This window comes from Saimiri boliviensis, chromosome 4, assembly GCF_048565385.1.
Source record: "Saimiri boliviensis isolate mSaiBol1 chromosome 4, mSaiBol1.pri, whole genome shotgun sequence".
Taxonomy (NCBI): Eukaryota; Metazoa; Chordata; class Mammalia; order Primates; family Cebidae; genus Saimiri; species Saimiri boliviensis.
The window spans coordinates 32706790-32778878 of record NC_133452.1 but is presented as its reverse complement, the minus strand read 5'-3'; the positions used below and the strand labels follow the sequence as shown (position 1 = coordinate 32778878).

Sequence of the window (72089 nt, the reverse complement as noted above, 5' to 3'; positions counted from 1 at the left end):
CCACCTCTACCTCTTAGGGATCTGGTGCAATAACATCATTATATAGATGAAGAAACTGGGCCTAGAGAAGTAAAAGATTAGAACCAAGCCAGAGCTTGGGCCAGGTGCAGTGGCTCACACCTGCAATCCCAATACAGGCTAAGGCAGGTGGATCACTTGAGGTCAGGAGTTTGAGACCATCCTGGCCAGCATGGTGAAACCCCGTCTCTATTAAAAATACAAAAATGAGCTGGGCATGGTGGTGCATCCTTGTAATCCTAGCTACTAGGGAGACAGAAGTGAGAAAATCACTTGAACATTGGAGGCAGAGGTTGCAGTGAGCCAGGATCGTGCCAGCCTGGGTGACAGAGCGAAACTCCATCTAAAAAAAAAGACATACACCCACAAAAGAACCAAGCCAGAGCTTGAATCCAGTCTCTTGGACTCCTTTGCCCACTGCTTATTTCATCACATTGAGAAAGTTAGATTTGAAGCACATTGGAAAACATCACTGTAGTACTGATGTCTGCATCTAGCATACAGAGAAATAGCCACGGGGACCAACCCTGACCTACCTAAAAATGGATTTCGAATGCTGGGAATTCCCTATCACAAAAATGTCTTAGGTGAGGCCAGTTCTCATCATCTTCTCACTATAAGAATGGGTTATTTGGAAGCACATATTCGGGAGGAGTAAGTGGCATCAGCCAATCTGATTTAAAAAAGTTTTAGGACACAATAGAACAAAAGATATTTCTCAAACTAATCTGACTTAATAAATCATTGTCCAAACCATAAACATAGATAAAACATAACTGACTTTATTACACGATATGATAAGTGTAAAATGAGCTATGGACAGAAAGTCAAAACTACACTTTTGGGAGGCCAAGGTGGGCAGATCATGAGGTCAGGAGATCAAGACCATCCTGGCCAAGCTGGTGAAACCCTATCTCTACTAAAATACAAAAAAAAAAAAAAAAAAAAAAAAAAAAAAATTAGCTGAGCATGGTGACTCTTGCCTGTAGTCCCAGCTACACGGGAGCTTGAGGCAGGGAACTCGCCTGAACCCAGGAGGCAGAGATTGCAGTGAGCTGAGACTGTGCCACTGCACTCCAGCTTGGCAACAGAGGGAGACTCCATCTCAAAAAAAAAAAGCAAAACAAAACAAAACCAAAACTTGAGCAGAGGGAAGAATGACTTCTAACTAGGATGGCTTCAAGGTGTTTAACATGGTATAAGCAACTCCTGAGGGGCCCGTGAAGGATTAGATTGGGAAGAGGAAGATTTTGGGAAAGCAGAATGTTTTGGACAAATATTCATGATTGGAACTGGGGCATTGGACTTGATGGGTGGTGAATGTGGAAATAGCCTTAAGGCAGAATGTCTGTTTTACTGTTTACTTGAAATAAGCGATGGGAAAGAATTAAAAAAAATTTAAATAATGTGGAAATCAGACATCATCATTATTGATAATAATAACTATAAATCTGATTATTATTTTAAAATAGTTCTCTTCAACTAAAGGCAGTATGCATTTTTATTATTTTTAAGACCTATGTATTTTTTCTTTTTATTTAGTGCCCAAACCTCAGCACATAAATGTTTTAAAAACACACATTGGTCCAATTACCTGGAGTAAATCAATTGCAAAAACGGAAATAATTTAAAATAAACAGAAAATGTTCTTATTCAATTTAATTATATTTGAAATTTTTATTCGTGCTAAATAATGAATCACTTTGTGTGTAGAGATTACTAGGTTTATGTTTTGGAGGAAACAGGACTTGACAAATTTGTTCTTTATTTTGAAATTGAAATTTCTCTTAGAGATGGGGTCTCGCTCTGTCATCTGGGCTGAAGTGCAGTGGTGTGATCACAGCTCACTACAGCCTCAAACTCCTGGGCTCAAGCAATCCTCCTGCCTCAGCCTCCTGAGTAGCTGAGACTATAGGTGCCTGTCACCACACCTGGCTATTATTATTATTATTATTATTTTGCAGATGGGGTCTTGCCGTGTTGCCCAGACTTATCTCGAACTCTTGACCTCAAGGGATCCTTCTGTGTAGCTGGGATTACAGGTGCAAGACACAGCACCAAGCTTGACACATCTATTCTAAAAATAAAGTTTATTGTGAAGAATAATGTGTGATATTAGCTAAGAAAATGTAGAAAAGGTACGTAGTGAGGGAAAAGTATGAAGTATTAAAGTAAACCAAAACACTTAAAGAAAATAGTGCTATGTTGATATAATAAGTGAATGGAATTAAGGGAGATCCCACTTAATGAGATAATTTAATATATAATAAGGGGAGTGTATTAGTTTCCCAGGGCTGTTAGAATAAAGTGCCACAAACTGTGTGACCGCAAACAACAGAAATGTATTCTCTCACAGCTCTGGAGGCTGGAGGTCTGAAATGAAGGCGCAGGCAGGGCCATGTTGCCTCTGAAGTTCACAGGAAAGACTCCTTCCTTGCGTCTTCCAGCTTCTGGTGGCCCAAGCATTCCTTGGTTTGTGGCAAATAACTACAATCTCTGCTTCCATCTTCACGTGGCTGTCTTCTTCCTGTGTGTCTCTGTCTTCAACTGGTATTCTCCTCTCTGTGTCTGTTTCTTTTCATCTCTCTCTCTTTTTATTTTTTGAGATGGCATCTCACTCTGTCACCCAGGCTGGAGTGCAGTGGCACGATCTTGGCTCAGTGCAACTTCCTTCTCCAGGGTTCAAGTGATTCTTTTGCCTCAGCCTCCTGAGTAGCTGGGAGCACAGGCGTATGCTACCATGCCTAGCTAATTTTTTTTTTTTTTTTTTTTTTTTTTAGCAGAGGTGGGGTTTCACCATGTTGGCCAGGCTGGTCTCGAACTCCTGACCTCAAGTGATCCACCTGCCTTGGCCTCCCAAAGTGCTGGGATTACAGGCGTGAGCCAACACACAGGGCCAGTCTTTGCAGGAAGATTGCTATGGAATTTGGCAGGAACCATGCCGCTGTTCCTGCAGGCCTGGGTTACCTTTCCCCAGATTACTCTGCTTTTGTTTGGTTTGCTGCCAGGAATCCTCGGGTTGCTCTTTGCTTTGTATACACAAGCACATCTCTTGCCCAGATAAAATTCAGTTCATCTTGGGCATAAACACCTTCAATTTTAAGAAGAGCTGTGTGTCCCCTTTGGTTTTGGAGACCCTGCTTATAGGCAGCAGAAAAGGCCTTGGACCACAGTTTTCCAGACGTGTTCCTTTTAAGAAGTTGTATTCCCAGCAGGCCTCCACAGGCCCCAAGATGACAGGAGGGCACTCACCGAGGTTTCTGCTCATATGTGACCATATCAGAGAGACTTCGCCTGAACATCTAATGTAAAATGGCTCCCTCACTCACACCCAGACTCCACGAGGGAGACGCTTTGCTTACTGCTGTATGTTCAGGGCCTGCAGCTGTGCCTGGGATATGGCGGCACAATAAATATTAACTGAATAAATGAATAATGAAAATAAAATGAACACAACAATATAAAAACAAGATGTTTTTGCACATGAAATTGGCAAACTGTTTTTTTTTTTTTTTTTTTGAGACGGAGTTTTACTCTGTCACCCAGACTGAAGTGCAGTGGCGCGATCTTGGCTCACTGTTACCTTTGTCTTTCAGGTTCAGGCGATTCTCGTGCCTCAGCCTCTCAAATAGCTTGGGTTACAGACACGTGCCACCACACATAGCTAATTTTTGTATTTTTAGTAGAGATGGAATTTCAGCATGTTGGCCAGTCTGGTCTCAACTTCCTGACCTCAAGTGATCTCCCAAAGTGCTGAGATTACAGGTGTGAGCCACCACATTCGGCCTAGCAAACTTAAAAGTTTAAAACACTTGATAATACTCAGGGCTGAGAGTAGCTTCTAGTAAGGTTATAAATTGCTACCATTTACCCCTAGAAAACACTTAGAAAATATATGTGAAAAACATTAATAGGTGTATGTGCCCTCTGGGTACATGACCAGGAATCTATCACAGAGAAATTTTTTAAGTGAGATGAGAACAAAAGTTATACAGAAGGATGATCATTACTCACTATGGGTTAGTTAAATAAGTTACTGTAAATACATACAATTAAATATTATGCAATTTATTAAAATCTTACAGGTAAAACATATAGAATGATATGAAGAAGTTTAATGTTATAATACTAGGGATAAAAGAAATATAAAGACATGCATATTTAAATGGAAATTGATAAGCAGAAGCTCATTTTTCCTAACGGGCCTACTGGTATGTATGGCAAGTGAAGTGGAACTGCCAAAAGTGTAGCCTTGGCTGAAATCAAGCAAATAAGCCGGGGTGGAGAAACTGACACAGGAAGGCACAGGAGCAGGCACAGCGAACCCTAGACGAACTGGGTGTGTAGACGTGTGAAACTGCCTTAAATTCCCTAAAGTGATAGGTTTTTGGAAGGCTGAAAATAAAAAAGGGCAGCATAGAATTAAAAATCGACTGGCCTTCTATATAGAAAAGCAGCTATTTCAAACTCGTACCCCTCTTCATCCTATGCTCATGTAACTCACATTGCCCTATTAGTAGTTCTGGAGCCATAACCTAGTTTGTTAGCCAGGGTCTAGGTGAGAACCAGCTGCTCCTCGAGCCCTGGCATTTGTCCCTCTGGAAAATGAGGGAAAACTGCACAAAATTACGTGAAAAATCTCTTCTTAAATCCCAAGAGGGAATAAGTTTCTTCTAGACATCCTAGCCATGGATACTCTCATTCCCTGTGACTGTCTGATTAGGTAACCTGGGCATAAAATTCTGAAGTTCATTTCTCTCTCTCTCTCTCTCTCTCTCTCTCTCTCTCTTTCTCTCTCTCTCTCCTGCCCCAGCCCCCAACCCATTTTGCTTTTCTTCTCTTCCTCCTTTCTCAGAAGTAGAACAAATTCCTCATCTTGCCTCTTGAATCTCAACTTAGCATTTTTCTCACCTGAAGCATGACTTTGGGGTCTTATCCTCAATGCCAATCAATTTATCAAAATATTTCTGTCCAATAAAAATAAACCACTTCCTCAGAGGAATCTCATTCAATAAAAGTTTCTCAGACCAAGTCTCTCTTTGCTGCCCAGGCTGGAGTGCAGTGGTGCAGTCTCAGCTCACTGCAACCTCCACCTCCAGGGTTCAAGGGATTCTACTGCCTCAGCCTCCAGAGTAGCTGGGATTAAGGCACACACCACCACATGTGGCTAATTTTTTGGAGTTTTGCCATGTCGGCCAGGCTGGTTGAACTCCTGGCCTCAAGGGATCTCCCTGCCTTGGCCTCCCAAAGTGCTGGGATTACAGGCTTCAGCCACCGCGCCCGCCCTTTAACTGATTCTTTTAAAGACCACTAGTCATGGTGCAATTTCCAGTATATAGCACTCTCAAGCGATTTCCTTGCCTGATCTTCCTCATCTTTCTGGCACTCTGTGAAATAAATGTTATACTCCCTATTATTGAGATGAAGAAAATGAGTCACAAGGAAGTTAAACATGCATCTAAATCATGCATCTAAAAGTGGTGAAGCTGGGATTTGAACCCAGTAGTTGGGTTTTTGGTATGGCACAGACATACATCTATGGGGGGATGAAGGACATTAGATTTTGATCCTGATGTTGATGGAGAAGCGGGAGAGAGTATCAGATAAGTAAAACACATTTGGATATAGGTCCTCAGAAACTTTTAAAAAATCAATTTATTAATTATTCTCTATTTGAGATACTGCTCTTGATTCAGGATGTGAGTTAATCAGGCACAAAACAGTTCTCAAGTTCAGGTTTGATCTTTGTCTTTCGACCATTTCAGAGCCCAAAGAGGAAGCTGAGTGGAGATGGGGGCCGTGGTTAGACGTGGCTCCTATACACTGTCCAGCTTGTCTCCCAGCTCCTAAGTGAGGGCTGGTCCCTCAGGCTTGGCCCTTAGAGCCAGGGCCCTATTCTTGCACACCCCTTTCTATTTGGACATTCTGATTTCTTCTTGAATCCTCTGTTGCCTCCCTGTGATTTCTTCTAGCCCCTGTGACCTCTGCTTCCTGTAGAGAAGAATTTTACTCACTCACCCTTTCTGAATCGAGGTTGGTGGAAATGACCTTAGATATTGCATGTGTGGTATCTGTAAGACAATCAGAGCACATACACCCCCAGCGGATCTTCTGTGGGTTCTTACACTCCAGTCCTTTACTCTCTTTGGGACTGCGCTACTGAATGGTTTCTCTTCATATCTTGCCTTCTGTATGTGCCAAGCCCAGAAAGTTACAGGGTTGTGGGGGCAGAGGGATAGAGATCATTTTCTGCCATAAGCCCTTGTTTTTATAGGTCTGTTCTGGACATCAACAATGAGCACATACTAATATCATAAGGTGTGATTTTTGGCAACAGGGACAATAATAACTATTGTTCGGAAGGGATCACGTAATTTTCGTAATTTTTCACAAATAACACAGCCACACAATTATTATTCCTACCATGATACCACTTTTTACAAAATGTCTAAGGGTTTTCAAATTTATTATTTTCTTTACTTCTCACAACAGCTTTAGGAATATAAGTTAGATACGATTATCTTTTATGAATCACAGATTTGCATATTTTCCTCATTACTATTTTATATTTTCTAGCCTGTGATTGATATATTGAAGGAGTTTATTTTACGGCATCTGGTTAGTTTTTCTAAACTGTTTTCCATGGACTAACCTCTGTTTTGTTCCTTTTTATTTCTCATCGTGACAGGATATAAAAATATTAAATAATAATTGCTACATTTCACATTTTTCCTGATACTGATTTCAAGGAGGTTGGTTCCAATTTTGCCCCATTTGTTCCTATTTTAAAATTTTATTTTCCTTTAGCATCTTTGTAAGTGCTTGCATTTTTTTTCTTTCTTGATGACAGATTACTATACATCAGAAACATGTTGGAAAATACAAAAGAGCACAAAGAAGAAAACGCAAATCATAGATAATATAAAAAAACTTTACCTAAAAATAAACCTGTGAACTATTTTATGTATTTTCCTTTCCAGCTTCTCATGTCATCTTTATTGCTATGGTACCATAAATTATTGAAATTCCTAATTGTTATACATATTTGTTTATAATTTTCCTGTATTTTAAGGGATACCACGGTAGAATCTACTTACATAAGTATGAGAATACATCTGATACATTCCTAGTAAAATCACATAATCAATTTTAAGGCTTTTGCTGAATAGTATCAAAAGCCTATCCAGAAAGGTTTTTTTTTTTTTTTTAAGACAGTGTCTCACTCTGTTGCCCAGGCTGGAGTGCAGCCCCACAATCTCTGCTCACTGCAACCTCCACCTCCCAGGTTCAAGCAATTCTCCTGCCTCAGCTTCCCAAGTGGCTGAGACTACAGGTACTTACCATCACATCTGGCTAATTTTTGTATTTTTAATAGAGTCAGGGCTTCACCATGTTGGCCAGGCTGGTCTTGAGCTCCTGACCTCAAGTGATCCACCTGCCTTGGCCTCCCAAATTGCTGGGATTACAGGCTTGAGCCACGACACCTCGCCGGAAAGTTTTACCAATATGTGCTTCCAGATACATTGCATGCATATTTTACCATACTCTAAATAGCCTTAAGTATGATCATTATCTCAATCTTTGCCTACTTGATGAGTACCAATAATACTTTAGTATTGTTTTATTTTGTATTTTAATCTCTCATGAAGCTGAGTATTTTCGGATGTATGAATTGCCTTTTTACTTGCTTTGTCCATTTTTTCTATTGAGAAGCTAATTTTAAAAACAATCTTGAAAGAAATATTTTTACACTAAAGATATTAACCTCTTGTCTAGTACCTATTTTAATTAGCTTTCGATTTGCTTTTTCAATGGCGTGTTAACAATTTTTTTCCATTTAAAAATGATGAATGGTTATTGAATTGTACCATACGTCTTACTGGTATCTGTTGATATGTTTTCTTATTTTTAAACCTAAAGATGTGGGATATTGCAGCAATAACAATAAAACAACAAGCCAGACTACTCTTGTATTCCATCAACTACTTTGACATGCTATAATTTTGTTTGTATTTGACAATCATTTGAAAATGACTTGAAAACAAACCATCTCAAGTTATAAAAGATACCAACTGGTTCCTGCCTCTGGATCACTTCCATAACTGAATAAGAGGCCCTGACTCCCCAGCTCCAAGCCTCTGGTGACTGCACTACAGCTGGACACCTGACCTGAGAGTTCCCTCAGTAGACTCGCCAGTGGCCAGGCTGGCATGACAGTGAGAGGGAACCAAATGGGTTTCTCTCTTGAGGACTTGGGACATTGAGTCAGTCAGTGGTGGGTGCTGGAGCTGAGAGCCGAAGGCAGAGAGATGGGGCTGTAGTGGGGTGGGCTGGTGCAAGATGAAGGAGCAGGTATGCAGGAAGCCCGTGGTTTCTGAGAGGTGGAAGATGCTCAGTGAGTTCCTGCGGGCTTTTGAGTTCCTCAAGTTTCCGGTGAGTTTCAGATGTGCCCTTTGTCCTTGGATTCTGTGAGAGACCCCAGGCTTCTTTCAATCACATATCTTCCTCTTGATTTCACTTCCTTCTTTATTTAAAGTAGTTGGAGTTAGGTTTCTGATTTTGCAACCAAAAAGCCTTCATGGGATACTCACACACTTTCCTATCCATCCCACTGGGTGAAGTGCGTGGTTATGCGCTACTGAATGGCAGGAGGTCACTGGCTTCCTGCTGAGAAACAAAAGAGCTGAACTCGGCATTGTATGATCCCGAAGCTTTTCCCTCAACCCTCTAGTTCTATGAGTCTTTGGAATTAATGGAGCTTTTTATTGGGACATTTTCTAAACCAAGCTTGACGGAACTCTAGAAGGACAAAGATTCAGCCAAAAGAAAATGTGTTACTGAAATGGACCCTTTAAGACAGGAAGAAATTTTCCATTTTGAAAACAAATATTTTTCCTTCAAACCTGAAGGGGCATTTTGCTTTCCTGTCATTGAATTGAACAAGTACCTCTGCTTCCTAAATAGTGTCTGTGCTTCTCCTCACGTACCCAGACCAGGCGTCCGGCAGTGACGGGTAATCAAATCACCTTAAGGGACACTGAGCCATCTGCCCCTGATCTCACCCGGCAGAAGTGAGCTGTTGGAAAGGGTTGCAGCTTTTCATCTTTAGCCAACAAGGACCAATTTTCTCAATGAAAGTATTGATTAAGTCTTTCAAAACCACCCCAGCTTCACCAACATCAAGGGGGTAAATCGCAGCATCAAGAGAAAAGAAAATCACAGTGTGGATAAGCTGTTTTCTTTGCACTTTGAAAGGCCACAGAGGGAGTGTCACTTGAGCCCAGGAGTTTAAAATCAGCTTGAGCAAGATGACGAGACCTTGTTTTTACAAATAATAATAATAATAATAATAATAATAATAATAATAAATAGCCTGGTGTGGTGGTGCGCACCTGTAGTCCCAGCTACTCAGGAGGCTGAGGTGGGAGGATTGCTTGAGCCTAGGATTTGGAGGCTGCAGTGAGTTGCATCCTGCCACTACACTCCAGCCTGGATGACAGAGCGAGACCTGTCTCAAAAAAGAAAAAAAAAAAAGCTTTCTTTTACATGCAAAACAAAACCATGAAATGCATTTCTCAAATCACTAACAGAAAAGATCTGCAAGATTACCAGCATTTTAGGATTAGGAAACTTTAGTCTTAGAAGGTAATGAGGAGGCTCTGAGTGACAAACTATGGTCACCATGGAACTGGCCCCATGCTGGAGTGCTTTTTCCACTAAAGCTGTTCTCAGGTGTGAACAAGAACCCTAAAAAACTTTGGCTGATACACATTTTATATTTTTGTGTCTTTTGTTCATATTGTTGGTACAAAGATAATGACATTCTCTTCTTATGGCAATTATATTTTATCTATCTATCTATCTATCTATCTATCTATCTATCTATCTATCTGTATTTTAAAGAGACCAGGTCTTTCTTTCTGTTGCCTAGGCTGGAGTGCAGCATTGCAGTCGTAGCTAACTTGCAGCCTTGAACTACTGAGCTCAAGGGATCTTCCTGTTTCAGCCTTCTAAGTAAATAGGACTACAAGTGTGTGGCACCATACCTAGCTAATTAAAACAGTTTTGTTTTTTTTTTTTTGTAGAGTGGGGTCTCACTATGTTGCCCAGGTTGGGCTTGAACTCCTGGTCTCAAGCAGTCCTCCCGCCTGAGCCTCCCAAAGTGGTAAGATTACAGGCCTGAGTTACTGCACCCAGCCTGATTTGTGGTATATTTAAACAAATAAATGTATATTTATTTGAACTATCAAATTATAATTGAACTGTCAAAAAATTTCTGGGCTACAAGTTGGGATACGAGAAGAGTGATGAGGATTTCATACCATTTTTCCTACTGAAGCCTCAAATGTACAAGAAACATCAAAATGGTTTGAGTTTTAAATGACTTTTAAATTCCTGGTAATACCTATTCTATTCAGAGATCTTTGTGTCTTACGTTGAATTTCCAGAGGTGGCCCCTGAGATGAAAATTCATGTGAAAGTACAGTAGTTCCCCCTCATCCATGGGGATTACCTTCCTTGTGGGATATTCCAAGACCCCCAGTGGATACCTGAAACTGCAGACAGAATCCTACATATAATATGCTTCTCCCTATGCATACATACCTAATATTAAATTTAATCTGTAAATTAGGCACAGTCAAGAGATTAACAATGATAACTAATAATAAAATAACAACACACCAGCATTACTATCCTTACACCTTGGGGCCGTTATTTTTATTTTATTTTATTTTTAAAGATGGGGTTTCACCATGATGGCCAGGCTGGTCTTGAACTCCTGACCTCAGGTGATCCACCCACCTCGGCCTCCCAAAGTGCTAGGATTACAGGCGTGAGCCACCGCACCCGTCCAGGGCCATTATTAAGTAAAATAAGGATGACCTGAACACAAGCCTCGCGACACGGAGAGTTGATCTGAAAACTGAGTCGACATCTAAGTGGCTAATGGATGGTAGTTGCATCTATACTATGATACAGTGGATAAAGGGAGGATTCATCTCTCAGGTGGGATAGAGCAGGATGGCTTGAGATTTCATCTCACCACTCAGAACGGCATGCAATTTAAAACTTACAGATTTTTTATTTCTGGATTTTTTATTTAATATTTTCAGACCTAAGTTGACTGCCAGTAACTGAAACTGCAGAAGATTAAACCTCAGATAAGGGAAGACTAGTGTAGTCTATCAGGAAATAGCTCCGGAAGAAACTAGCAGCAGGGTGGGAGGTAGGAGAGGGAAGGGAAGGTCAAGCCAGGGTGTGTTATCAGAGTCCCACAGAGTCTAACTCTTAACTCTGAGGAAGATCACCCTGACTAGGGCAAGGGTTAAGAATAGATCCCAGGGCGGGTGTGATGGCTGATGCCTATAATCCCAGCACTTTGGGAGATCAAGGCAGTAGGATGGTTTGAGTCCAGGAGTTTGAGACCAGCCTGGGCAACAAAGTGAGACCCCCCCTGTCCACTCCCATCTCTACAAAAAATAAAAACAATTACCTGGGAGTGGTGGCACTCACCTATCATCCCAACTACTAGGAAGGCTGAAGCAGGAGGATTCCTTGAGCCCAGGAGTTTGTGCCACTGCCCTCCAGCTTGGATGACAGAGCAAGATCTTGTCTAAAAAAAAAAAAAAAAATTGTAGGAGACAGCACTTCTGGCTCTAGGGCCAACAGTTTTGGCAGCCTGAGAGCAGTTTTGTGATAAAAAGAGCTGCAATTACTGGCTGGGGAACGGCAGCATATTGAGAGAGGGTGCTGTGGGCAAAAGAGATCTCACGTGCTGTGGGTGGAGCATAAACAGCAAGTTGGGAGAACAGCTAAAGCTAATGTAGGCAAAGGGGTATCTCAGTTAAGACTGCATTTGGCTGCATGTAACAGAAATCTGACCCAATGCGTAACCAAAAGAGTTTACGTTCCCAGTATATCAAGAAGTTCACAGATCAGCAGTCCAGGATTCATATAACAGCTTCCCCATGTTATCTGTCAACAACACACCAGCTCCACTTGGCTTGTTGCTGTGTGATTGTGAGATGGCTCTACTGCCTCCAGCCTCGCATCCGCATTCCTGGCAGGAAGAAGAGGAACAGAACAGAAAAGGCTGTATGTCTGTTAGGAAAGCAAATATTTTCCAGAAATCTCTAGCAGCAGGCTTCTGGTTTCTTTCCCATTGGCCATAACCAAATCATATAATTACCTTTAGACGTAAGGAATTCTGGGAAGGTGGCACATGGCTCCCCTGAAAAGAATAACTTTTTTCTTCGCTTTCTTTTTTTTTTTTTTTTAACGAAGATGAGAGAATGGGCAATGACTGGGCATACAGTGGTGCCTACCCAATAGGGGATTTGTTTTTTTTCTTAGTAAAAATATAATAGTAGGCCTTGGGAGCTTCCTAAGACAAGATTTAAATATAGACAGCTTGGATATCTGAGGGCTGGTGCCAGAACTGGCCAATGAGGAATTCAGGTAGGGCTGGTTTATGGGCAGTGACCTGTACAGTTGCACAGGGCCCAGGGTGTGGAAGGCCCTATGTTTGGTTTCATGCTATGCTGTCACTGAGCATTCAAATTCTGTCTTGGGACTTGTGTTATTAAGTCTGATGGGACAATGGAGCACGCATGTGAGCAGAGAAGATACATGAAGTGTCAGCACCCACCCTTGTTGATTCAGGCTTGCGGCAGAGCACGCAATGAGCAGCGTGCATGCCAAGCAGTTAGCTCAGCTGCACAGGCCAGGATATAGGTCCTGGGCCCAGATTGGTGGTGGTGATGATGGTGATAGCAGCAGCAGAAGCAGAAACTGTGGAGACAGCAGCCATAGCCCTGGAGAAAGGAGAAGCTTCCCATGAAGGCAGTGCTAGGATTCGTGTTGGGAAGTCACTTTGTTGGTCTATCCCGGGAGCCCATTCCCGTGGCATCTCCACAGATCGTGACTTCTTGACTAGAAACTGCTGGCTGTCAGGCAGACAGACTTTGTCAGTAAATTATTACAAAAATAAAAATGTTCACGTAGATATTACAATAAAACCTGTTGGGGAGTTATTAGGATTCTTCAGAATTTAGAATCCCTGGTTTTGGAAACTACCACAACATTGCAAAACAAATTTTCACAAGCTTAGGAACAGAAATGAAATTTAAAGACAATCTCATTTGATTAAAAAACCCCAATGTTTTCATATAAACCAATGGATGAATCAATTATTGATGAAGAAGACATTTAAAATTAAATTTTCTCTTATAATTAAAGATACAGTGATAGAGTGCATAAACAGCTGTTGCATTTTAAACAAATCCTAAAGCCAGTTTCTTGTAAAACCTCCACAAGCTACAGAAAATGTAAGAGGAAATAAAATGCCATTGCACAAATTTGCATTTAAAATAAAATTCAGACTTACATGAAACTGGTTTGTATGAAGAGTTAAGATTTTTTAGAAAAATTATTCTATAAGAATTGTCAGCTCTTGATGTATGAATATGTATAATTTATCAGAAATTTATCCCAATATCATCACAGCCTATAAAATACTCCTAACAGCTTCAGTAACATTCATATCAGCAGAAAGATCCTCCTTAAAATTAAAGTGACCAAATTTATTTGCAATCTTGCATATTCCAAGAGCAGCTCATGTGGCTTTCAATTATATCAATTAAAAATAAAGTTGCCAAAAGTATAATTTTTGATGAACTAGCAAACAAATTTGCAGAAGTGAGCCAGAAAAATCTCATGATCAATCAAGATATCACACTAATAAAGTACAGACGGCCCTCTGTATCTTTGGGCTCTGTGTCCACAGATTCAACCAACCAAGAATAGAAAACATTCAGAAAAGAAAAAACAGTAAAAAATAACAATACCACAATAAAAAATTTAAAAACCACGTAAAAAAACAATAAAAGATAACAATATCACAATAAAAAATAAAAAACACAAAAAACCAATAAAAATAACAATACCACAATAACTAATACACACTAAAAAATATAATATGACAACGATTTACATAGCATTTACATTGTATTAAGTATTATAAGTAATCTAGAGAGTATTTAAAGTATACGGGAGGACATATGTAGGTTGTATGCAAGTACTATGCCATTTTATATAAGAGACTTAAGCGTCCGAGAATTTTAGTATCCAAGGGGGTTCCTGGAACTGATTCCCCTTGGATACCAAGGGATGACTGTATTGGTAGTGGTGGTAGCAGTGGTATTGTTACAAAAATGAGAGAAGAAACTCATAGAAGAGAAATAATAAATATTTATTATGTAAGCTTAGGACACCCAAAATATTTTCTTCAATTCGTAATTCTATGTTGTTCCCTATGTATCACTATTACCCTTTGTTATGGACTGAACTGTGGTCACCCAAGAGTCATATGTTGAATCCTTAATCCCTAACGTGACTGTATTTGGAGATAGAGCCTTTAAGGAGGTCATTAAGGTTAAATGAGGCCTTAAAGGTGGACCCTGATTCAATAGCACTGGTGTCCTAATAAGAAGAGGAAGAGACCCAGAGAGGGTGCTCACTCAGCAAGCACCAGGAAAGACCATGGGAAGACGCAGTGAGAAGGTGGTTGTCCGCAAGCCAGGAAGAGAGCCCTCAGCAGAAACCAATGATCCAGGCCCCTTCCTCTTAAACTTTGAGCGGCTAGAACTGTGAGAAAATCAATGTCTGTTGTTTAAGCCACCATCTGTGGTACTTTATGACAATGCAAGCTAACTAATATGAATACCCTTATTACATTTTATAAATAAAAAATATTTTTAATGAAAACATCTTTATATTTTAGTACCTTTAACGACATGTTCCTCTTACTTTTAAAAAGGGACTTGACATTTTCATTTTGCACTGGGCCCCACAAATTACACAGGCGACTGTACAACTGTACTCTGAATTGAGGTCACACTCTGCCTCCACAAGGGCTCAGAGCAGTGTTTCCCCACTTCTCTCTGCATCCTGTCTCTCTGGATCAGCTGCTTCCACCCTGACTTAACTACTTGGCATCCATCCACTAATTCTGTCTCCATTTCTGAGAGAAAGAATCGAATTGGCTTAGCCTAGCCAATTTGCATTTGCTGGTCCAGGGTCAGGTGTCCTGCCGTTCCATTGCGCTGAGGCCACACAGGTGTACCTGGCTATCCAGGCCCACATTTGCTGGGGCTCAGGTGGAAGGCAGTTTCAGAGGAGCTGGCATGGACTGGGCTTGTATTTCCAACTGAGACGCTTACGCTTTCATAGAGGCTTGCCTGGCTTGGATGTTCCGCTTCCTCTTACAAGGTGTTCCACAGCTTCACTCCGAGAAATAAATACAACCAATCACAGCTTAAAAAGCAGAAACCAACACTCTGTTCTCAGAAGTATCTCAGGGTTGTCTTGCTCAGCTTTCCCTTGGCAAAGAAGCCATTAAGAACAGGACTGGGGGAGGGAGATTTTCACAGCATAATGCAAGTGCCCATAGGTTTTTGTTAAGGGTTCTCTAAACTCATTTTAGCATGGATTTTTGACATCCTGTCTCAATTAATGTTAAACCATGCTTCAAAAAAGTTAAACAGCAACACTTTGGGAAGATGAGGTGGGCAGATCACCTAAGGTTAGGAGTTTGAGACCAGCCTGGCCAACATGGTGAAACCCGGTCTCTCCTAAAAATGCAAAAGAATTAGCTCCAGCTGTGGTGGCACGCACCTGTAATTCCAGCTACTACAGAGGCTGAGGCACAAGAATCGCTTGAACCTGGGAGGCGGAGGTTGGAGGGAGCTGGGATCTCACTACTGCACTCCAGCAAGATTCTGTCCCCCTGTCCCCCTAAAAAAGTTAAGCAGCAGAGATATAAATAAAAATAGAAATATTCATATTTTCTACCAAGACAAATTTTAAAAACACACTTTTGGTAAGAAATCACATTTATTATTAAAAAGTAGTGGAAGCAAGACTCGATATACATTTTCAGAAGCAAATTTGAAAGATTACTGTTGAAATAAAAGGAGAAATTAAAATCACTGACTACTAAAATACTTTATATAGTAACACCTTAGTTACCTAGAAGCCAGACTTAAGGGCAACTTCTGCAATCTGGAATATAGTGATGGAACTAAGTTCCCAGAGGCACTGAAACAGTTTTCACAAAATCAGTTCACTGAAGCTCATTTGTTTTAGTTGTAGAAGAGGGACTCAGTCAGAGCCTAGTCACCCTTACTATTCAATGTCTAAATAACTTTGATTATCCAGTTTACCACCCACAGCAGATTAAAACCAACAAATTACTAGCGTAGCAGGGTGCTGCTAAAATATAGAGTGATTATTGACATCAGGGAGGAAACCGAAAAGGAGGAACTGTAGAACCAGTTTGGAGATATTCAATGTATACGTGTGTCCATGTACCTTTCTCACATTCCTTTAATTAGCGTAGGCTGAATGCCAGCTATTAGCCTATGACTGTGCTAGGTGCACAGGATACAGAGATTAAGGACTCAGTGTCTGCCCTCAAAGGCTTCTAATCTAGCAGAAAGGTTGACAAATAAAAAGGCAATTACAATATAGCGTGGAGAATGATTAAGTGCCTGATTTGGCTAAATCAGAATATAAGCTAAAGTGCATTTCAAGAATTTCGGTAAGACATCTGAAACCCCAAACTAAGACCGGGATAGTGGGGAATGCAGAAATGTGTCATACTTGAAAGATGAAGGAGGTAGAATTCGAACTGCAAGATGATGGATTGAGATGATGGGTGAGGGAGAAGGAAGAGTCCAGGATGCCACTCAGATTCTGGCTGTTGTGAAGACAGAGTTAGAGGCTCCAGTCTCTCCAGAGGGCATCAGCTCATTACAGCTGACATTTTAAATGAAGACTTGGGGATCACTGACAAAAGGTCAGAGCAGTACGAAATGTGTTTAGCAGTGACTTTCTCTGCTGGCGAAGAAAACACCTCATCTTAAATGACTAGTAAACGGAGGAGGTTTTGGAAGTTCCTTGAGGGCAGGGCACCCAGCATTTATCCTTACGCCCCCAGTACCCCAATACAGTAGATGCTTCGTAACAATGTCTTTACTGGATTTATAGAAACCGATTTAGATCATCTTGACCTTTTCTAGTTATTTCCCTTAAGGGTGTAAGATAAAACTGAGGAAATTTATAGATGCCTTCGGTCCTTGAGCAGATAATGGTTGGCTCTAGACATATTTCTCTTTCAAAAAGGATTTTTCTTAAGAGAATTGAAAAGTCCATGTTGTCTTACTGAATCAGATCTTCAGAGCCTGCCAAGCAGCCTTTCCATCTCTTCAGGTTTTCAGCTGCTTTGAGAGTAGCAGACACCCATTAGCTTCCTGACTGGCTCCGGGGTGCGGAGAGGGGCTAGTGGTGGCACCTCAGGGCACCAGAGCAGCCCTCTGTCCCCACAGGCACTCTGCATGCTGACAGGTCCGGAAAAGAACTGCCATACCCTGAAGAAAAGGAAGCTTCTTTCAGCTGACCTCAGGGATTAAAATGTCCCATGAAACCTTGTAGACCCCTAGAAGGTTCCTCAGGGGCTTCTGCTGGAAAAAAAGCTTGAGAGGCAATTTGTAAACAATTAAGTCATGATGCACTTAAAAAGAAAAGCTCAGAAGTAGGTCACAATTGGACAGGGGGAAAGAACAGTCTAGATGTGTTGTGATGCTTCTCAGAAACTGTTTTCATGATTTTTATCACCAACATCTATTGGAGCAATTTTTTTTAATTTGAATATTTGATTTTCAAAGCTAAAGCCTGAGAAATTTTATCTTTTATCTAACAGCTGTGAGTCATGGTTTATACATCTTGGGTTTTTCTCAGCTTTAAAATCTCAGTTGGCCGTGAAGTAGGGGAAAAAAAAAAAAAAAAACAAAATAATCAAATTGCACAAGGAAAACCAGCTTCCAAAAACACTCCCAAGAAAGTTCCTTCTTGCATATGAAAGATACGTTATTATATCAGATTGCCAAATTTGTGAGCTTGAATAGCAGATGTTCTCATTACAAAATCTCTAATTAAGATGAAAACGGTGGTGCAGGGGGTAGGTGCTGGAACTAATACTAAACCGGGCAGTGGGCCTTCTGGGTGGAGATTTACGTCCTATGCTGGAGGAGGCATGGTTGTGTACGAGAAAATTATTTTGAATTTTCCCGCAGCAGCTGTGATTTTCTGCAAACTCGAACCTGAGGTGAGCTACTTCCATTTCAGCCACCTCTTTATGGGGTGATCACTCTAGAAGCATTTATCCGGTATGGGGGCCAAGACTCCCTGTAAGGGGGAGGCAGACGCGGGAGGAACCCGTCTGGAGGGATGGAATTCTCATTGTTATATGTAAAATTTTCAGTGCCACAAAAGAAGTAGCACTGGAATATAAATTTCCTTAGCAAGGCAGTTTACTTCTACAGAAGGGTGCAGCTCACAGGAACAATGGCGAGTTCACACCTGGACGAGGGAGGGGAAGGGGTACTTATTCTTAACAGAGGTCACCCCTAAGGCTGTGTCATTCCCCTATCGGCTAGGGTTAGAGGCACAGTCTACTATGATTCCGATTGGGTATTTTAAAGGTGGGGTGGGGGGTACAAGCCGGAGTGGTAGAGTGGGTAGTTTGACGGGAAGGACGGCTTCGGGCAGGTCAGAGCAGGTAACCAGGGGTCAAAGCGGGTGACTGGAATGAGTCAAAACAGAGGCGGGGGTGGGGGGGTGACAGATGTGAACTACTGATTAGAACTGGTGGAAAAGATTATTTGCTGAAACTACAAGGAAATTTTAAAATAGAGAATTAAAGAATAAGAGAGCTGAACATACCGACATACTGACTCTTTGAAGAGAAACTTGGAGTTCTCTGTATCTGACATCAGCACCTCTCCCTGGCCTTGCTGCCTCCAACCAGGGGCCATGGTGACTATGAAGGGACGCAGTCAGCCCAAAGCCACCCTGGGAAGGTGTGGCCTGCAGCCTGGCAGAACGGGTAGAAGGCTGCACCGGGCACAAGGAGTAACCCTACTCGGTTTCTCAACGCAAGCGGGGAGGGGGGCTGCTAATGCAAAGCTCTCAGTTAAGAACCGGTCCTGGCCCTCCGCGGAGGTTCATGAAGAAATTGGACAGACTTTCCTGGCAAGACTGTGGGATCAGATTCAGCCATTTTTAGATGTAAATGACTGGCATTGCCTGCAGCATTTCAAGGAAGACGTGACTGCTGTGCGCTGCCGCCCTCCGCTCGGCTCCCCTGCACTTTCCCACCCACCTCGGCTGCGCTGATCTGCAGACGCGCGCGGGGAAAGGCATGCGCGATGCTTTTCCACCAGCTCCGAGGGCGCCGCTCCCTGGGAACTCGCTCCGGGTTCCGAACCCGAGAGCAGAGCAGAGGGAAGCGCATTTGCTGTGGATGCAAGGATGGCCTGAGCAGCTCCGTAGTGGAGGGCAATGAACGCACTGAAACTCCTGAGCCTTCTCTGCCAAACATGTGCCGGGTGTGTGCATTCTGAAATTTTACTGGGGTTCCCAAAATTTAATTCTGAGGCGTTGCCTTCCATACTTTCCCTGAAGATACAGATATGACCCAGAAATATTTGTTTACTAACTCCCTCTCCCATCAGATATGTAGGGTCTTTATAAAATCCTTGTAAACTTTGAAATTTTAATGATTTTTATTCTGCATATCATGGGCCTCAAATAGTACTTAAAAGGCAAGCTTGAAGGTTGAGACATTTGTTTATACAATTGCACATTTGTATTTCGGATTCTATACAAACAAAAACGGCTTCCATAAATGAGCATGTTTTCTTATCTAACGGTATTAAAATATTTTAAAAATCCACACACCACTTGCAGCTACCGGAGTTTCCTTTGGTTCTTTTAAACAATTAAAATTAAAGTATAATGGCTCACAGGTTGTATGAGCTTCCTTTTCTGTGACTGGGTTGAAGAGCTTTTATCCTTACCGACACTAGTTTTATTGTTCCTTAATTTCAGCTAGATAGACATCTTATGGAATTATTCATCTTCAGCTGTATTCATTGGGTTTTACTTCCTCGTTTCAAATGCATTTTGAATGTTCCCATCTGAGCTTATATGCTGTGCCTGTTCTTAATAACACTGTTGGAAAGATACTGTTCATTGAATTCTCACCATTCCATCCTAATTACTTTTTCTTTGAGACTTTGGTCTTTAAGATACAATAGCCCAGAGGCCTCTCTGATCCTGAGGGTGGTTCCAGTAACAGAGCAAATGTGCTCATAATAAAATTTCCACATTTTTCTTTAAAAAATACTTTTAAAATGTCACAAGTAATATATATCCATGATGAAAACTGAAAACAGGTAAGCAGAAATAAAAGCGTTGCACTTATACATACATGTTTATAAATATGAATTTATAAAAATGTATGTATATTTATAAAACTGTGATACATTCCATTTTAAAAATATTTTTCTGCTTAATAGAGCATGAATGTTTTTCTTTATTCTAACGGCTACTTCATTTTGCCCATACAGAGGTAATCAAATTAATTCAATTAATTCTTTGTTGTTGGAGATGCAAATCACTGAAAATATTTGCTATTGGAAATACAGTGATGGACTTATTATATTCTTGTGCATATGCCCAATTATTTTTATGAAATAAATTTTCTGGGACCCATTTTCATTTTGACCAGAGCTTTAACTCATGGCTTCAATCATCAACCTGCCCGCTTCAATGGGAACTGATTTTGCCGATACAGAAGATAGTATTGCCTCTACTGGGTTCTTCATATTAGTTCCTCTGACTTGAGTCTTCTTACAGTCTCTCTGAAAATTTCTCACTTTGGGTTTTCGATTCCTTTACTAGAGACTATATGGAACGTAGCCAAAGTTGCCTTTATAATTTCCCCATTTCCTCCTGTCTTTCAACATCCTTCCTCTGCCTTCTCTTTAAATGCCTACAAATCTAGGCATGGCTCTGTTCTTGACTTCCCTCCTTTGTAGTCTATGCTCTCCCTTAGCTAGTTTGTCCTCTGATTCTATTTATGAGAATGAGTCATTCTTAAACTCTATCCTTTTCCCCGGTTTTTTGATTTGTATTCCCATATAGTCCTTGGCATCTTCCCACAACAGTAGCGCAAGTATCTTAAAGTTAGTATTCCTCAGACTCAGTGCTTTATTCCAAACTCCCAGCAAAACAAGAACAAATAAAAATAAAAAACAAAACCAACCCCACCTCCCAAACAAACTAACTCATTTTCTTCTTCTATATTCTCTCTTTTAAAGTTGAAGGTGCCTACTGATCATCCAGATTCAGGTTGAATAGACATTTATCGACTATATCAAGTCATATCAGTCTCCTGCTTAAAATTCTCTAGTGGCTCCCCATTGCCATTAAAGTGTGACTCAATCTCCTTCCATCAGGCTTCTGTGATCAGGCCTCTGTCTGCCTCCTGCCCGATCTTCTCCCAGCTCCTCCTGCCTCTCTCTGACCAGCTGCCTGCTTTCTGACCTTCTCTTACAAGTGCATGTGCATCTCAGAGACTTAGCATTGCTCTTCCTTTGGCCAGAACCCCTTTTTGAATTATGTATTTGGTGTCGTAACTAATAACTCATTGCCAACCCAAGATCACTTAAATTTTCTGCTATATGCTTTTCTTTTGGAAGTTTTATAGTTTTGAATTTCACATTTAGTCTATGATCCATTTTAAGTTAATTTTTTATGAAAGGTAAGTCTTTGTCTAGATTTTTTTTTTTTTTTTTTTTTTGCATTATCCAATTGTTGCAGCACCATTTGTGGAATGTTCAACCCTTTCTCCATTAAATTACCTTTGGGCCTTTGTCAAAGATAGTTGATTATTGTGCGGATCTGTTTTTGAGGACTAATTAACGTAATTTTAAAGATTCCTTTATTCAGACGTTCTACCAGCAAGTATTTCATTGAGCAACTACTATACCATCAGTACTGTTTTAGGTAATGAGAACATCAGTGAAAAACAAAACGAAATCTCTGCCTTCATGGAGTTTACATTCTAGAAGTCAGGTGATGTATTACTATGTGAATAATTTCAGAGTTATTCGCATTTCTTTCCCAGCTAAGGACAGCACGCACTTCGATGCGTCACTGTCTTTCTCAGGCTTTCCATGCACTTGTTTGCTCATCATAGTTTTGAGCTGGCTGCGATGGGGAGATGAAGACATTTCCTTTCCCTCCTACGTCTTTTGACTTTACTTTCACTTTTTCTATTTAACAAAAAAGTGCAATAATATAAGTCTTAGATTTAGGCACACCTGAGAAATTAAGTGCAGTAAGAAATGAGATATTGGCTAAGTTATATTTCAGAACGTACTTTGATACTTCCAGCAAAGAAACCTCTATTATAATGATAATTGCCTCTGGGGTTTTCTGAGCAACTGGGATATGACCAGATAACATTTATTTTGATTGAAAGGAGATAACAGGCAATGTTTTAAAAGTGTAAACCTAATGTTTATTTACACCTCTCTGATGCATAGTTGTTCTAATAATGTTCAGTCCTGGTCTAGGAGTCAGAAAGAGATTTGTGGAAACAAGTTAGCTTTTGAGCCTTATTTTTACAGTATTTCCTTTTCTGGCAACCCAAAAACTTCACTAAGGAAAAAAAAAGAAGTAAAAGGGACTTGCTTAAGCATTATGGCCATGAAAAAGGGAGAGGGGAAGATGACATTTCTAGACTCAAACTCATTTTTTATAAGGATGAGAGCTCAGACTTGTCAGTCTGGTGCTGAGTCCTCAGGTGGGAACTTCTGGGTTCCTGTGTGTCCCATTCAAGGATGGTATATTTGTCTATTTTAGCACTGCTGGTAAAGACATACCCGAAACTGGGAACAAAAAGAAGTTTAATTGGACTTACGGTTCCACATGGCTGGGAAGGCCTCAGAATCACGACAGGAGGTGAAGGACACTTCTCACATGGTGGCAGCAAGAGACAAATGAGGAGAAGCAAAAGCAGAAACTCTTGTAAACCCATCAGATCTCAGGAGACTTATTCACTATCACAAGAATAGCACGGAAAAGACCAGCCCCAATAATTCAATGACCACCCCCTGGGTCCCTCCCACAACGCATGGGAATTCTGGAAGATAAAACTGAAGTTGATATTTGAATGGGGACAGGTGACACAGCCAAACCATGTCAGATGAGTATTTACTTGGCTCCTCTTTGATATACACAAAGGGCAAGTCTGTGGCAGTATATGAAAACCAGAGAATGAGTTGCAAGCTAGTCAATTGCATGGAAGAAAAAGGAGGAAAGAAGAATGATTTCAAGCATTGTTTTCTCATACTTCATATTAGGCATTTAAAAGTGAAAGGGACTTCAGAGATCATCTTAACCCGACTCCCAACACTGTGGGGGAATCTGTCTACAAAAGCTGTAGCAGAAACCAGCATGTACTTGAACCTTTCCAGTGATAGGAAACCCAGTACCTCAGAACTGCCACTTAATTATCAAACTGAACTCTGCCTTCCAGAGACTCCCAAATATGTGCCCTAATTCATTCTCTGAAGCAACAGACATATATACATAATGTCCTCATTTGTAAGAAAGTCTTTTGCATATGGTTATCAGGGGTTCACTAAGTCCTGGATTCTTTCTCTCCGTACTTCCCCTTATGTCTTGGCTTCTAGACTTTTTAAAGTTGTTTTCTGGTTGGCTAAAGTGCTTGTTAAATGTGCCACTCAAAATGAACATAACACGACTGGCTTGAGCTAAGGGTTTAGTTGATGTGGATTGCTAACAAGAAACATTTTTTTTTTTTTTTTTTCCCAAAACAGAGTCTTGCTCTGCTGCCCAGGTTGGAAGGCAATGGCACGATCATGGCTCACTGCAGCCTTGCCCCTGGGCTTAAGCCATCCTGCCACCTCAGCCTTTTGAGTAGCTGGGATCGCAGATACTCGCCACCATACCCAGTTAATGTTTTTGAATTTTAAGTAGAGACAGGGTCTTGTTAGTTGCCCAGTCTGGTCTCCAACTCCTGGGCTCAAGTGATCTTCCCACCTTGGACCTCCCAAAGTGCTAGGATTACAGGCATGAGCCCGTGCCCAGCCAAGAAACACCTTAATTTTACTTAATTATAATTCTGATTGTATGAATATCTTACCTATGGTTCTGTTTATGCCCATTTTTTCTCCCAGAAGTTAAATGTTTAAAGTTCCTCATTATGCCCGGATTAAAAATGTTTCTATGTGAAGGTGTTGTTTAAATTTGTCATTTCACAATATTTCATTTTGGAAGCTGGTGGCAACAAGCTGGCAGGAAACATGGGCTTTAGGAAAGGCAAACACACTCTATTTGCTAATGGTCACTAAGCGATCGTAACCAAGGCAAGGTTATTACAGAAAGGAACAGTCAGCTGAAGTATAAAGGCGGAGTGTTTGAAAATCCTAACCCTTCATCCCTGCATGCTAAAATCAGCTAACAGAGATAAACTATTAGCTGCTTCTTTAAAAATGGATTTGTTTACACCATGTAATTTTTATCAGTGGGACAGCCCGTTTGCCTGCCTGAGATCTTATTACTTATTAATGTATTATTACCTGTGAGTAAGAAAAAGGTGCTTGCATTTCAGACGTTTGTGGGAATCACTTGTCCTTCTCATTTCCTATCAGGGTTCAGGTATTTGTTTCTTTTGAATAATGACAGTTCTCAGTAAAACTCAGATTTTTTTTTTTTTCTTTGAGATGGAGTTTTGCTCTTGTTGCTTGGGCTGGAGTGCAATGGCGCGATCTCCACTCACCACAACCTCCACCTCCTGGGTTCAAGAGATTCTCCTGCCTCAGCCTCCCGAGTAGCTGGGATTACAGGCATGTGCTACCACGCCCAGCTAATTTTGTATTTTTAGCAGAGATGGGGTTTCTCCATTTTGGTCAGGCTGGTCTCGAACTCCAGACCTCAGGTGATTGGCCTGCTTCGGCCTCCCAAAGTGCTGGGATTACAGGTGTGAGCCCCCGCACCAGCCTAAAGCTAAGGTTTTAAGCTCATGCCCTTCTACACAGAATCTAAAATAATCTGTCAACAGCTCTTTCCTGTTGAGAATTTTAGACTTAGTAAAAAGTTTGCAAACTAAGAAGTTTTAGAAACAGAATATAACCATTAATAAACTTGTTTCTGAATTCCAAGGGAAAATGTATGACAGCCCTCATAATTTCAAGTGCCTTGACCAATGTCACAAAGCTAATATTGATTATGGAAGCCATGAGTATGACACTAAAATTCAGGGGCTTGGGGATTCCATTGTTTTTTGCTTAATTAAATATACATACATTAGGGCATGTATACTATACATGCTCAGTCTAAACAAGAATAACCAAAGGAAAACTCTTCTTTTCACCGCCATTTAAGGAGATCATTACCAATTCCAACGTGAGCTCTGTTTTTGGTTCCCAACGGGGAACCACAGTCTTAGACTTTTAGTCATTGCCTTGTCTTACCGCATGTATATGTATCCCTAAACAATATAGTGTTCAGTTTTCTATGTTTGGGAATTTTATACAAGTGGAATTATCCTCTCTGTGTTCTTTCAGCAATCACTCTTTTTGTTCAATATTATGTTTGTAAGATTCATTAATGTTATTCTGTGAAGTTGTAGTTCATTTTTGAAGATTTCTCCTGCTGATAAGCCTTTGTGTTCTTTGCAGATTTTTTTAAAAAAATGAACAATGCTTCTAGGAATGTCCTTATATGTGCTTCTGGTGATGTTTTTATTGCTGACACTTACTGAGCACTTATTTTGGGTCAGGCACTGTTTTAAGTGCTTCGAATATATTGATTTATTTAAATCTCCTGCAGCCCTCTGAGGCATGAAAAATTATCATCTTCATTTCACTGATGAGGGAATTTGCTGCAAAGAGGTTAAGTTGCCTGAGGTGACAAACCTAGGAAGCTACAGAGACCAAGCATCTCAGCTTCAAGAGTCTATCTTTGCAATCAATACCCCATACTGATTCTTCGTTGGCCAATCAATCCCTCCATCAGTCAGTTTGAAAAGTTCTAAGGTGAGTTTCCAGTTGTCCATCTATCCTTTTGTTAATCAAATGCTGGAAAATTCTTTTTAAAGCACAAAGTCAACAAATTTATTAAAGATCCAATACACCACACCTCCTTTTTGGGGGCTTGAGGTTAAAATCTCTATTATTTTTTCCCTCTCATATCAAATATCCTAATGTTTTTGCTTTTCAAACCAATTTCAGAATGGGAAAGAATGGGCTGGCCTGAGTAGAAAGAATAATATGTAAGTAATTTTAACTGTATGAGAACTTTAAGAGCAGAATCTAATTCATATGCCCCTTAAAAGTGAGTTCCACAAACAGGTAAATAACCAATGGTATTTATCCCCATCAGTGTTCATCCGTCTCAGTGGCCTGTGCATAAAAACATAAACATGAGCCATATGTCCATCTTCTGAGTTGGTGGAAAGCCTCCTAGTACCATCTAATCCAGCAAATGACAGACTGAGAAATCTAAGGCAATCTCTTGAGGAGAGTAAGGAAGAAAATGCCTCATCTGCTTTCAGTTGTAGCAAGGAGCCAGAGCTTCAGTTCCTTGGGACAGAAGGAGCCTCCACCCATCAACACAAGCACACCAAAAAGCCCCGCCAAACACCCTAACACACTAGCCCTCACCCCCTCCCTCAAGGGAGTCTTGCATGTAACAATGCTGGAAGAACCTTAATTCACCGGCATGAAAACTGGAAGTGAAAACTAGCTGGAAAATCTGTTAAAGATTAAAACTAGTAGGACTGAAGTTCTGCAGCCACCAAACAGGACAGGGAGGCTGGAGGAACATCAGTCCTGCTGAAATGGTCACAGTAATGGGCTGCATGACCAAGGCTGCCTTCAAGCACATGTCACTGAGGACAGAGGGCTTGGGAGAAGTGGAAGTAGGAACTAAGCCTTCCAATAAAGGATGATACATGACCATAATCGTCATCCAGCCACTTTGGAGAGGTAGTAGTTTTCAGGAGCCTTTCAGCATTGTTACATGCAAGACTCCCTTGAGGGAGGGTGTGAGGGCTAGTGTGTTAGGGTGTTTGGCGGTGCTTTTTGGTGTGCTTGTGTTGATGGGTGGAGGCTCCTTGAAATAGTGTTTTTGAGAGGGATAGTTATCTTTAAAGGACTCACAGTATTTTTGGTTGCTGCTTGGCTAACTCTGTTTTTTTTTATTTTTGAGATGGAGTCCCACTCTGTTGCCCTACCTGAAGTGCAGTGGCGCCATCTTGGCTCACTGAAACCTCCACCTCCTGGGTTCAAGTGGTTCTCCTGCCTCAGCCTCCTGAGTAGCTGGGATTAAGGCATGCACCACCAAGCCTGGCTAATTTTTGTATTTTTAGTAGAGACAGGGTTTCGCCATGTTGGCCAGGTTGATCTCAAATTCCTGAGCTCAAGTGATCTTCCCACCTTGGCCTCCCAAAGTGCTGAGATCACAGGCGTGAGCCACCATGCCCAGCCTAAAACTATTTTAAAGCATTATGTTTGAAAAAATAATTCCCAATCTGCTGTTTCAAATGTTCTAGTTTGAATAAGGTTGGTGCATCATAAACTTAATCTGTAGTTAAAATCACATAGCTACATATTTTTGAGTGAAAGGAGCAAGTTATAAAACAATCCAATATAATCCCCACTTTTGGCAAAAATGTTGGCATACATGCAATGAAAGTATCCAGGAAGTCCTATACCAAGGTTTATTAACTGAGGCATTATTGGCATTTTAGGCTGGATAACTCTTTGTTATGGTAGGATGTTTAGCAGTATTTATTTCTGGCCCTGCCCCACTACATGCCAGCAGCAGCCTCCTCCTCAGTGGTGACAATCAAAAATGTCTCTAGACATTGCCACATATCACCTGGGGAACCAAACTTCCTCCTTTCTCTATTCAAATATGTTTATGGTGGTTAAATCTGGGTGAGAGAATTACAGGTAATTTTCCTTTCTCTCCCCATTTAGTTCTAGGTACTCTACAATGAACATGTATACATATATCTCAATATATGCCTTCTACAATAAAAATAAGAGCTATTATTAAATTACCCATAACCATAGGACTATTTATTTTAAAAATTAGAGGTACATGCTTTTGAGCCAAATCTTGGAAAAAAATCTGTAGATAGAAGGTTTATGGAAGATGTCATGTGGGGAATTAAAAAGAAAATAAAGTTCTTCTAAGATAATTTAGCAAAAATTAATCTGCAAGATGTGGGGGTGGTAATGTGTGGGCTGGAAATAACTTGATTAATGACCCAGTGGTACCCATCCATGACAATGTTTAATGTTCTCATTAGATTCACCAAGCTGGCAGTCTTGTGCTCTGTCTGGGCTGTTCAAATAGTTTTTCTCTGCACTGATTTCCTTCCAGTTGGACTCAGCATGAAGGGCACTAGATCTTTCTCCTGTTATGGGCTCCAGTGACAAGTTCGCTTTGCTCACTTCCTTCTTGAAAGCAAGAGTGGCACTATGTTTCACTCGCTTTGTAGCAGTGGTATTTTCCTTCACCAGATGTTTAGGATTTATGGGGTGTGCCAGTGGAGCTCCTAATAGATGTTTCTTATTTCTATTAAATAAGGAAAACTTAACTAATGTGCAAGTGGTATATAAAATGCTGGGAATAACTGGGGATAGGATGAATAGTATAGTTGCTCCTTGTTATTCATTGGGGATTGGTTCCTTGGTATTCATTGGGGGTCTGGTATCTGAGGATACCAAAATCCATGGATGCTCAAGTCCATGATCTAAAGTGGTGTAGATAAACTACACACATTCTCCCATATACTTTACATCATCTCTAGATTGCTTGTAATGCCCAATAGGCCTAGACTAAACTTCACTTAAATGCATTCAATGTTGTACTCGGTGTGATGCAAATTCAAGGTTCACTTTTTGGAACTTTGTGGACTTTTTTTTTTAATAAATGTTTGATTTGTTATTGGTTGAATCCATGGATGCTGAACCCACAGATACAGAAGGCCAACTGTACTTGTCAGAATCTGAAGCTTCAACTTGTCATCTCTAACTGAACCTCAGGCACAGAGATGGAATCTCAAGTGGACCAGAGGGTGGCTTCTTGGAGATGGTGAGACCTGGCCACAGAAGGAACAGGATGCATGACAGCTGCCTCCCACACATACATGCCGCATCTAAGGAGATGTCACCACCCCCACGAGAAATATCTACTGTATGCTCATGCTTGAATGTGTGTGTGTATACATAGAGATTCAATATATACATATGTTTCAAAGAACTGAAACAACAAAATTAGAGAAATGCTCATATTTCTGACATGCTTAGAATAACAAGAGATGTAAAAGCAACTCAGAATTAGATTCCCCTTTTACAAAGCCAGATAATGTGGCTAAACCACTGACGGATTTCAATCTGAGGGCACAAAGTAGGAAGAAAATTACTATTTACTCTCAGGTAAGAAAAACAGAGTTAGACAAGGTCTGTCTTGAAATCACTATAGTTGTGTGTCTAAATGGCTTTTCTTTCTGGCAGTTAACAGTGGGACCTGGCAGTTAATGATGACAATGACAAACACTTAGGGAGCACTCACTATGTGCCCAGCACAGGTCTAAGTACCATCTACAGTTCAACTCTTTCAATCCTCAAAACAATCCTAACGCAGCTCTTATTTCTATTTCACAGATGAGGACACTGAAGGACATGGTAGGTGCTTAGAAAATATTCTGTGAATGGAATTAATAAGCAGGACTATATCAATCATTTTATTTTTTCTTTTGCTCTTAATAATAATTCATTCTTTCTCACTTTTGAACTACTTTTACAGTTAGCGTAATACATTTGTTCTCCCAAACCAGCAGGATCATTTCTATAAAGATTGAGAAGAACAGAACACTCTGATTAATATAATTACTCTCTAAATTAAACCATTAGATCTGAAACTGTTTGCATCTGTGGGCAATCACAAATGGTCATGACCCCAGAATCCATCTCTCCTACCAGAGTTGTCTGCTTGTACCAAAAATATCAATAAGGAAATGCGGGTGATATCTGTTTTCTTGAAAGAGCATCAATGGATTATGAGTTCATGATTACAACAAGTACATAATAAGGCAAACCATATGAAGTTGCTGTCTGTCAGATTAAAAACAGCCAAATATCAACAATTACATATGGTTCAACTTAATAGATATTGTCCCATTTCAAAGCAGCATGACTGAAGAATTTAATTTTCTTAACAAGTGGTAAAGGAAATGGGAACAGTTACTGGAATTGAACTAGAAAGGTATTGTTTTATGGCACGGTTGAGTTCCCACAGCAAATTATGTCAAGTTTTAATAAACTCTCCCTTACATAGTCATTTAACTTATTTTGCTTGTATGTTCTGTATTTATGAGTTTTAATATCGTAAGAATAGAGGATATTCATTCACAGATATTCCAAAGTCTTTGAACCACTGCCTATTCTAATGTTTGATATTCTAATAGTAACACAGTTACACAGTGCTTTACTGAACACTTCCTATTTATAGACTATGTAAATATCTTTTTGACACATTTCCAGAAATAAATATAATATTCTATTATAATATGTGCCATTTTCTTTTAGGCTAGTTTTGAGAGACAATAAGCCCCTACTAAATTATTGAGAGGACACTTTTCTGACTACAAAAGAATACTCATTTATGTTTATATTCCAGAACTACTCATAAAGTATTAACTAAAGCCTCTTAAAGTAGCCACGAGTGTGTGATATTATGAAGGTCTGTGCCTGATTTATTCATTCTAAACATGAATCATGATGATAGTTGAGGTTTTTACATGTGACCAACTTACCACTGACCTAGTGGTATGTGCCTGTTTTTTTTTTTTTTTTTTTTTTTTAGGCAGTTTCACTCTTGTTATCCAGGCTGGAGTGCAATGGCACGATCTCGGCTCACCGCAACCTCCGCCTCCTGGGTTCAGGCGATTCTCCTGCCTCAGCCTCCTAAGTAGCTGGGATTACAGGCATGCGCCACCATGCCCAGCTATTTTTTTGTATTTTTAGTAGAGACAGGGTTTCACCATGTTGACCAGGATGGTCTCGATCGCTTGACCTCGTGATCCACCCGCCTCGGCCTCCCAAAGTGCTGGGATTACAGGCTTGAGCCACCGCGCCCGGCCGGTATGTGCCTGTTTTAAGTATCTCCTCTGGCTCCCAATAAACCCAATTCTGAAAAAGTAGTATTTATAAAATGAATAATCTTTGGGAAATATTTTTTACAGTGCTATGTATACGTGGGACGAACCCAGAAAATAATCGCAGAAGTGTGTCTGTTTGAAAATAATAAACAAAGAGGCCAGAGTATGCCCACCTGAATAAATTCTGCACCCAGTCTGGCAAACATTTATGGACTGCTTCCTTTGCATAAAGAAACAGGCTAGCTCCTGCACTCTGGACACCCACCACCATTGTTAAGAGACCTACATGCATGAACCAACCAAATATGTACTATGAGAATAGAGAAAAGAAATAAGTAATTCTCACAGACACTGAAAAACTGCAAAAAAACATCTTTTATCCCAGGTACTTTATTGCTGGGATCAAAGGGGTAACTCACTTGTTTGCAAAGAAGGAGCCTGGCAAAAGGAAGTGGTGGCATCAGCTTTCCATCTGTACAGATAACCCCCATTCCTCCATGAATTGCATGAGATAGGTTTCATTTTCTCCTGGCGGCCTGTCTGGAGCCAGCGCCTCATAGAGTCTAGATAGAAGGCCCTCCTCCCAGAGCCCATTCCCCTCTGAAGGCTCGCAGCCCTCTGAGTCCTGGTCAAAGCTAGACAATGAAGGGATACACAGCCTGCCAGTTTGGGGGTCCCAGTCAACCAGGGTTGTCGATGGCTCTTCCTCTGGACCCTCCTCCGAATCTGTGTGCCCCCATGCCAGAGGGTCTAAGTCTCGGAGCTGAGGGCTGTATGAGTACTGTAATGTTTGCAGACCCAAGACTGCCAGTGCTGCCTGTGAGTCAAATAATCTTCCTTGCCTGGACACCTCCTCTTGCAAACTGAGCTCCTGCTCTTCAGGCCCTGCACAGATGTCAGTGGTTCTTACATCATATTCATATTCGATGACTGTTTTATCTGGGGATATTGTTCTGCTGATGGACTCTTCCTGGGTGAGGGAAGTACCTTCCGAGTTTCCTTCAGAGTCACAAAAAAATTCCATCAAATGCGAAGCATATCCTAAATGTTTCACCTCCTCTTCCTCTTGAGGGGGCTCCAGGTTCCTGCTACGCTGAGGATTATTAAGGCTGGATGCATCACTGCTTTTTCCCAGCAAACTTGTATCCTGATGAGAAATTTTAGAATCCTCCGAGATACTGAGGGTGATAAAGTTAATCACGACTTTTTCAGCAGGCACAAAGAATCTTTTGTCAAATTCATTTCCATAAATCAAAATCTATAAAGAGAAAAGAGAATGGTTTTCACCTTTTCACTTTAGAGAGACATTAAAAACAGCTGTTAGGTAGAATATCTTGTCACCAGATAGTTTTAAAGACCTACTCTTACCAACTCATGTACATGAAAGTTATGCTTGCAATATACAGAAAACCTCACTCACTGGGAGTAGAAGCTTAAAGAGACTATATAAAGACACACAAAAGGCACATGGAACCGGAAGTGGTTCACTGGGTGGTTACTTCTCCAATCCAAAGCTGGGGCTTGGGGCATTGGTGCCTCCTCTTCTAACTGGCAGGAGAGCGAATTCATTTCTTGACCTTTTTTACATTCTGTAAAGTCAGAATCTCAGCCACATGAAGAGTAGCAAAGACTGAGTATAGCAGAGTTTGTGACATTGTTTTATTTATAGTTTGCTATGTACTTGTTAATAAGCTGTGGTTACCTTGGCTGCCTGCCCTGTTTTTGGATATGTTTGAAATGCAGACAGGCATGAGAACTGGAGGTAGAAAGGGAGGGAAATACACGAGCAGGGATGGTTTTTACCCCTTACACCATTCTTATCATGCTATAATAGGGCGAAAAAAGGAAATTCACCTGCCAGTTTATGGCCGACAGAGACACTCTAAATCATGTCAGGGAAGCTCAGATGAGCTTCAAATATTGCTGTGGGTATCCTAAAAGATGCCTGTTACCTAAGAGAGCATGAGTTACAATCCTCACTGTCGCTCTAGCATGTGATTTCATTTAACTTTACAAAACAGAACCTTTAGCTTCATTCTTTTACATTTTAAGTTTCAACAAAATCACAGGCGGCCAATTCTCCTGTGAATGTTCCTTCCAGAAAAGGTCTCCCAGTGCCATTAAGAAGACAACTCTGAAAGCTGAATGCAGGGAGAATCATAGAAAAACTTAGAAATGGAACTAACAGGAACCAAGGTATGTTATCAGGTACATGTGAATATATCTTTTAATAGTTCCCAAGAAAATAGTTTTGATTGTCAAAAATATGCTCAGCCCTTCAGAACCTTTCAGCACATGGCTGCACCTCCTTGGGTTTATCCTTTCTTCTTACTGTGAAGGATTAAGTCCTGGCCATGTTCCTCCTAAGTGTGTTTCTATTCCACGTCTTTCTCTCTAGCCTGACATCCCGCTCTCGTCTGTTAGACTTCAATCGTCTCTCCCCGGGACAAAGCCATAGCTCCCTGGGTGTTTCTCTTGTTTCTAGTCTTACTTCCCTCCAAGTTGTCTCGGAACTAATATCTGGTTGGATCTAAACCATGATACGGACTCTGACGCTCCTGACTTAAAACCCTATGGAGATTTCTCTTTGCTGGTAGAACGAGGCCGAACTCCTTAGAACAGCAACCCAGTTCTCCCCTTTCTTGGACCGACCTCCCACTCTCCAGTCTCATCTTCTCTAGCTTCTCATCCAGAGCCTCCTGGTTTAGCGATGTCGGGAGTTTCCACACATCCACCCACCATTCCTTTTGCTGTTTCTTCTGCCTGCACTACGGATCCTAACTCCTACTCACCTCTCATAACCAAGCCCTGGCATGAGAACTGAGCCCCCATGTGGGGTTTTGGGGCCCTCCTTGTACCCTCAGAGTTCCCAGTGCCTGCTCTCATCTTAGTCTTCACATATGATTTTGAAATTCTAGTCCCTGACTAGGTTCGAACTTCTAGAAGGGCAGGGATCATGACTGAACTTATCTGTGTACCCCAGGACCTTATTTAATCTGGTCATTAAATAGAAAATCTTTTCAAAGCTAAGGAATCCTTATCTTTCATTCTGTCAGTGAGCTAATCCAGAACGGCTTTTTGTTCATTTGTTTGTTTTTGAGACAGAGTCTCATTCTGTCACCCAGGCTGGAGTGCAGTGGCGCAGTCTTGGCTGGCCGCAATCTTTGCCTCCTGGGTTCAAGTGATTCTCTTTGCCTTAGCCTCCTGAGTAGCTGGGATTAGAGGCATGCATCACCACACTTAACTAATTGTTGCATTTTTAGTGGAGATGGGGTTTCATGCTGTTGGCCAGGCTTGTCTTGAACTCCTGACCTCAAGTGATCTGCCTGCCTCAGCCTCCCAAAGTGCTGGCATTACAGGCGTAAGCCACCATGCCCAGTTCAGAAAGTGTTTTTTAATTCACTAGCTATGTAACTTTAAATTCACTCTTCCCTTAAAGGAAACTGTATCTGTTCTAGAACCTCTTCTTCTGTCCTCCTGGAGGCGTGCTATTATAATAAAGACCCCCGCCACACCAAGCACTCACCAAATTTGCTGGGTGTTTCTCTTCGCCAACGTGGATATATCGGTAGACGGAATAGCCCATCACAGAAAAAAGAAACACGGTAACAGATACGGGCAAAACATACCAGAAAATGATTTTAGCCTTGAACTCTGATGATTGATCTGTTAAAAAAAAATTAGGTGGGAAGTGCGGAGAAGGGGTTAGATTGCTGTGATTTGATGTGGTGGGGAAAAAACTGGCATCGATAAGTGGCTTCTGGGCAGATTATTACATTTGGGAACTCAGTTTTCTCACCTCTATGTTGACAAGCTTAAGCTAAATGTTATAAGGGGTCTCAGAATTCTTACTCTCCCTGACAAGAGATAGTCTGAAGGCATCTGAACTCTCCTCAAATGTTTACACTAAGAATACATCCATCATCCAAGTCAGCACATAATTCTACCATCGTATGTCTGCCTATGAGACTCATGCTGGTTCCTATATTTGAAATTCTATTTGATATTCAGGTAACTTGCAGAACTTCAAACGAGCAACAAAACCCTCCTGTGAAGATCCCATCAAATTGCCTCACTTTTCACGCCACCTGTTGCACTCCCTGTTTCTGCATGTTCACTGGAGGACACTGGTGGCATGGTGCCACCTTTTAGGTGAGTAGCAGAACCATTCTTGCACTGGCTGGCTGGACTTTCTGGGTAGGCTGGAGCCTGGGGATGAGTGTAGGGAGGTGGCTGGATAGGGTACAGTGTGAATGGCAGTTGACTCTCTTCCCAGGCCTGCTGTGCCATAGGTTTATGATGAGTAAAAGCCTGTAGAAGAATGAAAAGACCTGGGAAATAGTTTTAATAAAAGCAGTACTGGCCATATTGGTGATGACCAGAGCTCACTGTGACTAACTCATACTTGTTAAGCCACTATGGTGTACTTGGAAGTTGTGATGGTTAATTTTACATGTCTAGTTGGCTAGGCCACAGTACCTAGATATTTGGGTAAACATTATTCTAGAGCTTTCTGTAGGTTTTTTTTTTTTTTTTTTTTAAATGCGAGACTAACATTTCAATCAGTGGGTTTTTCAGTAAACCAGATTACTATTTATAATGTGGGTGGGCCTCATGCAATCAACTGAAGACTTTAATAAAAAATGTATCGACGACTCCAAAGAACAGGAAATTCTGCCAGCAGCCTACCTTTGGGTGCGAACAGCGAACATCAATTCTTCCATGGGTTTCCAGCCTGCCTATTCTACAAATTTGGACTTGCCAGCCTCTAAAATCCTGTGAGCCAATGCCTTAAAATAAATCAATATTTCTAAACAAATAAATGTATCAATATCTGCATCGATATCTATCCTATTCTTTCTGTTTCTCTGGAGGATCCTGACTGATACAGCAGTAGGAAAAAGAGCAGCTTTAGCACAAATGACAAAAGTCCAAGTGTACTCCTTACAAACTAACAAAACCAGCAGGAGTATGACCGGAGCATTCTAATCCAGGAGAATGTTGGATGCTCTCGATCAGGTATCCCCAAACTATGGCCCACGGGCCACATGCGGCCCCCTGAGGCCATTTATCCGGCCTCTCGCTGCACTTCAGGAAGGGGCATCTCTTTCATTGGTGGTCAGTGAGAGGCGCACAGTATGTGGCGGCCCTCCAACGGTCTGAGGGATAGTGAACTGGCCCCCTGTGTAAAAAGTTTGCGGATTCCTGCTCTTGATGCTTGGGCCCAAGAGAAAGCAGCAAAATCACTATCTGGTTAACTATCCAGTTGAAAGCCTGGAAAGAGATGTGTCATGGCTGATGAGGGTGGTCAGCAACAGCCAGTGAGAAAAGTCCAGCATGCAGGCCTGTTGCCGTGCACAATTCCCAAGGAGCACATTCATGACCAGGTTCTGCACAGAGACGTGCCAGTGTTGCAGTGCAGATGTTGCAGATGTCAGAACACCACCTGCCCTGCTTTTAGGCTACAACTCAGTCCAACCCTCTTCATACAATCCCTGGTCCCTGGATTGAGCCTGTCCTAATTGAAAAGAATCATAACAATGACTGATGGCATTCCATATACACTAGCCCATGTTTACTACAACAAACCCATTAAACTGTACCTGTATTTTAGGCATGGGGGACAAGGGAACAGAAATGTGTTTCAAAGAATAGTCCCAATAAAGGTGCTACTGATGATTCAGAAAGCAGGTCCTCACAACAGTGTGCTGGAAAGATATCTCTGGTGATATAACAGCTGGGATAGCAGGAGTTCAGAACTGTATCTGTTCTAGAACCTCTTCTTCTGTCCTCCTGCAGGTAGGCTATTATAATAAAGACCCCTACCAATAACAATTAACTGTTATTCTGCTAATTGTTCTTTCTTTTTCTTTTCTTTTTTTTTTGAGACAAGGTCTCACTCTGTTGCTCAGGCTGGAGTGCAGTGGCACAATCTCGGCTCACTGTAGGCTCAACTTCCCCAGGCTCAGGTGATCCTCCCATCTCAGTTTTCCAAGTAGCTTGGATTAAAGGTGTATACTACCATATCTGGTTAATTTTTGTATTTTTAGTAGTGATGGGGTATAGGAGATTGGTCAGGGTGGTGGGAAAAATTATAGGAAAGATGCAAACCTTCTTGGAAGGCCAGAAGCTTTTGCAAAAGCTTTGGGAAAGGGTTATAGCTGAATGCAGCCTAATCCTCTTATCTTGAGCTAATAGCAAAGAGCAGATAACAAGGGAATGAATGCAGAGGACTTTATTTAGATAAGTTTGTTTATCTGTTTCTCCATAAACCAACCTTTGATTATCCACAGGCATGACTGCTCTCTACTTGGGGGGGTCAGTGATGTTGATTACCCACAAATGGTGTTTGTTTGCGACCCTTGTCATTAAATCAGTTCTAAAATAAATATGAGCATCTCTGACATACCGGGACTGCATGGCTGGACGCCCTCTTTGGGGTCTGTAAGCCATGGGGTCCCCTAGCCACATTCTCACAGGCAAAACACTTGTGTCTGTGAACTCCTTTCATCCGTTGCTTGGCCAGAGTCTGCAGGTCAGACTTGGCAATGGGGTTTCACCATGTTGCCCAGTTTGGTCTTGAACTCCTGGACTCAAGTGATCCTCCCACCTCAGCCTCCCAAAGTGCTGGTATTACAGGCATGAACCACTGCACTTGGTCCCTTTTTTCATATTAGTGAGAAAGTGGGCTTCATCTGCTTACTGAGAAGTTTTGAATTTAATCTGCATTTTGTTGCTTTTGCTCCAGTTGTGTTCATGATTTCCACTGGAAATGCATTCCCACCAGCCGGCACTGATCAAGGTGTTAGTAAAGAGAGCACTTCTCCCAAATACAAATATGATTTCTTCAAGATGCTTTGTTTTGCTTGGCATTTTAGTTTCATTTGATATATGGTAGAGACTCCTTCAGTGTAAATGAAAAGCTATGATAAAGACAGAGTCAAAAGCAAGGCCTTGCGCTTTTCGCATGTACTCACCAAGTTCCCTTTCTTTACTTTGGGATGGTTTCATCTTGAAAGGTGGGAGGGGTGAGGGAGGAGGAAAGCAGGGATTATGGATTCCTATTCATGGCTGGTGATAGAGCCAAGGCATGCCATGGAGGTCGTGGGCCTCTGTCTCTAGCCCAGCTTTTTTGAAAAGAAGCAGATGAATAATGGATGAAGAGCCCTTTGATGCAGGCAAACTTTAGGATTCATTTTCTTTATATTTTCAAGTTTTGAATTCAAGCTCCTCTCATTCTGAAGGCAGAAAAATTAAACAAATGCCAAGCTCACAACTCTGTATCTCCTCATAGGAATGGGCATCTCTAACCATGGTTCCCTGGCAGCCCAGTTTAGAAAATGTGAGAAGGAAATAAATAAAAGGAAACAGAGAGAAGCAACTGTTAAGGATAAAGAAGTGATCACTGATTTGCTGATCCCAGATCCTCACACAGTCAATCTAGTGGCACTTGAACACAACCGGAAGCACCTATAATTAGTATTTCCCAGGGGAAGTGAAAAATAAATTCTGCTTTACAATGATTTTAGAATAATGCTTTGTTTCCAGTGATAAAATTGTCTGATGTTCTTGGAGATCACAGAACTTCTATTGATTAGACTGATATTGATTTTATTTTTTATTTTTATTTGAGGTAGAGTTTCATTCTTGTTGCCCAGGTGTAATCTCGGCTCACTGCAACCTCTGCCTCCTGGGTTCAAGCGATTCTCCTGCCTCAGCCTCCCAAGTAACTGGGATTACAGGTATATGACCCTATGCCTGGCTAATTCTGTATTTTTAATTCTGGGGTTTCTCTATGTTGGTCAGGCTGGTCTCAGACTCCCCACCTCTGGTGATCCGCCCCCTCGGCTTCCCAAAGTGCTGGGATTACAGGCGTGAGCCACCATGCCTGGCCTAATTTTTTAATTTTTTGAGACAAGGTCTCACTCTGTTGCCCAAGCTGGAGTGCAGTGGTGCAACCAGGGCTCACTATAGCCTCTTCTGGGTTCAGGTGTTCCTCCCACCTCAGCCTCCTGAGTAGCTAGGACTACAGGTGTGCACTACCGTGCCTGGTTTATTTGATTTTCTGTAGAGACGAGGTCTCATTATGTTGCCCAGGCTGGTCTTAAACTCCTGGGCTCAAGTCATCCTCCGTCCTTGGCCTCCCAAAGTGCTGAGATTTCAGGTGTGGGCCACCATGTTCAGCCTGATTATGATTTTAAAGAAGAAAAAGGCCATATGTAAAAGTTTTTCATTGTTATTTCATGAAACAGGTAATGGAGGAACCATGGGAAGATTGCTGGCAGTGGACACAGGACTATATGAGTTCCCCCAGGGGGTGAGAACACTTCTGAATGTCAGCCAAGCTCAATGGCAGAGTCCTAGGCTGTTCCATGCATTTCTGGTGGCAGCTGTTTCTGCCTTTGCCTCAACCTGTTTCCTTCAGATATGGGTTTGCCAAAATCTTGTTTAAACCATCATACTGCCTTCTAGTTTTAGCAGATCTCCTTCCTAGACCAGTGGAGATTTTTTTAAAGCTTACCTTTCAAAGTCCTGGCACACTGCTTCTCAGAAGGCTGAGCACGGCGAGGGGGCCCTGGGACAAAGGACTCCACGTGGACGCAGTACAGTGTGTTCGGCTCCAGCCAGGTGAGCACCAGCGTGTGGTTGGTCACACACTGGGACCACTAGGACAGGGAATTACAGACACTGGTTAGAGCCAGACATTTCTTGGACCACCCCAGACAAAGAATTCCAGAAGGAAATAAAAGAGCAAGCCACCATTGAGTCCTTTACTATCAATATAAGCTTTTTTTATTTTTATTTTTTTCCCCAGCAGCAGTTTCAATATGCTCTTTTTTTTTAGCTCAGCAGAGCATTGTCAGGAACTGGACCAATGCTGGGAACAATTCGAAACAACACATGGATAGAGTTCTTATTCATTGTCCTGGGTCCTTGCTCACATGTTTTTTTTTTTCTTCTCAGAGAAAGACTGCAAATGAAAGCTCTCCATCAAAGTGAGTGCACAATCTCCTGCACTCCAATAGCAACACCATATCCTGTTAACAGAATTTCTGTACAGATCTGAAGTTAGTTCTGTAAAATTTCTATGTATCAGCTTCAGCTGTGTCTTGTGCAGCATATCTTTTGAATATCACGTCTCCCCGGAGTCACACGCAGAGAATCAAAGCATCAGGGCCGTTGGCTCCCACATTAGCTACAGAGTAATACATGAATAATATGACCCATTCCATTGCAGGCTTACCGTTCTATTTGATTTAGTGTTCGACACAGACACATTATACTTCAGATTGGAGTATATTTGTTGCATGGAAATAGGAATGTCTTCTGGATTTCTCTTCCACTTCTCTGGAGCCGTCAGGACAACAGAAATGGACTTATCACCCACCTTCAGGGCCACCTCCGGTGGGCCAATTTGTGCTTAAAGGAGAAGAGAGAGGTTATTATCATGTTCAGATGTAAAAATTACCTTAGATAAAGCTACCATATAATGCTACTCGGATCAAAGCTCTAAAAGACACCTTCTTACAGGAGATGCCTCAAAATGTACTAAGGTGGGCCTGAGTTATGCTTAATCTTGAAACCATTTCACACAGCCTGATACAATGATAGAATAGCAAATTCAAGTGTTATATTTCCCTATTCCCATGCATAAACAGTATCTGGTGATGGTTAATGCCATCAAAAATGTTTCTAACATTTTTTTGACTTGAAAAATTGGTGATAAATGACAAAAACATGATTTGATAAGTGGAAAATCAGAGATGTGATTAGAATGATCTAGAACAGAGACTAGGAAACTTTTTTTTTTTGAGACGGAGTTTCGCTCTTGTTACCCAGGCTGGAGTGCAATGGCGCGATCTCGGCTCACCGCAACCTCCGCCTCCTGGGTTCAAGCAATTCTCCTGCCTCAGCCTCCCGAGCTGGGATTACAGGCAGGCGCCACCACACCCAGCTAATTTTTGTATTTTTAGTGGAGATGGGGTTTCACCATGTTGACCAGGATGGTCTCAATCTCTTGACCTTGTGATCCACCCGCCTCGGCCTCCCAAAGTGCTGGGATTACAGGCTTGAGCCACCGCGCCCGGCCCGAGACTAGGAAACTTTTATCCTAAAGGTCTGGACAGTAAATATTTTAGGTATTACAGGCCATATGATCCCTGTTGCACTACTCCACTCTTGTAATGCAAAAGCAGTCTAAGTATGTAAACAAATTAGTGTGGCTTGTGTCCCAATAAAACTTTATTTATGACTAGACACCAACATTTCAAATTCCTGTACTTTTCCAATGTCACAAAATATTCCTTGGATTTTTAGAAACTATTTAAAAATATAAACACCATTCTTAACTCTTGGCCTGTAGAAAAACAGAAAGGGGCTTATTGGATTTGTCCCAAGGGTAGTTTTCTGACCTTTGATCCGGGAGGGCTCTCAGACTTACGGAGCGCCTGTAGGGTTCATTACGGCAGCCCTGAGTGGGTGCTTCATGACTGAGTCAGCCACAGCTCAGGGGATGGCAACATTATAAAAGCAGATACCAGGAAGACGTTGCCCTGGTTCTGAGTTACACTTGGAAATTGCATCATCACACTACCAAGTTCATATAAGAAAAGGCATAGTTGGGATCATCAGGACAATCTTTAATCAGTCTTGTGGAGACAGTAACAGTCCATAAACCCACACTAAATAGAGTCAGTTTTGTTCCTCAGATTACATAGCTTCTATTAAGTACTAAGACAAAGTCAAAATTTGGTATCATTTTCTTCTACTATCAACTTTGGAGCTGGGAGAGATCTTACAGACCACTTGGCTAAACCTTTGACTCAAAGATGAAGACTCAGGCTGGGTGTAGTGGCTCAAGCCTGTCACCCTAACACTTTGAGAGGCTGAGGTGGGAAGACTGCATTAGCCCAGGAGTTCCAGACAAGCCTGGTAACATAATGAGGCCCCGCCTCTACAGTCAATCAATCAATCAATCAATGTGAGACTCAGAGCCAGCAAAGTTAAGGACCTTGGCCTGTCACTCAGCCCACTGGTCCAGAATAGAGACAAGGAGAGCACCTTCCTCTGGGCAAGGCTGTCTATGGGGCTGAGACTGTTAAACCTGATAGTAATATATGTTTAACTGATAATTGCAATAATTGCATTACTTACTTTCTAAAAAAGGATAGAACCGTCCACTCTCAGCCCATTTGGAACACTCTGTCCCCCACATGGCCTTAACTTTGGCATAATACTGGTGTTCGTAGTCAGAAGTTTCAGCAGAAAGATCACAGTAGGTCCTACTGATATTTCTGCATTCTGATTTATTCAGCCATTTCTTTTGCCCATATCTGCTAAGAAAAAAGCTGAATTAATAATGAGGTGCCCTCTATACTTTACAATAAAAAACTCAGTCATTTTATGAAACTGAATGGAACTAAAGACCTTCTCTTCAGAAAAACAAAAGTGCCTGTCATTGAGATAAAAAAGAATCCACTTTTGCTGTGGGCAATTTTTTTCATTAGCTGTCAGGAACATGAGTCAGAGTTTCTGTAATCACCTTTCTTTCTGTGAATTATAATGTGCATAGTACATTTTGAAAGCATGTATTTTATTGTTATTCTTTGGCTACAGTATAATTTTTACATATTGTATGATCAATTCTTCTAGTAATTATCTATGTAGGTTTTTAGTCTACTATGTACACAAGGTCACTTTGATGGATTGTTTTAAGGACAGTTTGTCATTTTTTGGGGGGAAGAAAAATTACCTTGACGGTCCCATAGCATATAAAAATATAAGCATCAAGAATTCTAGGAAAAATACACGTGGCTGGAATGCATACAAAAATCTGCATTTTCAATAATGACAGTGATGATGGTGATGATTATATTGACTAGGTTGGTCACATTGATTTTCCTTTTCTTTACTAAAAACAGAACTCCCACAGCAAATAGGGATGGGGGCAATATTTTTAGCCCTTTTCAGGTGAGAGAAACCAAAGTGTAGAGTTCAGGTGACATATGATAAGCCAGTGAAAGGAACAGGGGAGGGAGCATGGGAAAGCTGATGGGTTACAAGTGGCAGCCTAGGTAACAGCTGAGAGGACACTGCAGGGGTCCAGGGGAAGTCGTAGGTCACTTGGACAAGGATAGGGACAGTAGGACAAATAAGGACAGGACAAAACCAAAAAATATTAGGAGAAAGGACTTGGTGATAGAGAACATGTAACAGATTAGGGAAATGAAAGTGGTAAGGATGCTGTCTCTTTCTGTCTAGAGTAGATGGGTGGAATGGTGGTGACAGTTGCCAAGATAAAGAGCACTGAGACAGAGCAGATTTGGGAAATGCATGGAGAGGCATAGCAGGAGGGAAAGATAAGACATTTACTTTTGATGTCTTGAACCTGAGTATGTAAGAAATATTCCAATGCAGACGCCTAGTGGGCAAAGCGGCTCAGGAGAGACATGTGAGGGGGAGGTAGGGATTTTGGAGTCAATGGCATCAAACTGCTCACTGAAGGCACAGGCATGAATGAATTATCTGTGGAGACAAAACAAAGTCTAGGATAAAATTTCAGCAGCATCAAGATTTAAGGGTTGGATAGAAAGAAGACCTGGAAGTTGCAGCTATAGATGAGAAAAAAACATTATCATAAAGGTCAAGGGAAGAGTGCCTTGAGAAAGAGGATATATCCATGCATTGCCAAGCTTATGGCTGTCATCTCTTTTCAGAATATGGCAACAGATTTCTGAAAGTAAAGATGTTTCCCATTTCCTAAGTATCATACGTACCAAAGACATCAGAAACATAGCCAGATGTTACTGACCAACTTCTCCATCCAAGTGATCACTGTTACTTAGGGGCTTTCAATTTTTTTTGACCATGATCCACAGGGGAAAAAAATATATTTTACTTTGTGATTCAGCTCACAACATATACAACTATCTAACATATTAAAACAAAAATTTTACAAGAAAATATTTAAACTTTACCACATGCCTTGCATTCAGTTATTTTTTTGGTCCACTCCATTCCACACCATTCCATTCCTTTCCATTAAAAGTAATGTTAGTTATGTCCCTCAACATTCATTTCACGACTCATCAAAGAGTCTTGAGTTGTGGTTTGAAGACTATTGCCATTGCCCATGTGACCCCTCCCTCCTCAGACTTCCTCACCCTGCCAAGGGCAGGGTAGCTTCCCATGACAGATGCTGATGCAGGAGAAAAGGCTCTTTACAAGATTTTGAACAAGATAGATGAATAATAACCAGAATCACTCAGCATATATTCCAGTAATAACACTCATGCATGGCAAACATTCATGTGGGGCCTTCAGTGGTCTCTGATTTACAAGCTTTATCTCATCTAATTATCATAACAATCCTAGGGGGTAGGTACTCTTATTTTCATCCCATTTTACAGATGAGGAAGCTGAGGCTTAGGGAGATTAAGGGATCGACTCAAATGCACATGACTAGTAGAAGGCATACCTGGGATTTGAACTATTCCTCCCTGACTCCAAAACTTCTGTTTTTAGTGCTACATTCTATTTTTTGCATTAAACCCTTTTGGTGGATAGAATTTAAACTTTTGTTAAATTTTCACCTTGCAAAGAAACTTCACTCAAAAGTATAAAAGTATAATCTGTAACTTACCCAGCTAGGTTCAAAGCCTGGCTATGAACTATGGACTCTCTGACTGCAGAGCTGAGCTTGGAGCCCTCTGGCAGTGAAACACGCTGCCCTCTCTCTGCTCCTTTCCATCTTTCACGTGCACAGGCATGTAAGAACTCTGACGTGGCAAGCTTCTTTTAAAGTACATTATTTTTAAAAGTTGCACAATCTAAGTATCTGCTCACACAGAGCAGTGATGACTCCGCCTGTTTTGAAAATCCCTTTTTGAATCCCATAAAACACAGGACAGAGCAAGCTCTTTGCTCCACCTAATGGAAAAGGAAGCAAGGACATGCTCATGAACTACTTCTCTCTGCAAAGCGACTTCTTTCCTCTAACACTGGTTCCTGAGAAACCCCTTGGAAATGAGAATGAGTTTCTAGATAAATGAGGTCACTGTGAACCGCTGCTGAAGTCTTTCACTGGCTTTAGTGGTCTGATTTTTTTTTTCAAAGGCAACACTGACTTGATTCGTTTTTGAAAATATGGTAAATGTTTGTCAATTCAAACAATCAAACAATTCAGAAAGCATAATCAAAAGAGAAACAAATCACCCTAAAACCCATTACTCCAGAACATTTGGTGTGTATGATTCTGGATATCTCATTGTGCTTCTGTATAAACAGAAGGACGATTAGAGAGCAGAATAGATGGACAAAAATTAGATTGTACCATACATATGGTTTTAATAAAAGTAGTCAATTCAATGTGCCTTGAACTTTAATAGAGAAAAGATATTGAAGTGAAATTAAAGGAACGGCTAAAGTGCAAATGTTTGTCACCACAAGAGATATTTGTTCCTAAAAGAGCTTTTAAATTAAGAAAATGGTTTGTGAAAAATATTGAGGTTAATTATTACAATAATGAAATATTGTCATTTTAGATCACTTCTAAGGGCTTCTGGCTGTGAAAATTAGCACGTGGTTTTCCCCCACCTATTCCACCTTATATTATTGTTTAAGTTCAAATTATTTTATCGAAACTTTTATAATGACATTTCCATCACTATTTAGTCTTAGCTCTACATTTAGATGAATTCAATGCATGCCACCATTCTTTTTTGTCATCACTAAGCTCTTCTTTTGGGTTGTCTTTATCTCTCGGTTAGCTGGAGGTCATCCTTAGTGCTCCACCTCATCCTCAGGAAGGTCTCAGGAAAGTGATCTCCTGAGTTTCCACCTGCTTCCAAACACCAGTCTATTGAACTTAGTGAGAGCCTCAGGTCATACCTGTCTTTACCTCAGAAGACGTATTCTGTTGAGTGTTGTCAGACTGAAATTTCCCTTTTCTCCCAACTTGAGTTCTGCTTTTGCTAAAATGGGCATGAATCATTTAATTTTCTTAAAGTCCAGTCACTTCACCAGGCTATGTCTTGCTACTGTTTTTACCAAATTTTTTCTAGACATACCACACATTTATGATACACAGTTCCAAACAGTCTTCATTACCTGTTCAACCATTACTATCACTTAGCTCTAACAGGTTTTTCATCTTGATACAGTATTTTTATATTCCAATATTCCTAAGCTCTGCACACTTCCTCAAAAAAAAAAAGTTCTCCCTGTTGTCTTAGAATCTCCTTTCACTGTTTTCTTTGAGCTTTACCTTTACAGATCCTGTTGTTTATGTACTCTGACAAAATTACTGTTATTGGTTTTAATTCTTTCTTACTTCCACAGCGAAGCTTTTTGGAAACCTGTATTCTTTTTTCCTCTTTACCCCTCCAAGTAATTATGAGTAGGTGCTATGCTAGTTTCTTTGGGGCTATTGCTCTTTGAGTGGGGCCAGCTGTTTGTTGAACAGGCAAATGGATATAAGAATAGGGCTCAGAAAATGAGCTTTTGCTCTCCACAATTTCTTTTTTTTTAAGATAAAACCTGGCTTTATCACCCAGACTGGAGAAAAGTGGTATGATCTCAGCTTACTGCAACCTCCACCTCCTGGCTCAAGCCATCCTCCTACCTCAGCCTCCCAAGCAGATAGGACTACTGGCATGTACCCTCATAACTGGTTAATTTTTTGTATTTTTTGTAGAGACAGGGTTTCATTATATTTCCCGGGTTGGTCTCGAACTCATGAGCTCAAGCGATTCATAAGTCTCAGCCTCCTATAGTGCTGGGATTACAGGTAAAAGTTACTGCATCTGGCCAGTGATCTCCATAATTTTAAACTTCTGTTTCCATCAAACACCCGCTCATAAAATCTCTTATTGTTTTTGCTGGGAAGGCTGCCTGCCCTCAGGTTTTAGGCTGCAGGAGGCTGATGTTGCAGCCTTTCTGGGCTGCCTCCCAGCCAGTGCTACCTCTCTTTCCTCCTGTCCCCTGCTCACTCCCAGCTTCTCCCTGGGCTGGGACGGAGCCTCTGCAATGAACATGTCCTGTGTGCCTGATTTCTATTTCAGCTCCTCCATCTCTGACATTCTGTGCCACCCAGCTGGGGCTCCACGGGGACATTTCCTTAATTTCTGGTGGGGGCAATCCTTAGATTTCCATACTCTCAGATTGTGAAGTGGGCCTCTTAGTACTGTGACACTTATTTTCGTGAAATCGTTTCCTGTGGTTGGAGCTGGGAAGGTATAGGTTTGCTTTCCGCTTCTGCAGCTGTTTTCTTTCAGATTCCATCGGATCCGGCTTAGGTGCTTCCTAGTTTGTGGTTGGAGTTGTGGCCATTTTCTTTGTTTCTCTGAATCTGTTTTGCATTCTTTCTTGTTTGCAATGAGTTTTGAGGGCCAGATGAAACGCCTATTCACTGCTATCTTTAAGTAAAACAGCTGAATGCACAAAATATGCACATAGTTTCAGGGAGTCTAAGGATGCCAATAATTCCAAACAGCTTAGAAATTTCAGAGATGATGGGCTGCTTTATTTGCTCTGCTACCTCATAATGTTTTGACTAACTTCTTTTCTCTGTCTAAATAGCATTTCCTTGCCTGAGCCCCCTTCTGTCTCCATGAAGAAACTGTTTTCTAATTTAACCTTACAAAACATCAAGAAAACTTAACCGGAAACATCTAAAACTTTTCTCTTTTTCAAACACATTTAATACCACAGATAGTTTATCTTTGCACAATTCACAGGAGTCTGAGTCTTGTGTGTGTAAGCCAGCCAAAAGGAAAGAAGAAACTTACATGAAATACTGCACAGTGTAAGTAACTTTAACTCCTTGAAGATCCTCTGGTTGATTCCATTGCAGGACATTCTTCATGTTGATGGATAAGAAGGTGATGTTTGCAGGTTTAGGCAAACCACCAGAGACACAGGGAACTAAAAAAGGAGCACAGAGGAATTGAGGTCTTAGCGGTAGAAAAGGTAAACATGATTAGTGTAGTAGTTAGTCTCCAGAGATGGCCCCCAGTACACCATGCCCTCCAGCATGCATGTCCTATGTAACAGCTCTCAAATGGAAAAGAGAATGTGGCAGAGGGGGCCTTAGGAGTCAGCTGTGGGATGAGAGGGCAGGTTCTAGGCAGAGAAACTCAAGATGGGAAAGGGCGTATCCAAAAATCCAGTGTCTTTGGAACTGTCAAAAGATCAGTTTGGAAAGCTGACGAAGAGGACAGTGGCCAAGATGAATCTAAGGAGTACAAAGGAGCCAGATCCCCCATTTCTCTAAACCCTGGGAAAACATCTGGACTATATTTGAAATTCATAGGAGAGTACTGAAGCCTCTGCAGCAGGGGAGAATATGAACCGATTTATATTTCAAACGGATCACTTCACTGCTGAAGGGAGAAAAGACTGGATGGACCAAGGGGAGAAGGGAAAAGGCAGCGAGGCCATAACTGCATTAGCCCCAGTATGCACCAAGATGCAGGCTGTGGAGAGGGAGATGCGTGGACAGCTTGGAACTCAAGTTTCAAACTAGTGGTGGGACCTGCCGATGAAACACGGGTTCCATCAGGAAGAAAGTGGCTGTGCTGTGAATGCAAAATTAACAGATTAAGATCTAGCAAGGAATGCTCATGTTTTCATCTATTTTGATGATGCAAAGGAGTGATAAAAAATAGAATTAGGTGGGATGCTTGGGCTCACACCTAATCCCAGCACTTATGGAAGCCAGATCACTCAAAGGCAGGCAGATCACTTGAGGGCAGGAGTTTGAGACCAGCCTGGCCAACATGGTAAAACACTGTCTCTACTAAAAATACAAAAATTAGCCAGATTTGGTGGCAGGCATCTGTAATCCCAGCTACTTGGGAGGCTGAGGCAGGAGAATTGCTTGAACCCACGGGGTGGAGGTTACAATAAGCTAAGATCCCACTGCTGCAGTCCAGTCTGAGTGACAGAGTGAGACTCTGTCTAAAAACAAAACAAAACAGAATTAGCAGAGTTTTTTTTTTTTTTAAGGAAAAGAAATAGTACATTTGAAAAAGAAATACAATTTTATAACTAGTATTCTCTTTTGTTTAAAAAAATTTGCAAAATTTTTAGGCACTGTGTTTGCTTCAAGTTTGAAAAACACGAAGAAAGACATTCCTGAATAAACATCTCAGTGGAGAAAAATCAATTTTCTAACCTGCTAGTACTGATAAGATCATCGAATCAACACCAAAGTGAAAACATGTCACACCCACATTGCTATCAGGAAATGGGTCCCAATTAATGAGTAACAAATACATTTTAACAAATATATTTGCTGTCTGGAAGCATGGCTCTGCTTCTCTGCAATTTTTGAGATTTCACATCCCAAATTAAAAAGCCCTTGGATCGGTGCACAGTTTTGTTTCGGGAGTGCCAGATCATCATGACTTTGGTTTGGTACACACATTCCTCAGATGGGTGGGCCCAACCTCTCCTTTTGCAATTCTGCCAAATGCACCATGTTCACCAGCCACACCAAAATACTTTCAATACCTGAACTTACCCTGTTGTTTCACACCTTGACAGTTTAGGTCCCTTCTGCCTACGGTATCTTTTGGAACTAAGAGACAGACCCCTTGTTCTTCTACGTGTGCATCACTGAATAAATATTGGCTTGTGCTATTTTAATGACATGATTGTGCTGAGATGTGCAGGGTATGTATGGTCTCCACTAAAGTGAGCATTCCTGACCACAGACTTCTGGGTAGGAGGCTGATCTTTCCCAGAGGAAACAGAACTCAGAAGACTGAGGGAAGGGGTATCAACTCCGGATTCCATTTGAGGTTTGAATGAGGAAGGATATGTGAGGATGCCCCTTTGAGTTGTGGGTATAAAGATGGTCTCTGCCTTTACAAAGCTGTGAGGAGTAGGCAAGGAACTATCTGCTTAATGAACTTCGAGGTAATGATTGATGGCCCGTAGCTTGTAAGCCACCTCGAGATCTGTGTTCCCTCTCAGTGTTTATTTCCCTTTTGTTATATTATACCTTGGCGCCATAATGGAATGTTTGTGTTCCTCCTCCCCACCAAAAAATTCACAGGTTAAATCCTAACACCCAATGTAATGGTGTCTGCGGGTGGGGCCTTTGTAAGGTGATTAGGTCATAAACGCAGTTCTCATGAGTGGGATTAGTGCCCCCATAAAAGAGACCCCAGAGAGGTCCCTCGCCCCTTCCAACATGTGAGGACGCAGTGAGAAGATGACCATCTATGTATGAACCACGAAGTGGGCCCTCACCATCCACCAAATTTGCCTTGATCTTGGACTTCCCAGCCTCCAGAAGTGTGAGACATAAACTTCTGTTGTTTATAAGCCACTCAATCTATCATATTCTGTTCTAGCAGCTGGAATGAACTACTGCATTTGGCCTTTGGGAAATTATTCTAGCCCAGCTTCATTTATGCTCTAGCACCAAAGGAAAAAGTCCTCTGTTTGCTCTTAGGAAGGAAGAGCAATGAATTAATAAAATAGATCCAGTAGGAAGAGAATGGATTAATAAGATAGATCTAAATGGGTAAATTTATCATTAGTGGAGTTTTATAAAATGTGGCTGCTACATTGGTTCTAAGAGTTACTTTAAATACAGGTCTGTTAAGTACAGCAAAATGGTTTGTGACATTTTCCTAATGGCCTCAAAGTAAATACTAGGGTTTTCATCTAAGTATGCTGCAGTTTTCATTATATGCCTGACAGTAAAAGTTATTTCTTTTTTGTTGTACTGCAGGAAAAGCCTATGCATAGATTAGTGCCCGATGAACACCAGTTAAAAGTGGTAAGGTTCCCAGGGCAAACTCATAAAGAGCCCGGGTAATGAGCCTCTGTGGTTAACTCAACCTCTCTCTTTCGTGGCTGAGGCATTTCAACATTTCCATTATGGCCAGCACATTCATTAACCAGTATAGAAAGCAAACAGGTTGCAAGAGACTGGACAGTCAAGTTTGTTCAATTCTGAAGAGTCCCCTTTGGGACCATTCAAATATCTGAAGCTTATGACCAACTGGGGTAGCCTTAGCATTGCAGAAGCCCTACTCAACTTTGTCCAGAGAAGGCCCAGATGTCCTGCCGCCTTTACCCTTCTAAAGCTGAAGCTGTGAAGGAATCAGAGGCTCTGAGATGTTTGACACTGACCAGGTCTTATATGGTCTTTGTATTCTCAGTGTCTGGCAAAGAAATGCTTTGGAACTGAACTGACCAGGAACCCTTGGGGCTGACATAAGTCATGGCAGATCCTAGATTCACATGAGCATTGAATTGAAGTGGAACAACTTGACCTACCAAATCTGTGTAGCTTGAAATCATCTTGATAAGCTTACATTACACACAGGATCTGTACCATCAGAAGATACTAAACAGCTGGGTTTTAATGAAGGCACAGTAACCCATGGCATGGCAAGTGGTTGCTAAATATTTTAAGTGTATTTTTAAATGGGAAAATACCTTCATAGGCTTGTGGGAAAAAGAAATCCCAGCCCAGGTGAGTTTTCTACCATGGGAAAAAGGTTAAAAGGCAGTACAAAAAAAAAAAAAAACCGAGGATGATTGACTAATTTCAGAAAGCAGATGTTGTAAACAATGACATGCTAACCACCAAAGTGCAAAACAGGTATGACTGCCTTCATAGAGATTATCTTGAGCATTGTTTTAATTTCATCATGCTGAAAAGAAAGGCATGTTTTCTTCTGTCCCAAGTTACAAACGCTTTCTCTTTTTTTTTTTTTTTTTTTTTTTGAGATGAAGTCTCACTCTGTCACCCAGGCTGGAGTGCAGTGGCACGAGCTTGGCTCACTGCAACCTCTGCCTCCCAGGTTCAGGCAATTCTCCTGCCTTAGCCTCCTGAATAGCTGGGATTACAGGTGTGTGTCACCACGCCCAGCTAATTTTTGTATTTTTAGTAGAGATGAGGTTTCACCATGTTGGTCAGGCTGGTCTCATACTCCTGACCTTGTGATCCACCCACCTCAGCCTTCCAAAGTGTTGGGATTACAGGCATGAGCCACCGTGCCCCGCCACAAACCCTTTTTCTTGAAAAATATTAATTGATCTTCCTTCTTTGTCTAATTATATGTCAAGTTCCCACAAAAAGTTAGTCTTCTTCTTTTTTTAAATTGCCCAGGCTGGAATGCAGTGGCATGATCTGGGCTCACTGTAATCTCTGCCTCCTGGGTTCAGGCCATTCTCCTGCCTCAGCCTCCCGAGTAGCTGGGAATATAAGCACCACCCACCAAGCCCAGCTAATTTTTGTATTTTTAGTAGAGACGGTGTTTCACCATGTTGGCCAGGCTGGCTTTGAACTCCTGACCTCAGGTGATCCACCCACCTTGGCTGCCCAAAGTGCTGGGATTATAGTTATGAGCTACCACGCCCAGTCAAAAAGTAAGTCTTTTAAACAGCACTTAAAATATTATTCAGTGAATATCTACCTGAGAAAAAAGGTGCACACTGTCTTCTATAAAGGACGGAGCACGATTTGGTGCTAGCATTAGTTCCTCTGCACTTGATTTTCTTCCCCTAACCACCACCTCACTATTAGTTCTCTGACTAATTGCTAGACCAGTGCATTGCCTCAGTTTTCGCCATAATAATACTGTCCATTCTTACAGGGTACTGCCAACTGCCCTAACCCAATGGTTTCTAATAACTGTTTATGTGAACAGCTCAGGGAGAGATTCCCTAACAAAAGTTCTAGAGTCACACTGGAGCCACGCCATGATCTATGTCTTACCAGCTGTGTGCCCTCAAGCCAGTTACTTAACCTGTGTCTCAATTTCCCCATTTGGAAAATGGAACAGTACTACCTGCCTCTTAGGCTTGTTGCAATGATTAAGACTCTTCACTAGAACTCCTGGAACAGTGCCTGGCACAAAGAAAGAGCTCAATAAGTATTCGCTCAGTATTGTCCTCCAAAGTTACTATCCTCATTTTAAAGCTGAGTAGATAGAGGCCCAGGGAGGTTGAATGACTTGCCCACTGTGTTTTAGCCATTTGATGGACACTCAGACCCAAGTGTGCTGGCCGAGACAGGGTGCTTGCCTGGGTTACTTACCTTTAGGTGAGTGGGAAATGCTCCTAAGTACAGTGTTGTGGGAAGAAAGGACTATATGATCATGATCAGTTTTGCATATTAAAGACTAGAGCTTCTAAGGGGAGATATAAGAAAGTCAATGAGGTAAACTCAAGTATTATTCTTCTTTTAACCTTTTCCTGGTGGAACTGTTCACAGTCATATTCATGTGATAAATAGTTACTGGTGCCTACTATGGGCTAGAAGTAGAATCTATGATAGGCATGGGGGTACAGCTGAGGACAGAAATAGACAGACGGGCTGGGCACAGGTGGTTCACACCTGTAATCCTAGCATTCTGGGAGGCTGAAGTGGGCAGATCACCTGAGGTCAGGAGTTTGAGACCAGCCTGGCAAACATGGTGAAATGCCAGCTCTACTAAAAATATAAAAATTAGCCGGGTGTAGTGGCAGGAACCTCTAGTCCCAGCTACTTGGGAGGCTGAGGCAGAAGAATTGCTTGAACCAGAGAGACCTAGGCTGCAGTGAGCCAAGATCACTCCACTGCACTCCAGCCTGGGTAACCGAGTGAGGCTCCATCTCAAAAAAAAAAAAAAAAAAAAAAAAAAAGAAAGAAAGAAAAGAAAAGAAGGCCCTGCTCTCACGATGGAGGAGATATTTGATATTTTCTGAGTCTGGGCCCAACCCTTCAATATATACTTTCTCTGCCAGGTACCTGCACATTTATATGGATGAGCAATACATAAGTCATGCAGAAAAATTGGTGTTATCACCACACCTCAGTAAGTAAATCTATGTGCTTAAACATGTTTTTCAGTATTTTGCTGTTGGTAATTTATAGCAAGTAAGATTTTAACATAGAGACTATTAAAAAAAATCTATTGAAGTTTACCCATTAAAGAGAGTATGCATCTTTAAGTCACTTACATAGGAGGATTTATGACTATCCTCATGATACTCCTTAGCTCATGGCATTTGAGGGATGCTTTCTTTCAGTTATAAGTACCTTCAGAGGTAGTTTAGAAACACACAAAAAATTCAATCTCATCTTTTTAATAGTGACATCTTGTTTTTGTTCAACATAGCATTTTCCAGCGTGATCACCCAAATCTGCAGAAAGTGGATTTGAATGCTTTTAAAAATAAAATTCATTTCCCCAAGATGAAAGTTTGCCACTCAATGGAATATTCTGACCAGTGTGTGCCAGGCTGTACCCGCAACTGAAAAAAGGGAGCTTGTGAAATTCATTGTTGTGAGATATTTGTGTGTAGCCTCCCATAATGACTATTGTTAATTTGGATAAGCCAGTCCCATTGTTTGTTAGAAAACCAGTCCCACTACTACTTCTATGCTATCTCGTAGATTATATAAAGCTCTTCCCTTCCCTTTTGGAAAATAAACTGTTTGGGCCGGGCATGGTGGCTTACACTTGTAATCCTAGGACTTTGGGAGGCTGAGTGGGAGGTCAGGAGTTCAAGACCAGCCTGACCAAAATGGTGAAACCTCGTCTCTACTAAAAATACAAAATTAGCTGGGAGGCTAGATAGGAGAATTTCCTGAACCCAGAAGGCGGAGGTTGCAGCGAGCTGAGATGGCACCAATTGCGCTCCTGCCTGGGTGACAGAGCGAGACTCTGTCTCAAAACAAACAAACAAACAAACTAACTAAACTTTTTGAGTGGGTACCTAATGTTCTTCACATGATATAATCTCTGAAACATCTCAGTTGGTGGGAATGATCATCACAGTAACTGGAAAAGTAGATTCTAATGTGGGTTGAAACCTTTGCTACTTGATATCATGCCTCAGAAGGGAAAATAAAAAAGAAAGAACAAGATTAAAGTCAAACTATTTGGGACCACTAAAGTACTGAAAAGAATAGCTGTTGGAAATTCCAAGCTCAATCAGTAAGTATTTCTTAAATATCAACACTTTATTCCTCAAATCATTTTCAAAACTAGTACTTCTTTTTATCCACCTAGAGGCAATGCAATTCTTCCATTCATATCTTCATGACTTGAAATTTTCAGAATAAAAGTCAACAAGATAAAAGTGTGAGAAAAAAATTAATAGAAAAGATTTAAAGAATCAGGCAGAAATGATGAAATGGTAAATGATGGACAAAAGAGTAGTAGAGAAAGGGAGGAAAATGGAGATTCTTTTTCACTTTCATTAAAGAATTATGGTAGAAAATGTCAGCAGTTTGTGATTTTCTTTTCTTTTTCTTTTCTTTTCTTTTTTAGAGACAGGGTCTTACTCTGTTGCCCAGGCTGGAGTGCAATGGCATGATCAGAGCTCACTGCAGCCTCAAAATCCTGGACTCAAGTGATCCTCCCTCCTCATCTTCCTGACTACAGTTGCATGCCACCATGCCTAGCTAAGTTTTAAAAAATTGTCTTGTAGAGATGGGGTCTCACTAATGTCGTCCAAGCTGGTCTCAAACTTTTGGGATCCAGTGATCCTCCTATTTCAGCCATCCAAAGTACTGGGATGTCAGGCATGAGCCACCATGCTCGGCCACCGGTTTTCAATGCATACATCAGTAAGTACTTCAATAAGCTGAAAAGCAACAGCAAGACTATTTGGCAAAGAGTACGTACGATTCATGAGATGAAAAACAGTGTAACTCTTTTCCCTCATGACACACACTTCTGGGAGCCTCCTTTATTCATAAAGACCACATCCCTATCATCAACTTTCCCAAAGTTTGAAATTTATGCATTTAATTTACACTTTCATACGTGACATTGTCCTTAGGAAGGATAGAAAGAGTAAAGAAAAAGAAACAATAACTGACATTATTTTTGTTGCTTTTCTCAAATGATTTAATCTCAACAAGTCATTTGAAAAGGCAGCAAAAATAATGTTAGTTATTATAACCAACCAAGAGTTGGTTCTATTCCTCTTTGAAAGGGAAAAAAATGAAACAAAAAAAGTTTCCCCATACTCAGATGCAGTAACTTTTCAACTTGCCCATGGTTCAGTACAGGGATGATTCAAACACTCCTTGGACATCTCTGGAGTATGCTTTTAACATCATCTCCCCTTATCTCCTCCACTACTGTTTACCCCTTCTCACCTTTTATACTTATTTCCTCCCAGCCACCCATCTAAACAGTTACCATTCATTGTAAATAGTTATTGTTCCTCACCATTAATAATAACTATTATTATTGTTAACTATTATGTTATTATATTAAATGTAACTGTTATTATATGAATAACTGCCATTATTATCAGTAATAAACATTGCCATGAACTACTTATCTGTAGGACGCAGGTAGGCAAATGGCAGGCAAATGACAGTGGACAGCAAAAGACACAAAACAGCCCATTTTCCTCCAGGCACATCCAATTCACTCCCCTATGGTGTATACACCCTTCCTGCACAGGTTGCCTTTCAGCCAATAGCAGCCACAATAAATTAACAATCAGTGCTGTCACTCAGATGATACAATGCACAGCTGGGTATAGCTGGGTAACTGGACTGCTAGCTCAAAGATCACCTTAAACCACTAGTACACACTTTAGAAATATAGTCATGTGCTGCATAACGACATTCCATGATGGTGGTCCTGTAAGATGGTAACACTGTATTTTTGCTGTACCTTTTCTATTTTTAGATACACAAATACTTACCATTGTGTTACAACTGCCTACAGTATTCAGTACAGTAGCATGCAGTACAGGTTGGTAACCTAGGAGCAGCTGGCTATGCCATATATCCTAGGTGTGTAGTGCTAGGCTATTTCATTTAGGTTTGGGTAAGTACATTCTATGATGTTTGCATAAGGATGAAATCTCCTAAGGACACACTTCTGAGAAGGTATCCCCATCATTAAGTGGTGTTTCACTATATAGAATTATGTCCTTCATATAATCCTGTATCACGTCATCAAGAAAATGAAAGAGGATGGTTAGAAATCCAGTATGAGACTGGGCATGGTGGCTCATGCCTGTAGTCACAGCACTTTGGGAGGCTGAGGTGGGCAGATCACTTAAGGTTGGGAGTTCTAGGCCAGCCTGGCTAACATGGAAAACCCCATCTCTACTAAAAATACAAAAATTAGCCAGGAATGGTGGTGTATGCGCCTGTAATCCCAGCTACTTGGGAGGCTGAGTCATAAGAATCACTTGAACCTTGCAGGTAGAGGTTGCAGTGAGCCAAGATCATGTCACTGCATTCCAGCCTCGGTGACAGAGTGAGATTCCATCTCAAAAAAATAAATAAAAGAAAAAGAAAAAAAAAAGACAAAAGAAATGCAGTATGGTATCCACTTGGTATGACTTAGGATGAGCTCTGTGGAGAGGAGAAAGATTGTTTTGTTCTTGCATAGGTGGTAATGTGGGGAGCTTCTTGGGGAAAATGTAAGAAATGTGGAATGTTAGGCAGGGGCTGGTCTCAGTGGCAGGAGAGAGCTGGTGGGAGCCAGGGTACAGAGGCTCATGTCCCCCCGGGACTGGCCAGCCCCAAGGACAGAGTGATAGGGCAGGTTCTCTCAGCCAGGCAGAGGGCACAAGGCGGGTGAAGTGATGGAGTGGTACTGCCCAGGCAGTGGCCATCTCTGGGCCTTATAAATCATGAAACCCTACTCCTTCATAGATGAGAAAACCAAAGCCCATTCTTGCTCACAGAGGGCAGTGGACAAGGAGGGGTTGAGCTTCCATCCTCTGATTTCCCAACTGCTATTCTTTCCCCGTGGCCCTAAGACCCTGGCTCCATGTTCTTACTTTCTGTTTCAGTAGAAGCATTTGTGTGCAGTAATCTCCATGCTGCATTTCTTTTAATTCTCAAGAAAATAATAAACAGTATTTACTTCTGTTGATTGTTGCCTGGTTTTTGGAGGCAGTGAGATTGATGGCATGATCTCAGCTGGAATCTCAGACTGTCCAATCACACACTGGGAAGATGGAAGTAAGTGTTCAGTAACCATCAAAACCACTATCAGAATGGTGAATTGTTTTGAGGGTGACCAGGACTAGGATCAGACCTCTTCAAGGCTGAATTATGCCTTGATAAAGTTGTGTAACTAAATGCAGTAAAATGAACAGGGGTTCTACATGCTGAATAGGCCTTGTAGAAGACTGGCTCTTTGAGGCACTTACACATTATTTTGCCACAAGAGATAAAGGAAGAGTAGACAGGATAAAAGCAGGTCAATAATAATGAGATGCCCACAGAGAAGAGTCCAAGTCTCTTGTATTAGTTTCCCAGGGCTGCCGTAACAAAGGACCACAAACTGGGTGGCTTAAAACAATGGACATTGATTATCTCACTGTTCTGGAGACTGGATATCTGATAGCAAGGTGTTAGCACGGCCACTTCCCTCAGACGGTTCTAGGGAACAATCCTTCTTTGCCTCTTTCAGCTCCTGGTGGCTCCAGGTGTTTGCTGGCTCACGGCAATATCACTCCAGTCTCTGCCCACCTTGGCCTTCATGTGGCTTTTCTGAGTCATATCCTCTTCTTACGAGGAAACCAGTCTACCCTAATTCTGGGATGGTTTCACCTTGAAATCTAACATAGTTTGCATATGTGTCCTCGCCCAAATCTCATGTTAAATACTATAAATTCCTGATGTTGGAGGTCAGGACTGGTGGGAGGTCACTGGACCATGGGTGTGGATTTCTCATGAATGGTTTAGCATCACTCCCTTGGTGCTATTCTCGTGGTAGTGAGTTCTCATGAGATCTGGTGGTCTAAAAGTGTATAGCACCTCCCACACTCGCTCTCTCATTTCTGCTCAGGCCATGTGATATACTTGCTTCCCTTCTTCCTTCCACCATGATTGTAAGTTTCCTGAGGCCTCCCCAGAAGCCAAGCATATGCCAGCACCATGCTTCCTGTATAGCCTGCAGAACCAAGAGCAATTAAGCTTCTTTTCTTTATAAATTTTTCAGTCTCGGGTATTTCTTTGTAGCAAGGCAAGAATGGGCCAATACAAAATTCTTAACTACATCTGCAAAAACTCTACTTCCAAATAAGGTCACATTCTGAGGTTGTAGATGGAGATTATTTTTGAGGGGACACTATTCAATTCACTGTTTTATTGGAACACCTCCAGAAACAACTTGAAGACTGGAACAATCAAGACAGTCCCTTTGATCTTGTTCACGAAAGTTAAGAGTCCTTAAAGGACTGGGTTGACTCAGAAAGTGGTTAAATAATACCTATGTCAGAAGCCACAGCATAATGTGTGTCTTTTGATTACTACGGTTTGAGTAGATATTGCAAAGAGCCGCAGACCACAGTGGCCTGTTGAGGCTGCCAGTGATCTCGAGATTAGTGTCCTACAGTCACAAAGCTCCTGACTCCTACCCACTAGATGATTACCACTCAGAAAAATCATCCTTTCCATGGGATTTTGCTACTATTGCCTTTTTATTTATTTGTTCATTTTTAGTGTTATAGGAAAGAAATGTATGTGAAAAGAAATATTAACTACTTGGTAATTTATGGATAGAACATGCTGATAGCAGGACTTGGCTTTATTTGTTTGCTAATATTTACATTTAAAAGACGTGAATTTATTTTATTTTATTTTTTATATTTAATTTTATTTAAAGTGTCAGGATATATGTGCAGAATGTGCAGATTTGTTACATAGGTAAAGATGCGCCATGGTGGTTTGCTGTACCTGTCAACCCATTACCTAGGTAATAAGCCCCACATGCATTAGCTATTTATCCTAATACTCTCCTTCCCCCAGTACCCCCGACAGGTCCTGATGTGGGTTGTTTCCCTCCCTGTGTCCATGTGTTCTCATTGTTCAGTTCCAAATTAAGAGTGAGAACATGTGGTGTTTGGTTTTCTGCTCCTGTGTTAGTTTGCTGAGGATAACAGCTTCCCGCTTGACCCATGTCCCTGAAAAAGGACATGATCTCATTCTTTTTTATGGCTGCATAGTATTCCATGGTGTATATGTAGCATATTTTAAAAATACCTGAATTTGTATTGAATTATAAATATTTTATATAATACAGATGGCAACCTACCTATCACTACTGATTAAATATGATTCTTCCTAAAAGCATGTAAGGTATTTATTCATATAAAGACATTTACTTGGATATTGAGTTTTTTTTTTTTTTCTGATTCATCTTTTATCCTTGAGTAAGGAGAACGTGAGGTGATATATACATATGTATACATGAATATCAATTAACCAACAAGTCTTCTAAGTCTCAGTTTAAAGGACCTTCCTATAGGAAGCCCTCCCTGCCTGACATCTTTATTAGATCAGTTGTGTTATTCTATGCTTCTAAAGAAACTGTTTTCCTCAATTCTGGCATTTATATTTTAATGTAATCACTAATTGTCTGTATTTCTCTGAAGACTGAATGAAGAGGCCTTGTTTTCTTGCTTACTGTGGAACCTAGAATAGCTCCTCACATGTATAAAAGGATGACACTGAATGAATGAGTGAAGAAAAAGCACTCAGAGAAGGATTACTTAGAAATCACACTGAGTCGGGATGTATTTAAACTTTCTGAAAACACAAAATGGATGCATGGGTATTAAGGTAATCCTTTTTTGTTAAATCCGATCACCTCAAATACCCTATTCCCCTAAATTACAGGCTGCATGTGATATTCTACTTGGCACTTAAAATCCATAAGCTAATTTTTAAAAATAACAAGTTGAGCATTTAGTAGATAATTTATAGACATTTTGCAACACAGATATGTTCTTTGGCAACAGAGAGGGATGCTGGGCTGGAATAATATGGGTAGTTATGCCTTACCTATGAAAACAGTCTTTGCTGGAGCAAGGGAGAGGATTTCCCAGGGCAAGCGCTCCCTAGAGCAGCCCAGATGGGAGGCAGAGGTCTGAGAAGAGTGAGCTCCTCTGCTGGATAAATTTAAATGTCTTTAGTTTTTAAGCACCCATTGACAGCTCTACCTTATGGTCAAGTTATGGAAAGCACAAGAGAAGCCTCGTCCCAGCCCTCAACATTCTCAGTAAAGGCTTTCAGCTCTGACCCTTCTGCAAAAGTTTTCCTTCACTGGACACAGACTCCTAAACATTTTAGAGAGGAGGAACTGCTGCATGTGGCTGAGAAAACAGATTCTTTTTCACCGCAGATGCCAAGTCTATGGATCCCGCTTACTACTCTGTAAGTCTTTGAGAGCATGGAAGATGTTATGAGTTGAATTGTGTTGCCCAAAACAAATACGTTGACATCCTCACTTCTAGTACATTAAAATGAGACCTCACTCAGAAATAAGGTCTTCAGAGAGATGAAAAAGTTACAACGAGGTAGTTAGGGTGGGCTGAAATGCAGTATGACTGGTGTCCTCATAAAAGGGGAAATCTGAACACAAACGACATGCACAGAGACTTCTGTGTATGTGAAGGAAAACAGGAAGAACGCCATGTGAAGATCAGGGAGAGATACTGTGTTGTGTCTACAAGGCTAGAGGTGGCATCACCAGAAGCATGAGGAGCAACAGAATGGATTCTCCCTCACAGCCTCCAGAAAGAATCCAACCTGCTGACACCTTGATTTCACACTTCCAGGCTCCAAGACTGTGAGGCAATAAAGTTGTATTATTTTAAGCCACCCACTTTGTGGCACTTTGCCATGGCAGCCCATACAGTAGGTGTCTGTGGCTTGCTTGTATCTTTCCTCAACAATAAGCACAATGTTTATTGAAAAGAAAAATGAATGCTCTAAGAGCTGCTGGAGTCACCTGAAAGTGAAGATTTGGGGACTGATGTTGGGCAAGAAAACCAAAACGACAGAAAACCCTGCAAAGTTGGTGAGGAAATTTAAATAGCATTGCTAATGTAAAGAAATGCTTTAACTAGGAGCATACAGTTGCCAAAATATCCAACGTCATCAAAATGCAAATGTAGCTGTATGGAATGGAACTTTGGATTATCTAGCCGTGAGGAAGCTGGGTGAAAAGTATACACAGTACACATGTTGAAATCAAGAAGTATAAAAAGCTTCCCACAAGTCTGTACAGGACCAAGTATGCCCATCCTCTGTGTTGTAGGTAGAGCTGGCATTTGCTTGAACAGTGGATAGTGATTCAAGTATCCATTTTGGTGGTGCAAAGTGCAGTGCAAGGGTCACTACCCTTAAAAAACGGACCCAATTTTGTATAGATGATATTTATAGTAAATAAAAATTGTCCTTTCAGAAAGGGTAGCCTTAGCTGCGTTTAACACCATCACCACAAGTTCTAGATAAAACACTACACCATACTTTCATTCTCTGTGCTGTAAGAAGCAAACAGAAACAAAATCACTTCCAGAGCAAAGTAAAATTGTACTAATGTGAAATTCAGAGTCTGAATGAGGGTCTATATGTCTCATTGATGACAACAAACATGAGAAAGGAGAGCGCCTTTTAGACATCAGAAGCCTGCATTCATCAAGAACCTGATGCTGAATCATCTGAGGGTAAATGAACCTTCCAAGATGGAAGGTTTAGAATGTCACAGACCAGTTGTTTCATCACCATCTGTAGGAATTCAGCCCGAGAGAGGCCAGTTTGCAGACAAACTGGAACATACACTAGAAGTACCGGGAGAGAGGGGGCACCTGGCAGTTTTCTGGGGAAGTGGTTTTCTGGAGAGGAAAGAAGATACAGAGGAAATGCGATGGTTGCACGCAATGATCTGAACAGCTTGTTCAGTATTACTTCGTCAGCTTAGAATGAGGACTAGCAATGAGTGAAAACTGAAGGATCAAAGTTCAGCTCATTTTATGAAAGAACTTTTTAATAGTTGAAATCTGCAGTGACAGGATATCCTGCCTGCCTGGGTGCAGGGTAGTGAGTACCCTGTGATGAGAGGTGCTCACATAGCAGACAGGTCATTGCTTGGAAGTGATGCTGCAGAGAACAATCAAGAGAGTGGCAGCTGGGTGGGGTGACCTCTAAGGTCCTGTCAACTCTGGGTTTCTACATCAATAGGAATTCTGAAAGATAAAGCAGAGAAAGGATTTAATTTTAATGTCTCTGACCAGCATACTTTCTTTCTACAGTTCTTTTGTTCTTCTTTTTTTTTTTTTTTTTTTTGAGACAGAGTCTTGCTCCCAGGCTGGAGTTGCAGTACCCAGGCTGATCACAGCTCACTGCAGCCTCAAACTCCTGAGCTCAAGCGATCCTCCTGCCTCAGCTTCCCAAGTAGCTAGGCATTACCAAGCCTGGATATTTTATTTTATTTTATTTTTTGTAGAAATAGGGTCTTGCTAATGTCTCCCAGGCTGCTCTCAAATTCCTGACCTCAAGTGATTCTCTCGCCTCGACCTCCCGAAGCTCTGGGATTACAGGCATGAATCATTGCCCTTGGCCTTGTTCTCCAATTTTATATGAAATTGATAGACCTTGGAATTGATTAAAGTGATTTAAATCATGTTTCTGGTACCAAATTTTGTGTCATGTAGTCATAAACTGCAGACTAAGAAAATGTAAAAATGCTGTCAGAATATCATGATGATGGCAAAAGTATAATATAATAATTAAGATGGAAAACACGATTTTACTCTATAAAATATATGCTGCCTTAAGCCTCAGACTTTTTTTTTTTTTTTTTTTTTTTTTTGAGACAGAGTCTCACTCTATTGCCTAGGCTGGAGTGCAATGGCGTAACCTGGGCTCACTGCAACTTCTGCCTCCCAGGTTCAAGCAATTGTCCTGCCTCAGCCTCCTAAGTAGCTGGGATTACAGGTGTGCACCACCACACCCAGCTAATTTTTTGTATTTTAGTAGAGATGGGGCTTCACCATATTGGCCAGGCTGGTCTCGAACTCCTAACCTTGTGATCTGTCTACCTTGGCCTCCCAAAGTGCTGGGATTACATGTGTGAGCCACTGCGCCTGGTCGATGATCATTTTTTAAAACCAATATGGAAGTCAACATGTCAGTGACACTTGGTAAAATTGTACTTTAAAGAAAATGATGTACATAGAAAGTCATTTTTAAAATGTCATGCATATAATGAAAGTTGCTTTTAACCAAACCAGACAACTTGACTGAACAATCATTTTGTGAAAAGTACTATGCCAAGCACTAAAAAAGGTAACATAGAGATATACAGTTTTATTTAAAAATTATAAAAACAGCATATGTTTTATGTTGAAATGTTTATATTAAAATCTTAATTTCATAGCATTATTGTCTTTGACCATAGTTTATAAGTAAATGAAATATATATGTCCTATCTTATGGTTCTAAGAGTCAGAGCTAAACAAAAAGATATAATCAGGGAAGCGGTGCTTTCTCCTCACACTACTACCTCTTTCCTATTCCACGCCACTTCCCCTAGGTAAACAATCTCCTGGATGCTCTCCAGGTCACGAATACTGCCTTTCCTGAATTTGTTCTGTAGGAAGCTGAGTAGTTCCAGGCAGGAGGAGTGTCCGTTGTGAGGAGTGAGGCTGGAGATAGTTACAGCCATACGCTTGGATCTTAGGCACATGATGCTCTCTGGGCATGCTGGGGCTGGGCCTCAAGCTGATGGATGGGGAGGCCTGTAAATCTATAGATAAGAAATCACCCCAAGTTTGCTTGAAAGGCAATAGGAGAGAGGCTGGAAAAGAAGACATGCTTTTTTGATGAAAAGAGCATTTTAGCGAGCAAATCCTGCATTAGCTGCAGTACAGAAATCCAGATTTAGACCTGGATCTTAAAACATACATGTATTTGCTCATTGGTACAAAAGAAATTCGGAAGAAAAACCACAAGACACTAAGGAGATGGCATGGAATGTGGACCGAGAACAAAGCAGAAATGCTGTCAGAATATCACAATGACAGTGTCAGCATAACATTCCAATTACATTTATAGTGTAATGGGAAAGAGGAAAGAGGTGGTGGTATGGTGAAGAACAGAAATGAGGTAGTAGGGGTCAGGAGGGAGCCACACTTCTCTGAGAAAACCGTTTTTTATAGCTCTGACTTTTATAAGCAGAGTAATATTTCACCCACCTGCCAAATACCCCAAACTCCACAAACAAAACAACTAGCATGTGGGGGAACCCAAATTTTAATACAGCAGTTTAACAAATGAACCGAACTTATCACAAATGGACAGTGTAAGCACACCAAAAGGAGTAAAGGGGAAAAAGGACTAACCTAGGTAACTTTGGTCAATAGTGTCTTCACTGAATATTTTAAAGCTTAAGACCAGAAAACTGTATGTAAAGGCTATAATTTAGTTAGTACATGTTTTTCTCAAAGGAGCATGAGTTAGCAGTCCTAAAACTATTTACATTAGGATCAGGCAAATAAGTCGATTGTAGATAATGACATCTGGGTTTCTCACTGTTAGGCAAAGAAGCTATAAATGAAAGAGGAAGGCTAGAATGAACTTTGACTGATAGACTGAAATTAGTGACACCATTATAAACACCCAGTATCAATTATATATATACACACAGAGAGAGATACAGAAATATAGATGTGTGTATATAACTGGGTTAGTCTACATACATGTATTCCCCAGTTCTGTCGACCGAGAGCACCTCATTCCAGTAGCAATAAGCATGCCTGGCACCCAGATTTTGGTTTCTAAACACCTTTCTCCAATAGAAGGAACCAGAGCTTCCTGAGGAAGTCATCAATTCTAGGCCTGTAGCAGGGAAAATACAAGATGAGTCTAGAATCTTTTTGATGCTAGAAAGTTAATGAAGTGTTCAAAAAAGATGGGTCTCCTTAGAGGGACACAAGAGCCAAACTGAAGGAACTCTTAATGGCCAAAGCTGGAACAGCATGAGCAACAAAACTGATAATGATACTACTGGATTATAAATGAAAGAGCAAGATACACCCATGAGTCCATACTGATATACTTAACCAATTGAATAAATACATAAAAAGGCAGAAAAGATGGCTCTTATTTGCAACAGAATTCCAGTGAATAAACGTGGAATAAAAGAGCAAAATAAAAAATCACTACTAAGCATAGCAGTTGCTGTAGTCAAAATCCACTGATGGATACTACAGTTAGTGGGTGTGAGTTTGGGAAGCAGCAGGAAATTTGCATAACCTCAAAGTATCTCTCTGCAAAATGTTTATTAGTCATAAAGTGAAAAATGGTAACTTTATAGTAAGAAACTTGGAAGAGACCACCTTAACCAAGCGATCAAGGTTAACATCACCAATAAGACATGTTGATATTACAAATTCTTTAAAGTGATGCATTGAGAAAGGTAATATAATGCATGTCGCATTTTTGCCAAAATTGAATAACCTTATCCTAATCTTGAGGAAACTTTACATGAACCTAAATTGAGGGATATTCTAACTAAGGAAGAGGTAACTGGGACTCTTCAAAAGTATGAAGGTCATGAAAACAAAGAAAGGCCGAGGAACTGTCACCAATTGGAGGAGACTAAGGGGGCATAGCCACTAAATGTAATGGGAGATCCTGGGTTGGATCCTGAAGTAGAACAAGGGCATTAGTGGAAAAATGGGTGAAACTGCAGCAAGGGCTCCAGTTCAGTGAGCAGTGTTATATTAGTGTTAATTTACTGGTTCCGAACATTGTGTCTTGGTTATATAAGATGTTCTAATTGGGGAAAACTAGGTGAGGGGGATATGGGAACTCTGTGCTATTTCTGAAACTTTTCTGCAAGTCCCAAATTAAATTGGATCAAAATAAAAAGTTAAAAAAAGAAAATAATTCTGCAAGTTTAATTAGTTCACTAGAATCATTTACGTCTCTGTGTGTGCACGTGTGAGTGAAGTATGTCCTCGAATAACTTCTCAGTGAAATAAAATATCGAAGACTGCCATGTTTATATCAGGTATTTTGACAAATACCCTTACTCCATTAATTATATTATATTGTTCTAATAAGCTTAGTTGTTGTTTTGATACTTAGACTGCATTCTAAAGCTCCAAAACTAAAGTTAGGTTTATTTGTAGACATAATAAGCTGTACTTTTTTCCTCCTTGGGGATTTAGGAAATCTGTTTTTTTTTTTTTTTTTTTCGAGACGGAGTTTCGCTCTTGTTACCCAGGCTGGAGTGCAATGGCGCGATCTCGGCTCACCGCAACCTCCGCCTCCTGGGTTCAGGCAATTCTCCTGCCTCAGCCTCCTGAGTAGCTGGGATTACAGGCACGAGCCACCAGGCCCAGCTAATTTTTTGTATTTTTAGTAGAGACGGGGTTTCACCATGTTGACCAGGATGGTCTCGATCTCTCGACCTCGTGATCCACCCGCCTCGGCCTCCCAAAGTGCTGGGATTTTTTTTTTTTTAAATTATACTTTAAGTTCTGGGCAGAATGTGTAGGTTTGTTACACAGGTATACACATGTCATGGCAGTTTGCTGCACCCATCAACCTGTCATCTACACTAGCTATTTCTCCTAATGCTACTCCCTCCCCCCACCAAACCCTCTGACAGGCTTCAGTGTGTGATGTTCACCGCCCTGTGTCTCTGTGTTCTCATCATTCAACTCCTCGGGAAGACCTTCTTGAGGAAAGCACATTGGCAGTGAGAGGCCAAAGTCTGAGCAGGAATCAGCTGGGGACAGAGTGGGACAGTGGCATTTTAGCAGATGGGCTGCCGCTATGAATCTCCAGTAGGAACTTCCAGAGGAACTGCCAGTCTGAGTGAAATGGAAAACACTTTGGCTTGCTCTGGGAAGTAGAAAAAGGCCAGAAGAGCAGGAATTAGGTGGTCTGAGATAAGGCTGAAGAGACAGGCAGGAGTTGGCCACACAGGATCTTGTAGAAGAACTGAGAATGATTCCAAGAAAAGTAGAAACCTCTGAAGGGCTTTGAGCAGAGGAGACACATGACCTGAGAAGTTACTGTCTCCCACTCTCCCTTGGTGACTTTAAACGCTTGTTTATATTATGCTAACCATGGTTCTTTATTTTCCCTGAGGACAAGATATGGGAATGGCCAACAGGGCAGCGTTTGATAAGCCACAGGGATAAACCTCCCTGTGAAATTCTGTCCCTGGAGGGGTCCGAGAAAGAATGACAGTGTATTGGACCTGCCTTGAGGGAGCTGCATAGACCTTCTGAATTCCATTACAAGTTTATCTGAAATGAAATACCAAGATTTCCCTACAAGGTTCACGACATGGTGAGTTCCCCGCCCCCCCTTTGGATGTTTGGTTATTTTACAGCCTGATCTGGCACTGAGCTGAGAGATGAAAATTTTTAAAAGTTCAAAAAATGAAAGCATTAGAACATTAATCTACTTGAGAGTGGCAAAGTCACAGAAGCCTTAGAAAGTCCATGTTGTACAGTAGACATTGCAGATAATCCTTCAGGTAAGAACAGGTAGTATCCAGGTAAGTACATACATCTTCTAAGGTGGTCCTCCCAGCAGTCCTTAGACCTTAGCCCAAAGACCCAGGAGAGGACAGGAATACCCCGAGAAGAGGTAACAAAATACCCATGTCTCTTGGGTCAGAAAAGAGTTCTTATTGTTTGTTCTGCAAATTTTTTTTGAAGTCAAGAATATTACTACCTGCTAATGTCAGCACCCAACAATTTTATTTCTCTCTCTCTTTTTTTTCAGAGACAGGGTCTCATCTTTGCCCAGGCTGGAGTTCAATGGTGTGATCATAGCTCAGTGCAGCCTGGAACTCCTGGGCACAGGGAGTAACTAGGAAAATAGGTGCTTGCCACCACATCTGGCTGGTTTTTAATTTTTTTAATTTTTAGTATAGACAGGGGTCTCACTATGTTGCCCAGGCTGGTCTCAAACTCCCGGCCTCAAGCGATCCTCCCACCTATGCCTCTGTCTCCCAAAGCGTTAGGATTACAGGTGCGAGCCACAGCACGGAGCCTTCTCCGGTTAAAAACAAAAACAAATTTCTGTCTGCTAGTCGCAGGTTCAATACTTGCACGTCAGTCACCTCTTTCCATTCAGCTTACCTGGGGATATTAAAAGTGAAAATAACTATAATTTCTTATTAATTTAGAAGATAAAATATTTTATGTGTAATAGTTATTATTCAAAATCTTTCCAAGATCTGTGTGCATACTTTTCCTGCCGTTGCAACATTTGAACTTAACTTTTTCTTTAACCACCAAGGACTCCAGTTTCACCGTCAACTTTCTTCCTGCATTCACTCTTATTGTTCAGTTCTGGATTAAAAGAGCAGGGCCTGAATCAAGCGTCTACAAAGTACAGTATTTAGAGAAGCTTTGTTGCTGTTTTTAAAAATAATTTTTTAAAAGAGGGATCCTGGATATCTTTTTAAAAAAATCTTTTTCTCATATACGAGAAATACAGGGGTGAAAAAGTAATCATATTAATGAATCATTCTGGTTTACTGAATTCCAGTTGGTAGAGAGTTTAAACAACCAAACCAAAGGAAGAGCTCTTCAGTTAACTTTTGAACTTTAAAAAATTTAAAAACTTTTAAACGAATTAAAAGTTGTCTTATTTCTGAAAAATCAAAGAGCGCGATCTGTACACGGTCATAATTGCAAAGGAAACCACGGCGTGGCCAGGGCAGGAGAACTTACTTTAGAAGCTGCGTTTTTCCAGTCTTTCTAGATCCCGTTCCTTCGGGGCTTTCGCGGAGTTTGGTTTTTAAAGCGCGGGCCTCGTGGCGCGCGGCTTCCAGGACTGCGGGGCCCAGCGGCCGAGACGCGGAATGCCCAGGGGTCCCTCGGCGCGGCCGCGGCGGCGGTAGCGGGAGCCTGCGACGTGCACACGAGGGGCCCCGCGCGGTTACCCTCCCCGACCGCTAGTCACAGGCTGTGGGCACCCCGCAGAGCGCCCCCCGCCGAACTCCTTCACCACAATCCTCGGGACCGAAAGTGCGGGGCGCGGAGTCCTGCAAACTTGACCCCGAGGCCAGATGCGCGAGGCGGCGGCGACTGTCCCCGCTGCTTCCCGAAGCCCCTGGGCGGTAAACTCCGGCCTCCGCGCACCTCGCCCTCCGCCCGCCGGAAAGCGAAACCCGGCCGGCGGGCGGGAGGGCAGAGCTCGGCCGCGCGCGCAGCCTGGCGGGGCCCCGGCCCGGGGACGTCCCCGACCCGCACCTGGCGGCAGGACCCACCTACCTGCCAGTCCCCACGGCGCCGCCACCAGCAGCAGCAGCGGCGGCAGCAGCAGCGGCCGCAGGGCCGGGCGGCCGGGAGCCCGCATGGGCCGCGGGGCCTGGTCACATTTCGGGGCGCAGCCGACGGCTCCGTCCCACGCCTGCTGAGGACAACCGCGGCAGCGCGGCCTCCCCTCTGCGCCCGGGGCTCCGCGCGCCGCGCTCCTGGCGACCCGAGGCCCAGGGCGGAGGCGCCGCGGCCACGCCCCCCCGGGCTTCCGCGGGAACCGAGGGCGAACGACTCGCGGAGCCCCCACGCGCGCACTTCCGCCTACCCGGCTGGATGGCAGCGTGAGGGCAGTTCTCGTGGATTTATAGTCCCCAGCCATTCGGCTGTCAGTCCGGAGAGTCTGAGAGTTTCCATCTCTCGGGGTACATGCCCAGACCAACCCGGTCACTCCGCACGTAAAACCTCCCTCTGGTAATGAGCGAGGGGAGGGCATTGCAAAGAGATTCTGGTAGTCAAGCCTGTCTGATGGTCACTTAAAGTTCCATACTGGAAGAAGGGTGAAATGGAGAGTTATTTCTCAATATACTGTTAGGCACTCAGCCGTAGATCTTACAGTCATGCATCATTTGAGATGACAGGATTACCTCCAGAGAAATGCGTCTTAGGCGAATTTGTGTGAATATCTTAGACACACCTATATGGTATAGCCTCTTACACGCCTAGGCTATATGGTATAGGCTGTTGCTCCTAGTCTACAAACTGGTACAGCATGTGACCGTGCTGAATACTGCAGGCAACTGTAACACAATGGCAAATATCTGTGTATCTAAACATATCTAAACATAGAAAACGTACAGTAAAAGTACCGTATGAAAAATTTTAAAAATAGTGCACCTGTATAGGGCACTTTCCATGAATGGAGCTTGCAGGACTGGAAGTTGCTGAGTCCGTGAGTGGTGAGTGAATGTGAAGGCCCAGGACATCACCGTGCACTGCTATAGGATTTATAAGCACTGCAGTACACTTAGGCTATGCTAAATTTATGAAAAAACTTTCTTCAATAATAATAAATTAACCGGCGGGGCACAGTGGCTCAAGCCTGTAATCCCAGCACTTTGGGAGGCCGAGGCGGGTGGATCACGAGGTCAACAAATCGAGACCATCCTGGCCAACATGGTGAAACACCATCTCTACTAAAAATACAAAACATTAGCTGGGCATGGTGGCATGTGCCTGTAATCCCAGCTACTCAGAAGGCTGAGGCAGGAGAATTGCCTGAACCCAGGAGGTGGAGGTTGCAGTGAGCCGAGATCGTGCCATTGCATTCCAGCCTGGGTAACAAGAGCGAAAATCTGTCTCAAAAAAAAAATAAAAATAAAAAATAAAAAATAAAAAATTAACCTTAGCTTACTATGAGTGTTTACTTTCTACTTTTAAATTTTTTTAACTGTTTTTCTTTCTCTCTTTTTTTTTTTTTTTTTTTTTTTTTGAGGCAGAGTCTTGCTCCGTCACCCAGGCTGGAGAGCAGTGGCTTGATCTCGGCTCACTGCAACCTCTGCCTTCAGGGTTCAAGCGATTCTCCTGCCTCAGCCTCCTGAGTAGCTGGGACTATAAGCGCGTGCTATCACATCCAGCTAATTTTTTTGTATTTTTCATAGAGACAAGGTTTCACAGTGCTGGCCAGGCTGGTCCTGAACTCCTAACCAGGTGATCTGCCCACCTTGGCCTCCCCAAGTGCTGGGATTATAGGCGTGAGCCACTGTGCCTGGCCTAAACTTTTTGACTTGTAATAACATTTAACTTAAAACACAAACACATTGTGCAGCAGTGTGAAAATATTTTTCTTTGTATTATTTCTATGAGCTTTTTCTAATTTTAAATTTTTCACTTATTTATTTTACTTTTTAAACTTTTTTGTTATCAACTAAGGCACAACCACA

General features: G+C 41.5%; 1 protein-coding gene across 5 annotated transcripts; it reads right to left on the bottom strand.

The window, feature by feature from the left end:
• Positions 1-31503: 31503 nt before the first annotated feature.
• On the bottom strand, positions 31504-70581 carry IL20RA (interleukin 20 receptor subunit alpha). 5 transcript variants are annotated; one of them, XM_074397394.1, is made up of 8 exons: positions 70162-70224; positions 69619-69795; positions 47917-48052; positions 42284-42465; positions 40374-40549; positions 39651-39795; positions 34656-34795; positions 31504-32387 (listed from the first exon to the last, which is right to left on the bottom strand). In XM_074397394.1, exons 3-8 carry the CDS (start codon positions 47991-47993, stop codon positions 31590-31592), a joined length of 1518 nt encoding a protein of 505 aa, XP_074253495.1. In that variant the 5' UTR covers positions 47994-48052; positions 69619-69795; positions 70162-70224; the 3' UTR covers positions 31504-31589. The 5 variants fall into 5 exon arrangements, with proteins under 5 accessions (XP_074253495.1, XP_074253494.1, XP_039323821.2 ...); XM_074397393.1 differs by lacking the exon at positions 69619-69795 and having other exon boundaries at positions 70162-70581; XM_039467887.2 differs by lacking the exon at positions 69619-69795 and having other exon boundaries at positions 42284-42462; positions 70162-70581.
• Between the last annotated feature and the right edge of the window lie 1508 nt (positions 70582-72089).

Bases quoted from the DNA above. Each gene is read 5' to 3' on its own strand.
- IL20RA (XM_074397393.1), bottom strand. From the start codon at position 70,528: ATGGCTGGGGACTATAAATCCACGAGAACTGCCCTCACGCTGCCATCC. The intron at 42,466-47,916 runs GTAAGTTTCTTC...CTTTTTTCTTAG, and splicing joins TACACTGTGCAGTATTTCAT to CAGATATGGGCAAAAGAAAT. The intron at 34,796-39,650 runs GTAAGCTTTAAA...TTTTTTTAACAG, and splicing joins GTGTGCCAGGACTTTGAAAG to ATCAATCATCAGAGTTCAAG.